We start from the raw sequence: 72,089 nt of genomic DNA, 5'->3' as shown, positions 1-72,089 counted from the left end.
TATCAAATTTAGGTCTGTCTTTAATCCATTTTGAGTTTATTGCTAGATAGGGTATTAGTATTGGTCCAATTTCAGTCTTTTGCCTGTAGCTCTCCAGTTTTCCCAACACCATTTGTTGAAGAGAATATCTTTTCTCCATTTTATATTGTTGCCTTCTTTGTCATAGATTAATTGATCGTAAAAGCATGAGTTTATTTCTGGACTCTCAGTTCCAATGATCTATGTGTCTATTTTTGTGCCAGTGTCACACTGTTTTGATTAATAGAGCTTTGTAATATATCTTGAAATATGGGATTGTGATACCTCCGGCTTTATTCTTCTTTTTAAATATTGCTTTGGCTATTTGGGGTCTTTTGTGGTTCCATAAAAATTTTAGTATTATTTTTTCTAGTTCTGTGAAAAACAGAATTTTGATATGGATTTCATTAAATCTGTAAATTGTTTTTGGTAATATGAATATTTTAATGATACTTGTTTTTTTCAATCCATGAACTTAGAATGCCTTTCCATTTGTTTGTGTCATCTTCAATTTCTTTCATCAGTGCTTTATAGTTTTCAGAGTACAGGTCTTTTACCTCCTTGGTTAAGTTTATTCCTAGGTATTTCATTCTTTTTGGTGCAAATGTAAATGGGACTGTCTTCTTAATTTCTCTTTCTGCTGCTCCATTATTGGTGTATTGAAATGCAGTGGATTTCTATACATTGATTTTGTATCCTGTGACTTTACTGAATTTGTTTATCAGTTCTAACTTTTTTTGGTGGAGTCTTTAGAGTTTACTATATATAGTATCATATCATCTGAAAACAGTGAAAATTTTACTTCTTCCTTACCAATTTGGATGACTTTCATTCCTTTCTTTTGTCTGACTGCTGTGGCCAAGCTTCCAGTACTATGTTGAATAAAAGTGGTGAGAGTGGACATCTTTGTCTTATTCCTGACCTTAGGGGAAAAGCTCTCAGTTTTTCACCATCGAATATGATGTTGGCTGTGGGTTTTTCATATGTGGTCTTTATTATGTTGAGCTATGTTCCCTTTAAATCTACTGTGTTGAGAGTTTTTATCATGAAGGGATGTTGTACTCTGTCAAATGCTTTTCCTAAATCTACTGAAGTGATCATAATTTTATTGTTTCTCTTGTTGAGGTGAGTATCACATTTATTGATTTGCAAATACTGAACCATGCTTGAATCCTAGGAATAAATCCCACTTGATGTTAGTGAACTTTTTTGATGTATTACTGGATCCAGTTTGTTGGTAATTTGTTGAGGATTTTTGCATCTGTGTTGATCAGAAATATTGACCTGTACTTTTTTTTTTTTTTTTTTTTTTTTTTGGGTAGTGCTTTTGCCTGCTTTTGGTATCAGAGTAATGCTGGCCGCATAGAATGAATTTGGAAGTTTTCATTCCTCTTCTATTTTTTTGGAATAGTTTGAGAAGAACAGGTATTAACTCTTCTTTAAATGTTTGGTAGAATTCACTTGTGAAGCTGTCTGGTCCTGGACTTTTGTTTTTTGGGACTTTTTGATTCCTGGTCCAATTTTATTGCTGATTTTCAGTTTGTTCAAATTTTCTGTTTCTTCCTGATTCAGTTTTGGGATTATACATTTCTAGGAATTGATCCATTTCTTCTAGATTGTCCAATTTAGTGGCATATAATTTTGTAAAATATTTTCTTACAATTATTTGTATTTCTGTGGTATTTGTTGTTATTTTTCCTCTTTCATTTCTGATTTTGTTTGAGTCCCACCTCCTCCTTTCTTTCCTTCTTCCCTGCCTCCCTCTGTCCCTCCCTCCTTCCTTTCTTTCTTTCTTTTGAGTCTGGTTGGAAGTTTACAAATTTTGTTGGTCTTATCATGGAAAAAGCTCTTGGTTTCATTGATCTGTTCTATTTTTTTTTTTTTTTTTTAGTTTCTGTATAATTTATTTCTTCTCTAATCTTTATCATCTTCTTCTGATGGGTTTTAATTGTCATTCTTCTTCTAGCTCCTTTAGGTGTAATGTTAAGTTGTTCATTTGAGGGTTTTTTTGTTTGTTTGCTGTTTGTTTTTTGCTTCTTAAGGTACACCTGTTTTGCTATAAACTCCTTTCAGAACCACTTTTGCTGTGACCCAGAGATTTTGAACCATTGCACTTTCATTTTCATTTGTCTCCAGGTTTTTTTTTTTTTAATTCTTTATTTGGTTTCTTGGTTAACCCATACATTGTTTAGCAGCATGTTATTTAACTTCCCTGTATTTGTTGTCTTTTCAGATTTTTTCTTGTGAATGATTCCTACTTTCATGGTGTTGTACTGAGAAAAGATGCATGGTTTGATATTCATCTTTTCAAATTTGCCAAGACTTTTTGGTAATCTAATATGTGACCTATTCTGGAGAATGTTCCATGTGTACTTGAAAAGATTATGAATTCCATTGTTTGTAGATGGAGTGTTCTGAATATATCTGTTAAATCCATTTGTTTCAATCTGTCATTCAAAGCCATTTTTTCCTTGTTGATATTCTGTCTGGATGATCTGGTCATTGATGTAAGTGGGGTCTTAACATCCCCTAAAATTATTGTATTACTGTCAATTTCTTCCTTTATGTCTGTTAATAGTTGCTTTATATATTTAGGTGATCTTATGTTGGGTGCATAAATATTTGTCATATCCTCTTGTTTTTTTTTTATCATTATGTAGTGTCCTTCTTTTTTCTCTGGTTACAGCCTTTGTTTTATAGTCTCTTTTGTTTAAGTATTGCTACTCCAGCTCTCTTTTCATGTACACTTACATGATAAATGTTTTTTCATCCCCTCATTTTTAATCTGCAGGGGTCTTTAAGTGTGAAGTGAACCTTTGCAGCAGATAGATGGATTTTGCTTTTTTATCCGTTCAATAAGTCTGTCTTTTCATGGTAGCATTTAATCCACCTATATTCAAAGTTATTTTTTTTTAATTTTAATTTTAATTTTTTTAATAAACATATAATATATTTTTATCCCCAGGGGTACAAGTCTGTGAATCGCCAGGTTTACACACTTCACAGCACTCACCATAGCACATACCCTCCCCAATGTCCATAATCTCACCCCCTCTCCCAAACCCCCTCCCCCCATCAACCCTCAGTTTGTTTTGTGAGATTAAGAGTCACTTATGGTTTATCTCCCTCCCTATCCCATCTTTCATTTACTCTTCTCCTACCCCCTTAACCCCCCATGTTGCATCTCCATCCTCAGAGAGATCATATGATAGTTGTCTTTCTCCAATTGACTTATTTCGCTAAGCATGATACCCTCTAGTTCCATCCACGTCGTCACAAATGGCAAGATTTCATTTCTTTTGATGGCTGCATAGTATTCCATTGTGTATATATACCACATCTTCTTTATCCATTCATCTGTTGATGGACATCTAGGGTCTTTCCATAGTGTGGCTATTGTAGACATTGCTGCTATAAACATTCGGGTGCACGTGCCCCTTCAGATCACTATGTTTGTATCTTTAGGGTAAATACCCAGTAGTGCAATTGTTGGGCCGTAAGGTAGTTCTATTTTCAACATTTTGAGGAACCTCCATGTTGTTTTCCAGAGTGGTTACACCAATCACATCAACAGTGTAGGAGGGTTCCCCTTTCTCCGCATCCTCGCCAGCATCTGTCATTTCCTGACTTGTTAATTTTAGCCATTCTGACTGGTGTGAGGTGATATCTCATGGTGGTTTTGATTTGTATTTCCCTGATGCCGAGTGATATGGAGCACTTTTTCAAGTGTCTGTTGGCCATCTGGATGTCTTCTTTGCAGAAATGTCTGTTCGTGTCTTCTGCCCATTTCTTGATTGGATTAATTGTTCTTTGGGTGTTGAGTTTGCTAAGTTCTTTATAGATTTTGGACACTAGCCCTTTATCTGATATGTCATTTGCAAATATCTTCTCCCATTCTGTCAGTTGTCTTTTGGTTTTGTTCACTGTTTCCTTTGCTGTGCAAAAGCTTTTGATCTTGATAAAATCCCAATAGTTCATTTTTGCCCTTGCTTCCCTTGCCTTTGGCGATGTTCCTAGGAAGATGTTGCTGCGGCTGAGGTCGAAGAGGTTGCTGCCTGTGTTCTCCTCAAGGATTTTAATGGATTCCTTTCTCACATTGAGGTCCTTCATCCATTTTGAGTCTATTTTCGTGTGTGGTGTAAGGAAATGGTCCAATTTCATTTTTCTGCATGTGGCTGTCCAATTTCCCAACACCATTTATTGAAGAGGCTGTCTTTTTTCCATTGGACATTCTTTCCTGCTTTGTCGAAGATGAGTTGACCATAGAGTTGAGGGTCTATTTCTGGGCTCTCTATTCTGTTCCATTCATCTATGGGTCTGTTTTTGTGCCAGTACCATGCTGTCTTGATGATGACAGCTTTGTAATAGAGCTTGAAGTCCGGAATTGTGATGCCACCAACTTTGGCTTTCTTTTTCAATATTCCTTTGGCTATTCGAGGTCTTTTCTGGTTCCATATAAATTTTAGGATTATTTGTTCCATTTCTTTGAAAAAAATGGATGGTACTTTGATAGGAATTGCACTAAATGTGTAGATTGCTTTAGGTAGCATAGACATTTTCACAATATTTATTCTTCCAATCCAGAAGCATGGAACATTTTTCCATTTCTTTGTGTCTTCCTCAATTTCTTTCATGAGTACTTTATAGTTTTCTGTGTATAGATTCTTAGTCTCTTTGGTTAGGTTTATTCCTAGGTATCTTATAGTTTTGGGTGCAATTGTAAATGGGATGGACTCCTTAATTTCTCTTTCTTCTGTCTTGTTGTTGGTGTAGAGAAATGCAACTGATTTCTGTGCATTGATTTTATATCCTGACACTTTACTGAATTCCTGTACAAGTTCTAGCAGTTTTGGAGTGGAGTCTTTTGGGTTTTCCATATATAGTACATATCATCTGCAAAGAGTGATAGTTTGACTTCTTCTTTGCCGATTTGGATGCCTTTAATTTCCTTTTGTTGTCTGATTGCTGAGGCTAGGACTTCTAGTACTATGTTGAATGGCAGTGGTGATAACGGATATCCCTGCCGTGTTCCTGACCTTAGCGGAAAAGCTTTCAGTTTTTCTCCATTGAGAATGATATTTGCGGTGGGTTTTTCATAGATGGCTTTGATAATATTGAGGTATGTGCCGTCTATCCCTACACTTTGAAGAGTTTTGATCAGGAAGGGATGCTGTACTTTGTCAAATGCTTTTTCAGCATCTATGGAGAGGATCATATGGTTCTTGTTCTTTCTTTTATTAATGTGTTGTATCACATTGATTGATTTGCGGATGTTGAACCAACCTTGCAGCTCTGGAATAAATCCCACTTGGTTATGGTGAATAATCCTTTTAACGTACTGTTGAATCCTATTGGCTAGTATTTTGGCGAGAATTTTTGCATCTGTGTTCATCAAGGATATTGGTCTGTAGTTCTCTTTTTTGATGGGATCCTTGTCTGGTTTTGGGATCAAGGTGATGCTGGCCTCATAAAATGAGTTTGGAAGTTTTCCTTCTATTTCTATTTTTTGGAACAGTTTCAGGAGAATAGGAATTAGTTCTTCTTTAAATGTTTGGTAGAATTCCCCTGGGAAGCCGTCTGGCCCTGGGCTTTTGTTTGTTTGGAGATTTTTGATGACTGTTTCAATCTCCTTACTGGTTATGGGTCTGTTCAGGCTTTCTATTTCTTCCTGGTTCAGTTGTGGTAGTTTATATGTCTCTAGGAATGCATCCATTTCTTCCAGATTGTCAAATTTGTTGGCGTAGAGTTGCTCATAGTATGTTCTTATAATTGTCTGTATTTCTTTGGTGTTCATTGTGATCTCTCCTCTTTCATTCATGATTTTATTTATTTGGGTCCTTTCTCTTTTCTTTTTGATAAGTCTGGCCAGGGGTTTATCAATCTTATTAATTCTTTCAAAGAACCAGCTCCTAGTTTCGTTGATTTGTTCTATTGTTTTTTTGGTTTCTATGTCATTGATTTCTGCTCTGATCTTTATGATTTCTCTTCTTCTGCTGGGGTAGGGTTTCTTTCTTGTTCTTTCTCCAGCTCCTTTAGGTGTAGGGTTAGGTTGTGTACCTGAGACCTTTCTTGTTTCTTGAGAAAGGCTTGTACCGCTATGTATTTTCATCTCAGGACTGCCTTTGTTGTGTCCCACAGATTCTGAACTGTTGTGTTTTCATTATCATTTGTTTCCATAAATTTTTTCAATTCTTCTTTAATTTCCTGGTTGACCCATTCATTCTTTAGAAGGATGCTGTTTAGTCTCCATGTATTTGGGTTCTTTCCAAATTTCCTCTTGTGATTGAGTTCTAGCTTCAGAGCATTGTGATCTGAAAATATGCAGGGAAGGATCCCAATCTTTTGATACTGGTTGAGACTTGATTTAGGACCAAGAATGTGATCTATTCTGGAGAATGTTCCATGTGCACTAGAGAAGAATGTGTATTCTGTTGCTTTGGGTTGAAATGTTCTGAATATATCTGTGATGTCCATCTGGTCCAGTGTGTCATTTAAGGCCTTGATTTCCTTGTTGATCTTTTGCTTGGATGATCTGTCCATTTCAGTGAGGGGAGTGTTAAAATCCCCTCCTATTATTGTATTATTGTCAATGTGTTTCTTTGATTTTGTTATTAATTGGTTTATATAGTTGGCTGCTCCCACGTTAGGGGCATAGATATTTAAAATTGTTAGATCTTCTTGTTGGACAGTTCGAGTATGATATAGTGTCCTTCCTCATCTCTTATTATAGTCTTTGGCTTAAAATATAATTGATCTGATATAAGGATTGCCACTCCTGCTTTCTTCTGATGTCCATTAGCATGGTAAATTCTTTTCCACCCCCTCACTTTAAACCTGGAGGTGTCTTCAGGTTTAAGATGAGTTTCTTATAGGCAACATATAGATGGGTTTTGTTTTTTTATCCATTCTGATACCCTGTGTCTTTTGATTGGGGCATTTAGCCCATTAACATTCAGGGTAACTATTGAGAGATATGAATTTAGTGCCATTGTATTGCCTGTAAGGTGACTGTTATTGTATATTGTCTCTGTTTCTTTCTGATCTACTACTTTTACGGTCTCTCTCTGCTTAGAGGACCCCTTTCAATATTTCCTGTAGAGCTGGTTTGGTGTTTGCAAATTCAGTTTTTGTTTGTCCTGGAAGCTTTTAATCTCTCCTTCTATTTTCAATGATAGCCTAGCCGGATATAGTATTCTTGGCTGCATGTTTTTCTCATTTAGTGCTCTGAATATATCATGCCAGGTCTTTCTGGCCTGCCAGGTCTCTGTGGATAAGTCTGCTGCCAATCTAATATTTTTACCATTGTACGTTACAGACTTCTTTTCCCGGGCTGCTTTCAGGATCTTTCTTTGTCACTAAGACCTGTAAATTTTACTATTAGGTGATGGGGTGTGGACCTATTCTTATTGATTTTGAGGGGGGTTCTCTGAACCTCCTGGATTTTGATGCTTGTTCCCTTTGCCATATTGGGGAAATTCTCTCCAATAATTCTCTCCAATATACCTTCTGCTCCCCTCTCTGTTTCCTCTTCTTCTGGAATCCCAATTATTCTAATGTTGTTTCGTCTTATGGTGTCACTTATCTCTCGAATTCTCCCCTCGTGGTCCAGTAGCTGTTTGTCCCTCTTTTGCTCAGCTTCTTTATTCTCCTTCATTTGGTCTTCTATATCACTAATTCTTTCTTCTGCCTCATTTATCCTAGCAGTGAGAGCCTCCATTTTTGATTGCACCTCATTAATAGCTTTTTTGATTTCAACTTGGTTAGATTTTAGTTCTTTTATTTCTCCAGAAAGGGCTTTTATATCTCCCGAGAGGGTTGCTTTAATATCTTCCATGCCTTTTTCAAGCCCGGCTAGAACCTTGAGAATCATCATTCTGAACTCTATATCTGACATATTACCAATGTCTGTATTGTTTAGGTCCCTAGCCTTTGGTACTGCTTCTTGTTCTTTTTTTTGTTGTGAATTTTTCCGCCTTGTCATTTTGTCCAGATAAGAGTATATATAGGAGCAAGTAAAATACTAAAAGGGTGGCAACAACCCCAGGAAAATATGCTTTAGCCAAATCAGAAGAGATCCCAAATCATGAGGGGGGAGAAGGGATAAAAAGGGGTTCAGAAAGAAAAAAAAAAGAAACTATTAAGAAAAGAAAGCTGATAAAAAATATAAAAAGAAAAAATATATATATTAGATAAACTATTTAAAAAACGTTAAAAAAGAAAACGGTAAAAGTTAAAAAAATTTAGCAGAAGAAGAGATAAAAAATGAAAAAGAAAAAAAAATTAAATTAACTGCAAGGCTAAAGAATCATGGGGAGAAAGCCATGAGTTCCGTGCTTTGCTTTCTTCTCCTCTGGAATTCCGCCGCTCTCCTTGGTATTGAAACTGCACTCCTTGGTAGGTGAACTTGGTCCTGGCTGGGTTTCTTGTTGATCTTCTGGGGGAGGGGCCTCTTGTAGTGATTCTCAAGCGTCTTTGCCCCAGGCGGAGTTGCACCGCCCTTACCCGGGGCCAGGCTGCGAAATCTGCTCGGGTTTGCCGGGTTTGCTTTTGGGAGCTTTTGTTTCCTGAGCGCTTTCCGTAGAGTTCTGGAAGACGGGAATGAAGATGGCGGCCTCCCGGTCTCTGGCCCGGAGGAGCCGAGAGCCTGGGGCCCCACTCCTCAGTGCGCCCTCAGAGAACAGCGCCCAATTACTCCCGTCACCCTGGCCTCCGGCCGCGCTCTGAGCTGACTGAGCCTCGACCGGTTCAAGGTAACCCCGAGTTCAGAGCTTACTCCTCGGCTCTGTCTCTGTAGCCAGCTTCCCTGTTCTAATACCGGTAAGCTCTGCAACACTCAGACACCCCCGATCCTTCTGTGATCTTGTGGGACCTGAGGCTGCGCTGACCCTGCCTGGGTTTCACCCGAGTTAAGCCTCTGGAGCGATGTCCCTCAGTGAAACAGACTTTTAAAAGTCCTGATTTTGTGCTCCGTTGCTCCGCCGCTCGCCGGGAGCCGGCCCCTCCCCCCGCGGTCTATCTTCCAGTCGCTTTGGATTCACTTCTCCGCCAGTCCTACCTTTCAGATAGTGGTTGATTTTCTGTTTCTAGAATTGCTGTTCTTCTTCTCTTCAATCTCCCGTTGGATTTGTAGGTGTTTGCAATCTTTAGATAAGCTATTTAGCTGATCTCCCGCTACCTGAAGTAGTCTCAGCCTGCTACTTCTCTGCCATCTTGACTCCTCCCCCCCTTTCTGTTTTTTCATTGTTAGTGTATAAGAAAGCCACTGATTTCTGTATATTGACTTTGTATCCTGCCACGTTGCTGAATTGTTGTATGAGTTCTAGTAGTTTGGGGGTGGAGTCTTTTGGGTTTTCCATATAAAGAATCATGTCATCTGTGAAGAGAGAGAGTTTGAATTCTTCATTGGCAATTTGGATACCTTTTATTTCTCTTAGTTGTCTGATTGCTGTTGCTAGGTCTTCTAATACTATGTTGAAAAAGAGTGGTGTGGGCATCCTTGTCGTGTTCCTGATCTCAACGGGAAGGCTGCAAGCTTTTTCCCATTGAGGATGATATTTGCTGTGGGTCTTTCATAGATAGATTTTATGAAGTTCAGGAATGTTCCCTCTATCCCTATACTTTGAAGTGTTTTAATCAGGAACGGATGCTGGATTTTTTCAAATGCTTTTTCTGCATCAATTGAGAGGACCATGTAGTTCTTCTCTCTTCTCTTATTAATTTGTTCTATCACATTGATTGATTTGCGAATGTTGAACCATCCTTGTAGCCCAGGAATGAATCCCACCTGGTCGTGGTGGATAATCTTTTTAATGTGCTGTTGGATCCTGTTTGCTAGGATCTTGTTGAGAATCTTAGCATCCATATTCATCAGTGATATTGGTCTGAAATTCTCCTTTTTGGTAGGGTCTTTGCCTGGTTTGGGGATCAAGGTAATGCTGGCTTCATAGAAAGAGTCTGGAAATTTTCCTTCTGCTTCAATTTTTTGAAACAGCTTCAGGAGAATAGGTGTTATTTCTTCTTTGAAAGTTTAGTAGAATTCCCCAGGGAATCGATCAGGTCCTGGGCTCTTGTTTTTTGGGAGGTTTTTGATCACTGATTCAATCTCATTATTAGATATCGGTCTATTCAGGTTGTCAATTTCTTCCTGGTTCAATTTCTTCCTGGTTCCTAGATGAAATGGATGCATTCCTGGAATGCATCCATTTCATCTAAGTTGCTTAGCTTATTGGCATATAACTGTTGATAATAACTTCTGATGATTGTTTCTACTTCCTTGGTGTTAGTTGTGATCTCTCCCTTTTCATTCATAATTTTATTAATTTGGGCTTTCTCTTCTTTTGGATTAGTGTGGCCAATGGTTTATCGATCTTATTGATTCTTTCAAAAAACCAGCTTCTACTTTCATTGATATGTTCTACTGTTTCTCTGGTTTCTACCTCATTGATCTCTGCTCTAATCTTGATTATTTCCCTTCTTATGTGTGGAGTTGGTTTGATTTGTTGTTGATTCTCCAGTTTTTTAAGGTGTAGATACAGCTGGTGTATTCTGGATTTTTCAATTTTTTTGAGGGAGGCTTGGATGGCTATATATTTCCCCCTTAGGACCGCTTATGCTGTATCCCATAGGTTTTGGACTGAAGTGTCTTCATTCTCATTGGTTTCCATGAATTGTTTCAGTTCTTCTTTGATCTCCTGGTTGATCCAAGCATTCTTAAACTAGGTGGTCTTTAGCTTCCAGGTGTTTGAGTTCCTTCCGAACTTTTCCTTGTGATTGAGCTCCAACTTCAAAGCATTGTGATCTGAGAATGTGCAGGGAATAATCTCAGTCTTTTGGTATCAGTTGAGTCCTGATTTGTGACCCAGTATGTGGTCTATTCTGGAGAAGGTTCCATGTGCACTTGAGAAAAATGAGTATTCTGTTGTTTTAGGGTGGAATGTTCTGTATGTATCTATGAGGTCCATCTGGTCCAATGTGTCATTCAATGCTCTTGTTTCTTTATTGATTTTCTGCTTTGATGATCTGTCTATTTCTGAGAGAGGCGTGTGTATTCATATTGATATGTATATGTATACATATTGATATGTATTCAATATGACTCTTTATCTTGATTAACAGTTTTCTTATGTAATTGGCTGTTCCCATATTGGGGGCATAAATATTTACAATTGTTAGATCATCTTGGTGGATAGTCCCTTTAAGAATGACTATATTCTGTATCTCTGACTATAGTCTTTAGTTTAAAATCTAATTTGTCTGATATGAGAATCGCTACCCCGGTCTTCTTTTGAGGCCCATTGGCATGAAAGATGCTTCTCCATCCCTTCACTTTCAGTCTGGGTGTATCTTTAGGTTCAAAATGGGTCTCTTGTAGACAACATATGGATGGGTCCTGTCGTTTTATCTAATCTGCAACCCTGTGCTGTTTTATGGGCGCATTTAGTCCATTCACATTGAGAATTATTGTTGATAGATACATTTTTATTGACATCGTGTTACCTTTGAAGTCTTTCTTTCTGTAGATTGTCTCTATATTTCTGTTCAATGTTATTCTTAGGATTTTTTCCTCTTTTATAGAACCCCCCCTTAATATTTCCTGCAGTGTCGGCTTGGTGGTTGCATAGTCTTTTAAGCCTTGCCGGTCTTGGAAACTCTTTGTCTCTCCATCCATTTTGAATGTCAGTCTTGCTGGATAAAGTATTCTTGGCTGCATGTTCTTCTCATTTAGTGCCCTGAATATATCTTGCCAGCCCTTTCTGGCTTGCCAGGTCTCTGTGGACAGGTCTGACGTTATTCTGATGGGCTTTCCTCTGTAAGTAAGGAGGCTCTTTTTCCTAGCGGCTTTCAAGAGATTATATCTACAATTATGATTCCTCAATTTGATTATCAGGTGCCTTGATGTTTTTTTGGAATCTATAATCTTGGGTGGAGACCGTTTGGCCTCTAGTACATGAACACTGGTTCCGTTCGTGAGATTGGGAAAATTTTCATGAAGAACTTGTTCCATTATATCTTCTAGTCTTCTTTCTTTCTCCTCCCCTTCAGGGATTCCAATAATTCTGACTTTGGAACGTTTCATGGCATCATTTATTTCCCTGATTCTGTTTTCGTGGCTTCTAAGCTGTTTGTTCCAGGCTTCCTCCTGATCCTTTCTCTCTATCTGTTTGTCCTCTAGATCACTAATTCTATCTTCTGTCTCAGTTACCCTAGCTTTGAGAGAATTTAGATTAGATTGGAACTCTTTAAGAGCATTGAGAACCTCATCCCTGGTAGCTTTCAGCTCTGCCCTAACATTGTGCACATCATCTCTGGTTGCTTTCAGTTTGGCCCTAATCAATTCTGTTTGGTTATCCATGGCTTTCTCCAACCTAGCTATTGCCTGGATAATTGTTAGCCTGAATTCTCTTTCCAACATATTGTCTATGTTGATAGTCATTAGCTCTGTTGCAGAAGGCCCATCCTCTATATTTTTCTTCTGTTGGGCAGTCCTCCTCCTAGTCATTTTGGTGAGAGCTGAATGGATGTAGCTGGATGTATTGACCGTGGTGCATTCAAGGTGCACCCTGGAACACTTCTGAGCAATCAGGATTCCCCACCCAAACGAGAGAAAAAAGAAAAGAAAAAGAAAAAAAAGAGAGAGAGAGAGACAGGAAAGAAAGGGAAGATAAAAGAGAAGGTTCAGCCCAAATGGGCCCGCCCCAAGGTAAGATTTATGAAGTATACAAGAAAAACAAACAAAAAGACTGATAAAAGTATATGACAAGAGAAAAAAAAATTTTATATATATATATATATATATATATATGCAAATAAAGGAAGAACCTTGTCAAAAAGAACCCCAAGTGTAAGATTTATATACTATCAGGACAAACACAAAAACACAGAAACGCTGGTGGAAGAAAAAAATGGGAGAGTGGTTATAAATTCTCACTGTGGGCGAGGAAGGTTGTTTTGATTCTTCCTGGATGTATCTTAATATCTTTGCTAAGGACTCAACTTTCCTAAGATAAAGGGGGATTAAAAATTGGTTTACCTATAGGGGTAGCATTGATTGGGGAAAGGGGATTACCTTGAAGTTTAACTCTATATGAATATTAGAAAATAAAAATAAAAAAGGAAAAAACTAGACTAAACTAAACTAAAATAAAAAAAAGAAATTTAAAAAATAGAAATTAAAAAAATAGAAATAGAAAATTAAAAAATAGAAAAAAGAAAACACAGGTATATGTATCAAATGTTCAGGTTAGAAGGTTATTATGGAATTTGATGTACTGGACATCTCACTGTGATGGTAAATAGGTTAAAAATTATCTATATAAAAAAAATGAGCCAGAATAGTGGGAACGAATTAAAAATAAAAGTTCTCCTATGAAGTAGTGGTGGTTGTTCTCTTGTCGTCTTTTTTTTTTTTTTTTTCTTTCCTGGTTGGTTTTCTGGGTGAGGGGCCTGCCCTGTGGGTTTTCAGTCAATGATGTTCTCTGAGTTAAGTCCTCCCGCCCCCCTCAAGGGGGTGGGCTCTGAGGAAACTGTTCTTTTCAGGCTTTTGTTCTCTGGAGGTTTTTATGTTTGTTCACTTTTTTTTTTCTCTCTCTTGCCTTGACCACTTTTGATGGTTTTTGTAGGTTTAGAGGAAAGCAAACTGCACCCTGACCTCCCTCTCAGAGAGAAGCTTCAGTCTGGCTGCAGGGCCCAAATAAATTCCCCCTTGGCCGCTGGCAGAGCATGTTCTGAATCGTGGTCCCTGGGGACGCAGGATTTTTTGCTTGTACCCAAAACCCCCACAGCGGTGGCTGTCTGGGTAGCTCCAGACTGCCAAAGAGGTTCCAAGTAGTGATAGCACACTGAGATTTTCCCACTGGCCCCCGGCTGGGAGTGCCTGGTCTTTCCGGTTCGAGAGCACTGGGCTGGCACCCGTGCACACCTCTCTCAGGGGAGGGCAGGGGGCGCGACTTGGACTCTGACAGCAGGGCATGGCACTCCCGTGGGGAGTGCAAAAAGGCTGTGGTTCTGCTGGCTGGCGAAGCTCCCAGACCCTCATGGGAGCCGGACCTCATGCACTCTCAGGTGTGCTGGTGGCTCAGGGACCAAGACCTGGTTTCTCCGCCGCACTCTCTCTGGCTCTGCGCCAGGGGTGGGTGTCCTGGGTCTGGGGACTTAAGCCCCTGTCCCTAGCTGCCCCGATTCCCACAATTTCGCCCCTGTGATCCTTTGCTCTTTTTGAGTGCTTTCTACCAGACTCCAAGTTAATGCTGGTCCCTAGATGCAGGGCACTCTCAGATTGGGATATTACTTTCCAATTGGTGGCCTCTGGTGGCTCCCTCTCCCTTTTGTTTATCTTCTGATATCAGTCCGAGGTTCCCACTCTGCTTTACCTGCCCACTGGCGTCTTCTGCTCCTGTAGAGATCCAGACGTGTATAATTCTGATCTCAGGCTGATTTCGTGGGTGATCGGAGTTCTTTGGAAGGTAATCAGATCACTTTAGGGTACAGGTTGAAAGGGCGCCTCCTCCTACTTCCCCGCCATCTTGTCTCCCCCCCCAATGTATATGGATTTTTATAAAATCTTGTTTTGTTCTATTTCTTCCTTTTCTATTTTTCCCTTTTTATTGGGGAGAGAGATAGCCAATTTTCTTCTCTCTTCTTTTTCCTCATTACAACTCCCTTACCCACTGCTGTCATAGTTATTTTCCCCTTATTTCTTTATTTCTTTACTTACTGGTAACTTGTGAAGTAAGCCAGGAAATTTACCTTTTCTAAGCAAAGCTTTGACACACTGAAAGTACCAACACAGATCACTACTTTCTCAATATATATACCGTAAATATATCCAAAATATATGTCAAGTTCTTTAGGTTGATTTTATTTCCCCTCCCTACCTCACAAATTAGACATTATTACTATTTTTATATGGTCATGTTAGTTTGGGTTTACCTATCAGTTTATCAAATCTTTGTATTTTATTTCTTATAATCCAGACCCGTGCTTTGAATTATTTTCTTTCTACTTGAATAACATCCTTTAGAACTTCTTTTAGTGAAGTCTGTTGTAGATAAATTCACTTAGCTTTGTTTGTGTGAAAGTGTCTTCATTTTTCTTCATTCTTGAAAAATAGTTTAGCTTGGCAAAGAATTCCTGATGGAGAGTTATTTTCTCAGCACATGGAAGATATATATATTTTTCTAACTACCATCTTCTATTGTTAATGTGAAGTCAGGATATCTTGACTAAAGTTCCTCCCATGGATTTTGGGACATGATGGCCCCTGCTATTTGGGTGGTGGGATAGCAACAGGTGGGTTTTCAGCTTCCTATAGTGAAAGGGCACTGGGACAAACCACTCTGCAAAGCACTTCCTTGGAATTTCATAGCCTTAGCGTTTTAGGAAACTCCATTCACCTATACAGCTGCTTCTTCACTCAATCAAGGGCATACCCCTTGCTTCAGTGTTGTTCTCTGAGCCCTGTATTGTTAGTTCTCAGGTTCTCTTCCAGACCAGGGCAGAGAAAAATCCCATACCAAGCTTTACTATGAGAAATACTCAGAAAGTGTGAAGTCCTACCACACTTTTCATGCCCAATCTGCCTTCTGGTCCCACACACTCAGGAAAGTTTGAAGGTTCAGAGAGGCTATTTCCAATTCAAGCTGCCAGTATTCTAAAATACTGGACTCCAGTGCTGTTTCTAAGAATTGGAGGGAGGTTTCAGAAAGGCCTTATGATTTGTGCACCTGCTCACCAGCAGATAGCTGCTAATTCAAATAAAAGATCAAATTCCTTCATAATGCTATTGTCAGTGAGCACTGGTTTATCTTCCCTGATTTCCATTTGGAATGCATGGTTGCTGTTCTGTGGTGTGTGTGTGTGTGTGTGAAAGACAGACACACACAGATTATTCTACAGAAGAACATTTTCTCTGTTTCCAAAGTTTTATTATACTAGCATAAAAAAACCTTTTGATGCCCATCTTTAAGATAATGTAAAAATTATGTTAATATCTGTACAATATTTGCTGAGAGGCAGTGTAAAAAATGGGCTTTACGATAATTCAGAATCAGTTCTTTTTATTTGAATCTGTCTTTTATTAGTTGAGTGACATTAGGCAAGTTTCATTTACCACATGTCCTCATTTGTAAAATAGAAATAACAATAAACTACCTCCGAGAGTCTTTGTGAAGATTAAAAGAACAGACTTCCAGTTTCTGGTTCTGCGTGTAAGGAGCTTAAAAGTCACCACTATTATGTTTCAACAAGTAAAAAAGCTGCATTGACTTAAAAATCAACAACTGTTATTGTATCTAGGAAAGCACTGAGGACAGAGGGCAAAGCATGACTCCTAAGATTAGAGAGACGGGCCGGCAAACAGGGAGTCATAGCTTACGTGAGCAGAAACCTCCACCGAGTCAGCACTGGGGTGGAAAAACCTGAACTACAACTGACGATTGATGGGGCTCAGAGAGAAGAAGTCTGAGAGTTAAAGCATCGGGGGACCCAGTAATAAGAGGGTTCCTGCAATTTTGTGAGATTTATATCCAGGTGTTCAATCAGGTTCCCATAATAAGTACCAGAGAAAAATCCCCTTGTGCTTCCATGGGGGGGAGGGAAAAAGCAATTATTTTGAAATACACCAGAGCACTTTGTTCTTAACAAGGCCTGACCTTAGGGGATGCTAGTTAACTGGATGGAGCCTGACCTGCTGCAGAGTACCAGAGCCTAATTGACTGGGGGAAAGGAAATACCCGACTTAAGCCCACTCTAGCCATCCTCTTCTAGGGAAGGTGGGTGGAGGAAATAAAACTAAAAACACCCGTGAAGTTCACAGTGCAAAGACACAGGCTCACTAATCACTGAGAACTAATCACAGGATTATAGAACACTTTACCTCCCACAGCTTAACACTACTTTTATGAAAAGCCTATTTACAACAGTTCCTTTTGCTCAATACATCATATCTGACTACCAAGAAAAATTCATAAGATATACCAAAAGGCAAAAAACTCAATTTAAGGAGTCAGAGTAGAGTAAGCCTCAAAACCAGAAGTGGCAAAGAAGTTAGACTGAGACTTTAAAATAATTATTATTAATATGCTAAGGATTGTAATGGATAAAGTAGACAGTGTACAAGAATATGTAGGTGGAGGGATATAAATCCTAAGGAAAAAAACCCACAAAAAATGCTGCAGATCAAAAACACTGTAGCAGAAATGAATGCCTTTGATAGGTTAATTAGTAGGTGGAACACAGTTTAGGAAAGAATCTTTGTGCTTGAGGATATCACAATAGAAACCTCCAAAACCTTACCCGCAGAGGAACAAAGATAAGAACTACATCCAACGTCCCTTAGAAACCATGCTGAGCAAGAAAAGAGAGGAGCAAAATAATTAAAGTGTTGAGAGAAAATAACCACCAACCTAGAATTCGATACTCTGTGAAATCATCCTTGAAAAGTGAAGGAGAAATAAAGACCTTCTCAGACAAATAAAAATTGAGGGACTTTATTGCCAGCGGCTATGTCTTGCAAGATATGCTAAAGGAAATACTTTAGAGAGAAGGAAAATAATTTAGGCCAGAAACCTAGATCGACGTAAGTAAAAAGAATACCGAGAAGGAATAAATAAAGGTTAAGTAAAAACTTTTGTTTTTCTTACTCATAACTGATATAACAGATAAAAGTTGATTCAATAATAGCAGCAACAGTGTATTTGATGATGTATGCTCATGTATATAATCTATGTATCATATGTATGCTTATGTACTCTTATAGATCAGTGAAATGAATGACAGCAAATATACAAGGGACAAGAGGGAGGAATTAGGATTAATTTGATATTATAACGTATTAACATTACCTGTGAAGCGGTATAGTGTTATTTGAAAACAGACTTGGATTAGCTGTAAATATAAACTTTAAACTGTAGGGCAACCACTAAAAAAGTGAAAAAAAGAAGCTGAGGTATGCTAAGAAAGGAAAGAAAATGGAACCATATGTAATGCTCAATTAAAACTACAAAAGGAAGAAAAATAGGGCAAGAGAAAAACAGGAACAAAGAACAAAAGCAACAAATAGAAAGCAGTAACAAATGTGGTAGATATAAAACCAACTACATCAATAATCACTTTTGTTTTTTAAAAAAACACTTTATTAAAATGTATTTGATATATAACACATTAAGATGTTCAACATGTTAATTTGATATGTTTATATGTTGTAATATGATTGCCATTGTAATGATAATTAGCACCTCTATAACATTATATAATTAAACTTTCAGTTTAGTGATTGGTTAATTAAAATCTAGTTTCTCATCAGGTTTGGTGATTATAATACAATATTGTCATCTATATTCTTATTCTGTGCATTAGATCTCTATGGCTTTTTACTGCTCAGTGTGTTCGTACCCTTAAACAGCAACTGTCCTATCCCCCACAGCCCATCCACTGTCATCTACCATTTTGGATTTTCTTAGATTCTACATTATAAGTGCTATAATACATTACTTGTCTTTCTCTAACTGACTTATTTCACTTATAAGGTGCTCAAGGCCCATCCTTATTGTCATAAATGGTAGGATAGTCTTCTTGGTCATGGCTGAATAATATTCTATTCCTTCATCTGTTGATGGGCACTTATGTTGTCTCCATATCTTAGCTATTGTGAATAATGTTATAATAAACATGGAAGTACATACCCTTTTTCCATTTCCTTCAATATCATGTTTTCATTTCCTTTGGGTATATACCCAGAAGTGGAATTTCTAGGTTATGTGGTAGATCTATGTTTCATTTTATGAGGCACCTCCGTATTTCCATAATAGTTGACACAACTACACTCCCGAAACAACATATGAAAAGTTTCCTTTTCTCCACATACTTTCCAACACTTGTTATCTCCTGTTTTCATGATGGTAGGCATTTTAACAAATTGTGAGGCGATATCTTATTGTGGTTTTATTTGCATTTCCCTGATGATTACTGATCTTGAGCATCTTCTCATGTCTATTTAATTCTTCTGGCCATTAAAAACAAATTATTTATTTGAAAGAGAGAGTCCACACATGGGGGGCAGGGGTTTAGGGAAAGAATCTCAAGCAGATTCTGCACTGAGTGCAAAGCCTGATACAGGACTTGATCTCATGACCCCAAGGTCATGACTTGAGTCAATATCAAGAGTTGGATGCTCAACCGACTGAGCTACCCAGGAGCCCCTCTTCTGACCATTTTTTAAATAGAATTATTTTATTGTTATTGAGCTATGTGAGTTCTTTATATATTTTGGATATCAACCCTTCATCCAGTAATGTGATTTCTAAAAATTTTCTTCCATTCTGTTGGTTGCCTTTTAATTTTGTTGAAGTTCATTTTGCTGTGCAAAAGCTTTTAAGTTTGATGCAGTACTGTTTGCTGATTTTTTGTTTTTGTTATTTGTGATTTTGGTGTCCTACTAAAAAAATTATTGCCAAGACCAATATTGATGAACTTCTTTGCTATGTATTCTTCAAAGAGTTTTATGATATAAAATCTTATGTTTAAGTTTCTGATCTAAGTTTTAAATTCTTATGTTTAATTTTTGTGAGTGGTGTAAGATAGGGGTCCACTTTCTTTTCTTTTCTTTTCTTTCTTTTTTTTTAAAATTTTATTTACTTATTTGACCAAGAGAGTGAGCGCACAAGCAGCGGGAGGGAAGAGGGAGAAGCAGGCTTCCCACTGAGCAGGGAGCCCAATGCAGGGCTTAATCCCAAGACTCTAGGATTATGACCTGATCCAAAGATAGTCTCTTAACAAATTAAGCCACCCAAACACTCCTATAGGGGGTCCATTTTCCAGTGTTCTGCTTGTGTTTAGTTTTCTGAGTACCATCTGTTAAAGATAAATTGGAAGGGGAGGTGAACAATGAGAGACTATGGACTCTGAAAAACAATCTGAAGGGTTTGAAGAGGTGGGGGCGTGGGAGGTTGGGGGAACCAGGTGGTGGGTATTAGAGAGGCCACGGATTGCATGGAGCACTGGGTGTGGTACAAAAACAATGAATACTGTTATGCTGAAAATAAATTAAAAAAATGATTAAAAAAAAGATACTATCTTTTCCCCATTTGGTATGCTTGATTCCCTTGTTGAATATTAGTTGACTGTATATGTGAGGGTATAATTCTGGGCTTCCCATTCTGTTCTACTGGTCTATCAGTCTATTTTTGTGCCAGTGCTATACTATTTTATTGTTATAGCTTTGTAGTATGGTTTGAATCAGTGGTGTGATATCTCTGATTTTGTTCTTTTCCCTCAGGATTGTTTTGGCTATCTGGAGTCTCTTGTGTTTCCATACAAATTTTAAGAGTAGTGATAGTGAACATTCTTGCCTTCTTCCTGATCTTGGAGGAAATTTTTTCAGTTTTTCCCCATTGAGTATAATGTTAGTTGTTGGTTTGTTGTATATGACTTTTATTATTATTTATTTTTTATTATTATTTTATTATTATTTATTATTTCTTCTATACCCAATCTGTTGAGGGTTTTTATCAAGAAAGTATGTTGTATTTTGTCAAATGTTTGTTCTGTCATCTATTGAGATGGTCATGTGATTTTTATGTTTCATTTTATTAATGTGACAATACATTTATTGATTTGCTTAAGTTGTACCGTCCTTGCATCCAAGGGATAAATGTCCCTTGATTATGGTGTATAATCCTATTAATGTGTTCTCGAGCTCAGTTTGCTAATATTTTGTTGAGAATTTTTGCATTTATATTCTTTTTTTTATAATATTGATCCCTTTTATTTATTTATTTTTAAATTGAATTAAAAATTTTTTTCAGTGTTCCAAAATTCATTGTTTATGCACCACATCCAATGCTACATGCAACGTGAACTCCGTAAAACCCACCGCCAGGCTCACCCAACCCCTCATCCCCCTCCTCTCCAAAACCCTCAGTTTGTTTCTTAGAGTCCACAGTCTCTCATGGTTCATCTCCCCCTCGATTTCCCCCAACTCACTTCTCTCCATCTCCCAATGTCCTCCATGTTATTCCTTATGTCCTACAAGTAAGTGAAACCATATGATAATTGACTTTCTCTGCTTCTCTTATCTCACTCAGCCGAATCTCCTCCAGTTCCATCCATGTTGATACAAAAGTTGGGTATTCATTCTTTCTGATGGAGGCATAATACTCCATTGCATATATGGACCATATCTTCTTTATCCATCCATCTGTTGAAGGGTATCTTGGTTCTTTCCACAGTTTGATGACTGTGGTTATTGCTGCTATGAACATTGGGGTACATATGGCTCTTCTTTTCACTACATCTGTATCTTTGGGGTAAATATCCAGTAGTGTAATTGCAGGGTTACAGTGTAGTTCTGTTTTTAATTTCTTAAGGAATCTCCACACTGTTTTCCAAAGTGGCTGCACCAACTTGCATTCCCACCAACAGTGTAAGAGTGTTCCCTTTTCTCTACATCCTGTCCAACACTTGTTGTTTACTATCTCTTTCACTTTGGTCATTCTAACTGTGTAAGATGGTATCTCACTGTAGTTTTGATTTAAATCTCCCTGATGGCTAATGATGATGAACACTTTTTCAGGTGTCTGTTAACCATTTGTATGTCTTCTTTGGAGAATTGTCTGTTCATGTCTTCTACCCATTTTTTGATGTGATTATCTATTTTGTGTGTGTTGAGTTTGAGGTGTTCTTTATAGATCTTGAATATCAGCCCTTTGTCTGTACTGTCATTGGCGAATATCTTCTCCCATTCCATGGATTGCCTCTTTGTTTTGTTGACTGTTCCCAAGCAGAAGCTTTTGATCTTGATGAAGTCCCAGAAGTTCATTTTCACTTTTGTTTCCTTTGCCTTTGGAGACATATCTTGAAAGAAGTTGCTGTGGCTGGTGTCGAAGAGGTTACTGCCTATGTTCTCCTTTAGGATTCTGATGGATTCCTGCCTCAAGTTGAGGTCTTTTATCCATTTTGAGTTTATCTTTTTGTATGGTATAAGAGAATGGTCGAGTTTCATTCTTCTACACATAGCTGTCCAATTTTCCCAGCACCATTTATTGAAGAGAATGTCTGTTTTCCACTGTATATTGTTTCCTGCTTTGTCGAAGACTATTTGACCATAGAGTTGAGGGTCCATATCTGGGCTCTCTACTCTGTTCCACTGGTCTATGTGTCTGTTTGTGTGCCAGTACTATACTGTCTTGGTGATCACAGCTTTGTAGCAAAGCTTGAAATCAGGCAACATGGTGCCCCCAGTTTTGCTTTAATTTTTCAACATTTCCTTAGCAATTCAGGGTCTCTTCTTGTTCCATACAAATTTTAGGATTGTTGGCTTCAGATCTTCGAAAAATGTTTGTGGAATTTTGATCAGGATGGCATTGAAAGTATAGATTGCTCTAGGCAGTATAGACATTTTAACAGTGTTTATTCTTCAATCCATGAGGAATGCTTTTCCATCTTTTTGTGTCTTCTTCGATTTCTTTCATGAGTGTTCTGTAGTTCCTTGAGTACAGATCCTTTACCTCTTTGGTTAGGTTTATTCCCAAGTATCTTATGGTTCTTGGTGCTATAATAAATGGAATCAACTCTCTAATGTCCCTTTCTATATTTTCATTGTTAGTGTATAAGAAAGCAGCTGATTTCTGTACATTGATTTTGTATCCTGCCACATTACTGAATTTCTGTGTGAGTTCTAGTAGTTTGGAGGTGGAGTCTTTTGGGTTTTCCATATAAAGTATGTCATCTGTGAAGAGAGAGAGTTTGACTTCTTCATTGCCAATTTGAATACCTTTTATTTCTTTGTTGTCTGATTGCTGTCTCTAGGACTTCTAATACTATGTTGAACAAGAGTGGTGAGAGTGTACATCCTTGTAATGTACCTGATCTCAAAGGGAAGGCTGTCAGCTTTTCCCCATTGAGGATGATATTCGCTGTGGGTTTTTTGTAGATAGATTTTATGAAGTTGAGGAATTTTCCCTCTATCAATGTGCTTTGAATTGTTTTAATCAGGAACAGATGCTGAATCTTGTCAAATGCTTTTCTGCATCAGTTGAGAGAACCATGGGGTTCTCCCCTCTTCTCTTATTGATTTGTTCTCTCACACTGATTGATTTTTGAATGTTGAACCACCCTTGCATCCCAGGGATAAATCCCACCTGGTCAACTTGGATAATCTTTTTAATGTACTGTTGGATCCTATTAGCTATGATCTTGTTGAGAATCTTGGCATCCATATTCATCAGGGATTTTGGTCTGAAATTCTCCTTTTTGATGGGGGCTTTACCTGGTTTGGGAATCAGGGTAATGCTGGCTTCATAAAAAGAGTCTGGAAGTTTTCCTCCTGTTTCTATCTTTTGAAACAGCTTCAGGAGAATAGATATTACTTCTTCTTTGAAAGTTTGGTAGAATTCCCCAGGGAATATACCAGGTCCTGGGCTCTTGTTTTTTGGGAGGTTTTTGATCACTGCTTCAATCTCGTTACTGGATATTGGTCTATTCAGGTTGTCAATTTCTTCCTGATTCAGTTTTGGAATTTTACAGTTTTCCAGGAATGCATCCATTTCATCTAGGTTGCTCAACTGATTGGCATATAATTGTGATAATTTCTGATGATTGTTCTTATTTCTTTGGTGTTAGTTGTGATCTCTCCCTTTTCATTTATAACTTTATTAATTTGGGTCCTCTCTCTTTTCTTTTGGATTAGTTTGGCTGATGGTTTATCGATCTTATTGATTCTTTCAAAAAACCAGCTTTTGGTTTCAACGATGTGTTCTACTATATCTCTAGTTTCTATCTCATCAATCTCTGCTCTCATCTTGATTATTTCGCTTCTTGTGTGTGACATTGGCTTAATTTGTTGTTGATTCCCCAGTTCTTCAAGGTGTAAAGAGATCTGGTGTATTCTGGATTCTTTAATTTTTTTGAGGGAGACTTGGATGGCTATGTATTTTCCCTTAGGCCCACCTTTGCCATATCCCATAGGTTTTTGACCGAAGTGTTTTCATTCTCATTGTTTTCCATGAATTGTTTAAGTTCTTCTTTGACTTTCTGGTTGATCTAAACATTTTTTTTTCTTTAAGATTTTATTTATTTTTTTGACAGAGAGAGAGAGAGATCACAAATAGGCAGAGAGGCAGGCAGAAGGAGAAGCAGGCTTCCTGCCAAGCAGAGAGCCTGATGTGGGGCTTGATCCCAGGACCCTGAGATCATGATCTGAGCTGAAGGCAGAGGCTTAACCCACTGAGCCATCCAGGCACCCCAACATTCTTAAGCAAGGTAGCCTTTAGCTTCCAGGTGTTTGAATTCCTTCCAAACTTTTTCTTGTGGTTGAGTTCCAGTTTCAAAGCATTGTGGTCTGAGAATATGCAGGGAATAATCTCAATCTTTTGTTATTGATTGAGTCCTGATTTGTGACCCAGTATGTGGTCTATTCTGAAGAAGTTTCCATGTGCACTCGAGAAGAATGAGTATTCTGTTGTTTTAGGGTAGAATGTTCTGTATATCTATGAGGTCCATCTGGTCCTCAACATTCTATGCTCTTGTTTCTTTATTGATTTTCTGCTTGGATGATCTATTACTGAGAGTAGCATGTTAAGATCCCCTACGATTAATGTATTCATATCAATATGACTCTTTATCTTGATTAACAGGTGTCTTATGTAGTTGGCTGCTTCCATATTGGGGTATAGTTACAATTGTTAGATCTTCTTGGTGGACAGACCCTTGAAGAATAATGTGGTGTCCTTCTTTATCTCTGACTACAGTCTTTAGTTTAAAATCTAATTTATCTAATATGAGAATCACTACCCCAGCTTTCTTTTGAGGCCTGTTGGCATGGAAGATGTTTCTCCATCCCTTCACTTTCAGTCTGGACGTATCCTTAGGTTCCAAATGGGCCTCTTGTAGACAACTTATGAATGGGTCCTGTCGTTTTAACCAATCTGCAACTCTGTGCCACTTTTTTGAGAGTGTTTAGGCTGTTCACATTGAGAGTGATTATTGAAAGATAAGTTCTTATTGACATCATGTTGCTTGTGAAGTCTTTGTTTCTCTAGATTGTCTCTGTAAATTTCTGTTTTATGTCATTCTTTTGTAGAGCCCCCTTAGTATTTCTCATAGTGCTGGCTTGGTGGTCAAATATTCTTTTAAGCTTTGCTGGTCTTGGAAGCTCTTTATCTCACCATCCATTCTGAATGTCAACCTTGCTGGATTCAGTATTCTCGGCTACATGTTCTTCTCATTTAGTGCCCTGAATATGTCTTGCCAACCCTTTCTGGCTTGCCAGGTTTCTGTGGTCAGGCCTGACATCATTCTGATGGACCTTCCTTTGTATGTAAGGAATCTTCCCCCAGCTGCTATCAAAAGATCTTGTCTAAAATTATGATTTGTCAGTCTCACAGCCAAGTGCCTCAAGGTCTTTCTAGATTCATTGATCTTGGATGCTGTTCTTTTTACCTCTGGGACATGAATGCTGGTTCCATTCCCCAGACTGGGAAAATCTTCATTGAGAATTTGTTCAACTATATATTTTAGTCTTCTCTCTTTCTCCACCCCCTTAGGGACCCCAATAATTCTGATGTTGGAACATTTCATGGCATCATTTATTTCTCTAATTCTGTTTTCATGGCTTCTAAGCTGTTTGTTCCATGCCTTCTCCTGATCCTTTTTCTCTATCATTTTGTCCTCTAGATCACTAATTCTATCTTCTGCCTAAGTTACCCTAGCTGTTAAAGTATTTAGATTAGATTGGATCTCATTGATAGTATTTTTAACTTCTGCCCTGGTGGCTCTCATTTCTGTCCTTAGAGATTCTTTGTTTCTAATGGTTTTCTCCAACCTAGCCAGAGCCTGGATAATTGTTACCCTGGATTCCCTTTCCGACATATTGTTTATGCCCATATCCAATAGTTCGGATGGAGAGCACACAGTCTCTGAATTTTTCCTCTGTTGGGTGCTCCTCCTTCTAGTCATTTTGGTGAGAGGTGGTTGAAGGGATGTGTAGCTGAATATGTCAACTGCTATTCAAGTAAGTTGCACCCTGGAATGCTTCTGAGCAATCAGAAGTCTCCACCAAAAAGAAAGAAAAAAGAAAAAAAGAAAGAGAGAACTAGAGAGGGAGAGAAAATATATATAATACACTTGTGTTACAATTATTAAATGTGGTAAAACTAAAACTTCTTGAGAAGAAAATTGTTCTCTAAATCATAAATATTTTTTAAATGAATCTATTCAAATTCTGCCATCCTATTTATAGATAGCCCTTATTAAATGCATTCATGAAGAAAGTAGTGATGTTCATACTTCAGTCAAATTATTTTAACCCAATTAATAATATTTAAAATTTAATGATCTCTTCGATATCAGCCACAGCAACTTCTTTCAATATATGTCTCCAAAGGCAAAGGAAACAAAAGCCAAAATAAATTTTTGGGACTTCATCAAAATCAAAAGCTTCTGCACAGCAAAGGAAACAGTCAAGAAAACAAAGAGGCAACCCATGGAATGGGAGAAGATATTTGCAAAGGACAGTACAGACAAAAGATTGATATCCAGGATCTATAAAGAACTCCTCAAACTCAACACACAAAACAGATAATCATATCAAAAATGGGCAGAAGATATGAACAGACACTTCTCCAATGAAGACATACAAATGGCTATCAGACACATGAAAAAATGTTCATCATCACTAGCCATCAGGGAGATTCAAATTAAAACCACATTGAGATATCACCTTACATCAGTTAGAATGGCCAAAATTAGCAAGACAGGAAATAACATGTGTTGGAGGGGATGTGGAGAAAGGGGAACCCTCTTACACTATTGGTGGGAATGCAAGTTGGTGCAGCCACTTGGAGAACAGTGTGGAGATTCCTTAAGAAATTAAAAATAGAGCTTCCCTATGACCCTGCAATTGCACTCCTGGGTATTTACCACAAAGATACAGATGTAGTGAAAAGAAGGGCCATCTGTACCCCAATGTTTATAGCAGCAATGGCCACGGTTGCCAAACTGTGGAAAGAACCAAGATGCCCTTCAATGGAAGAATGGATAAGGAAGATGTGGTCCATATACACTATGGAGTATTATACCTCCATCAGAAAGGATGAATACCCAACTTTTGTAGCAACATGGACGGGGCTGGAAGAGATGATGCTGAGTGAAATAAGTCAAGCAGAGAGAGTCAATTATCATATGGTTTCACTTATTTGTGGAGCATAATAAATAGCATGGAGGACATGGAGAGTTAGGCGAAGGCAGTTGGGGGAAATTGGAAGGGGAGGTGAACCATGAGAGACTATGGACTCTAAAAAACAATCTGAAGGGTTTGAAGAGGTGGGGGGGTGGGAGGTTGGGGGAACCAGGGGTGGGTATTAGAGAGGGCACGGACTGCATGGAGCACTGGGTGTGGTACAAAAACAATGAATACTGTTATGCTGAAAATAAATAAAAAAATGATTAAAAAATATTTAAAATTTAACAAATTTTATCATATGTTCAAAAGAAGATATCGTAAGGCTTACAAAAGACTTTTATTTATTTTCCCATCCTCCTTTGTGTGAAACAGCTTGGGTTTATGAAGAGTAAAGTCTGGTAGTTCAGCAAAGTGAAATTGTCCTTTTTATATGCTGACTATCCCCAATGCAGCGTTCTTTATGTTGCTTGCATTTGTTAAACCAGGACCTGAGGAGACGTACCTCTTAAATAACAAGGAGAGAACAGAGGTCTAGTGACTCTAATATTATCCTGACATCAGCACTCAAGGGATTCTGTCTTCACCTAGCTGTTTTGTTTAATCATTTAACTGTTCTCATACTGTTCTTTGTGTATAAAAAGAAAACAATATTTTCCCCATGCCTTATAAATGTTCCAGGGCTTAATTATTGCTTGCAAACTTCTCTGAGCTTTCTGAAAAAGAGTAGACATAATTATTCGATCTTACAGATAGACACTGCTTAGGGGTTTTTCTGAATGCAGAATGAAAAATAATACAAATTCATCAGAGTGAAGTGTGAGAGGTTTTGTAATGCTGATTGCATATCACTGGGGAACAAATTAAGCCCATCAAATGCCTCAAATATCAATCTCAAATCACACTGCACTTGGAATAGGGACCTGCCTAGTGTTTTATTTACAAGATGATCACTTTCCTCTCCAAATGAATTAGCTCTTCCACAATGTGTCGATTGGTAGAGTGGGAGTTTAGCAGACTGGGAATTGTATACTTCTTGACAACAGAAGACTTGTTGATGCCTAACTTTTGTGGATAGATTTTAAAACTGTTAAATGAAATATCACCATGAAATATCGATTATTCATTATTCTTGAAAATCAGGTTAAACCCAGGATTGTATGTTCAGATTTATAGGGGAACTTGGAAATATTCTGATGCATTGGAAATGTTACCTTTAGAATATATTAAGGGGTATGATTTTTTTTTTTTTTTGAAATATGGAGACTGTTTTGGGGAAGAGATACATCTAAAAATACTTATTTCCAGGGCTGTCAAATGTCTTTGCATTTTTTTGAAATCTAAAGTCAGCAAGATAAAATTGACAACAGAAAGACATATAAGCTAATGAGGAAATGCACAAAGGATCTAAATAGTTAATTCAGAGAAGAGTAATCCAAGTGACCAGTAAATATATAATAGTGGCTAAAGTTTTCTAGTGGTCAGCATAATCTAAATAAACGTTAATAAAGAGCTGTTATTTATTTATTGCCACACACTAGAATGGCAAAGAAATAACCGATTATGTCTCCTGCTGGAGCAGATATGGTGGTGGAAGCAGAGGCCTCCCATATATACATCACTATCAGAAGAGCAAATATTACAGCACAACCCAAGAAAGCAGTGTGAGCACATTTATTAAATCATACTTCCATTTCTTGGGGCCCTTGTAAATGTAAGTTCAAGTAGGTAAGGATAAATAAGAAATAAATGGAAGACCCATCATTAGGTGAAAAGTGGAACACATTTTGGTGAATTCAGATTGAGGAAAGAAGGGCTAATTTTCCACCAAAATTTATTTTCTCCTTCTTCTGTATTGATCAAATCAGAGCTGAGATGTGGTTGCCTGGCCGGGGGCTTCCAGGGTCCTCTTGCAGCAGGGGTGGTCTTTGTAAATCAGGTCTTGTCAAGGAAATGTGAATAAAAGTCCTGAGTGCCATTCCAGGGCTGACTGGTTCGCCTCCTACCTGTGCTCCTTCCTACTTGTTTCCAATCCAGAGTGGGACTAGCAATGGCTTCAGCGAAGTTAGCAACTTGGAAACTATGTATTCAGGATAATATCAGCCTAAATAACTGTATGGAACAAACCTGCCAGGGGACAGGGTGCAACTGGCTGGAATCATTAGATGGAAGAGAAACTTTAAGGGTTTTTTCCCTTTGTTATTGTTTTTGTCTTTTTTTTTTAAATCTTTTTTAAAAATTTATTTTCAGCATAACAGTATGTTTTTGTCTTTGATGTTTTTTAGGTTGCTTTATTGTAGCAGTTTAGCCATTTAATGAACACCATGCCATGCAATATTATATAACCTTTGGTAAGAAGGAGTTAGATCTATACCAGCTGAGCAGGGGGGATTTCATTATGTACAAAAAAGTTTCCATATGATCCAGTTTTTTGTAAAATAAATGCAAAAGCCTATAACCCAGGAGGACACACAAAGAAAGCTGGAGATTGAACTAACAATTAAACAACCAACCAACAAACCAAGTTAAAGTCACCTAGGCAGGAACTGTCAAGTGCTGTATAATGTAGAATCTGAAAATAACAGAGATTACAAGGATAATTCTTTTTTCAAAATCTATGACTTTAATTTCTTTTTTTTTTTTTTTTAAAGATTTTATTTATTTATTTGACAGAGAGAAATCACAAGTAGGCAGAGAGGCAGGCAGAGAGAGAGGAGGAAGCAGGCTCCCTGCTGAGCAGAAAGCCCGATGCGGGGCTCGATCCCAGGACCCTGAGATCATGACCTGAGCCGAAGGCAGCGGCTTAACTCACTGAGCCACCCAGGCGCCCATGACTTTAATTTCTTACTTGACTTCTGAGTCCATTATGTTCTTCTATGCTATGTTTCAAATGTTTACTTAGTGTCATTACCTAGATATTCTGTAAGTACTTCATATATAGAAAGAAGATGATTCTCTTCCCAGAAAACAGCAAATAATAGACATGTGAAGCAAGCATTTTAGAGCACCTACAAAGTGGCAAGCTTTTGTGATGTATGCTGGGTGATACAAAAACTAAAAAAAGCCCCTATCTCTCAAGAATACATAGTCAGATGATGGAGCTCCTGGGGAGCACAGTCTGTTAAGTGACCAGCTCTTGGTTTTGACTCAGGTCTTGATCTCAGTGTTGTGAGATTGAGCCCCACGTCAGGCTCAGTGCAGAGCCTGCTTAGGACTGTCTCTCTCTCTCTCTTCCTCTGCCCCACCTCCTCAAATAAAGAAATAAATAAATGTAAGAATCCACAGTCAGGTGAAAGAGGAAACGTAAAGAGATAATTTCAGTAAAATTTAATGAATGCTTTGATATGGATATATATACAGAAAAATGTAGGAGATTTTGAAGAAGGGTCCCTGTACTTTATTTCAGAAGCTAGGCTAATTTTTAGGGATAAGTTTCATTGAGCCTGGTATAAAAACACAAATCTTTGTGTTTTTGTCTTACTACCTTAAGAATATTTATCACGTGTTATTATTGTTAACTTACTTGTTGGGAGGTAAGTATGTTCACTACTCCATTTCCAGGCAAAGCACCAGGCACACAGTTTACTGGGGAATGAGGAAAAGTGATGACATAAACATGGTTCTTGTTCTGATAAAATTTCAACTTTTAATGTTGTGGGCCCTGCCCCTGGGCTTCCGGGGAAGCAATACTTGAACTTTAACAAGGTCAGAATGCCTCAGCAAAACCTCAAAGCATGGGCTCTGTTTCTGCCCCAAGCACAAAGTGTACATCTGCTTTGTTAAAGAAAATAACCAAAAAGGAGCGTTCTGAACACAAAGATAAGAAAAAGTAAGAGATTTCCCTGGTTTCTTATAAGATTAAAGTCCTATAGTCCTGCCTATAGTAGAAACTTGAGATAAGGTCTGCAAATTTCTGAAATGTTCTTTGTCAATAATTTGTAAATTTTTATGTAAAAAAATGTATGTAACCCTACATTAAATGTCCCCTTACTGGAACATTCTCATCTTTGTGAAGATCAAATATCAGGTAAATATTCTAACTTGGGCTTCAATAAAACTCTTCCATTTTTTTTTTTTTTAGAAATTCTAAAAGGTTTGTTCATTTTGCATCTACATCCTCAAGGAACTCAAGGGCCTGTGGGAAGTGGAGCTGTGTAAGAAAAGGTGTGAAAAAAAAAAGTGTTCAGAGAATATTCTTTTCTGCTGTAATAAATATTCATCAGGAGTGAAATATAGTTCAGCTGGCTCCTAGTCCAGAGCTGCTTTGTGATGTTCCATGTAGTACAACTGGGTCTCAGAGCTTCTCTGACCAACACTGATTCTTTGTTTCCTTTTTTAAAAAGGTATTTATTTGAGATAGAGTGACCACATGCAAGCTGGGGGAGGGCCAGAGGGAGAGAATCTCAAGCAGACTCAGTGTTGAGTGCAGAGCCTGAAGCAGGGCTTGATTTCACGACCCTGAGATCATGACCTGAGTTGAAATCCAGCTGGATGCTTAACCGAGCCACTTGGGCACCCCCAACACTGATTCTTCATATTCAAGTGTGTCTTGAGTTGATGGGAGCTGCAGGATCCTGAGGGCAGGATCCAGGCCCAGGACAGCTGATAACTGAATGGTGTGGGAAGAATCTACTTCGCAGTACAGACTAATTCCTTTAAGATGTGCTTGGCTCAAACACATAGGACAAAACACCCACAAAAATTATTGTAAACTTATTGGTGCTCTTATTTACCTTCTGCTCGTATTTCTTGGGTACTGACTTGCAACTTTTCACTTTCAAATACTTTGGAGACTATTCTAACAGAGGCAATGCTTGATGGATGGTTTCGTTAAGTGCTTAGTGAAATTTTGCTGGAACTCATATACCATCTTTCTCTTCTGAATAATGATCCCGGAGAGAAATACTCTTAGACTCATAGAGCTATAAACACTCAAAGTGGGAGGTATTTAAAGGTCATTCAATTTAACCACTCACACAATACTTCAGGTCAAGTTTCTGTGATGACATTTCAGGTTTTCTACAGACTGCCCCAACCAACTCTCCATACAGGTCTCACATTGTTCCTACATTTGCTCTTAGGAAGGCCAGACAGTTAAATGTTCATTTTAAAGTAATTTCTGGCGTGTTTATATGCTTATGTTGCTATCATCTCATTAGCATAACCATATGACTAAGTGAACAAAGAATTTAATTTGGATTTATATCATTATGTGAAAATTTCACTTTCAAATATAAGTAAGCATGATATAAAAAAAAACTCCTTAAATGCTTTATGTTGGAATTCTCATGAGCCACTTGGGAATATAGGTGTAAATTTATTACTATAAGAGAGAAATGTAAAAATTGATGATTGTGAATGCTGCTAACTTTTTGTGCAAACATTAAATATTAAAATAATATTATAAATGATATTAGATGATATTTAAATAATCTGATAATTAAGGAAGTGGCCTGATTATTATGAAAACACTGAATGAGTATATTAGCTAATTTTAGAAAGAATGTTATACCCTATCTGTTCCCCAAATGTGTACTGAAATGAAATTATAAGGTAGGAAAATGGAAAATAGATTGCAATAGATTGCAATGCAATTGTACTCTTTTTTGTATTGATTGTTTGGTCTAGTTGTTAGGTCAGTGATTGATAGAGGAATATTAAAGTCTTTGACCAGGGCGCCTGGGTGGCTCAGTGGGTTAAGCCTCTGCCTTCAGCTCAGGTCATGATCCCAGGGTTCTGGGATCGAGCCCCGCATCAGGCTCTCTGCTCAGCAGGGAGCCTGCTTCCCCCTCTCTCTCTGCCTGCCTCTCTGCCTACTTGTGATCTCTGTCTGTCAAATAAGTAAATAAAATCTTTAAAAAAAAAAGTCTCTAACCATGAATGTGGGTCTTCTTCTCCCTTGAATTTTGTTAATTTTTGTTTCACTTACTTTGGTGCTCTGTTTTAATTTCTTATAAATTAAGCATTGTTGTTTTCTTGATAAATTAAGCCATTTTACCATTATGAAATGCCTTTACTTACCTTGGGAAATTTTCTTTGTATTGAAGTCTCTTTTGATACTTATCAAGTCATACTGCTTTTCTTTTTTCTTTTCTTTTTTTTTTTTTTTAAAGATTTCATTTATTTATTTGACAGAGATCACAAGTAGGCAGAGGAGCAGGCAGAGAGAGAGGGGGAAGCAGGCTCCCTGCTGAGCAGAGATCCCAATGCGGGGCTCGATCCCAGAACCCTGGGATCATGACCTGAGCTGAAGGCAGAGGCTTTAACCTGCTGAGCCACCCAGGCGCCCCTGCTTTTCTTTGATTAATGTTTTCACGGTATATATTTTTCCATCAGTTTTCTTTTAAACCACTTGTATCTTCATATTTAAAGTACGTTTCCTGTAGATAATACATACTTGGATTTAAAAAAAAATCAATTCTGAAAATCTTTGCCTTCCTAATTGGAATGTTTATCTTATTAAAATATAATACCTATTGATAGAGCTGGGCTTAAGTCTATTGCCATGTTTAAGTTTCTATTTATCGCTCTTATTTTTCTTCCTCTCATTTTTTATCTATCTTAATCAGTCATCCCTCTGGGACTGTTTCATATGCTCCATGCTCATGGCCCATGTTGGTATTTTTCATATCATAGACCAGTCCCTGAAACACTGATCAACTAAGCCCCAATGTTGGAAGGCAGGCATTTTTGTCCTTATGGTTCTGTCAAAATGTAAATTTATCTAAGCTATATTCTGTGACAATGTGGAGCTTTTTTGCAGCCCTTTTTCACTAGTAGGACCCTTATTATTTTTTGACAGAAGTAGGATTTTTTGATGGGCTTGAATAGGGAGGAGGCAGTGCTGAGGTTCCTATGAGGGTAGAGCGTGCCATTTGTCCAGGGGGACATGATTAGGGATGTATTTTGCCTTTGACCTCACAGCCATTTGGATGAGCTTCTTTTCCAGCCACCATGTCTTAAAATTCATGTGCATTAAACTCAGTAAAGCTCCACTTTTGGAAATGTGGATTTTCTGGCCATCAGGGAATTTGAGCTTGGCCCTGTGTAAGGCCTCAATCACATGCTTCTTGTTCTGCAGCTTGGTACAAATAACTTGGACAATGTGGACCCTGGCCATTGTGCCCTGGGCTTACCAAAGGCACCAGGCATACCTGTCTGGAGCCCCTTAGCCCTAGCATTGGACAACATGTTGATATGGATGATGTGGAAGGGCTGGAGCTGCACTCAGATGTGAAAACCATCTCCGCCACGCTCTTCTCCATATACTTGTTGGCACAAATACAGGCAGGGTCCAGGGCTTTAGAGGAGAGCTGCTCATATTCACCTGGTCCCATTTGGCCACATAGTGGGATCTCATCCTCTTTTTCCTTCAGCCCCAGGTCAAAGATGCAGATCTTGGCTTCAGAGACACCTCTGCAGAAGCAAGAGTTTGGATGTGGCTTGTTCTTACAATATTGGTAATAGCAGGCAGGGTGGTAGCCGATAGTGACACCAGGATCTCCAGTAGCACACTCAAGGAAAAGAGTAGGATCCCTATTTTAAGCAATGGTTTAGGCTTTGGAATCCTACTGTGTGGGAGGACTTTCAGTTCCAATACCCTTCAGGAGTTAAATTCCATTGACTACTTCCATATATGGAGACCAGAAGGCTGTGTCTTTAGTCCAACTTACTGCTTTATAATTTTGTTATTTTTAAAATTCAGATAGGTATTAATTTTGTTTTTGAGAATGGCTATTTATTTATTGATTTTTAATGAACATATAATGTATTATCAGTTTCAGAGATACAGGTCTGTGGTCCATTAGTCTTATATAATACCCAGTGCTCATTATATCATATGCCTTCCTTAATATCCATCATCTAGTTACCCCATCCTTCCACCTATATCCCCTCTAGCAACCCTCAGTTTGTTTCCTATGATTAAGAGTCTCTTATGGTTTTTATCCCCCTCTGATTTTGTCTTGTTTTATTATTTCCTCCCTTTCCCTGTGATCCTCTGTTTTGTTTCTTAAATTCCACATAGCAGTGAGATCATATGATAACTGTCTTTCTCTGATCGACTTATTTCACTTAGCATAATACCCTCTAGTTCCAACCACATCATTCAAATGGCAAGATTTCATTTTTTGGATGGCTAAATAATATTCCATTTTATATATATATATATACATACATATACATATATATGTATATACACACACACACATACACACACACACACACACACACATACACACATACCCCCCACATCTTCTTTAGCCATTCATCTGTTGATGGACATCTGTACTCTTTCCAAAGTTTGGCTATTGTGGACATTGCCATTTTAAACATTGGGGTGCAGGTGCCCCTTTAGATCACTACATTTGTATCTTTGGGATAAATACTCAGTAGTGCAATTGCTGGGTCATAGGGTAGCTCTATTTTCAACTTTTTGAGGAACCTCCATACTGTTTCCAGAGTGGCTGTACCAGTTTCCATTCCCACCAACAGTGTAGGAGGGTTCCCCTTTCTCTGCAACCTGGCCAACATCTGTTGTTTCCTGACTTGTTAATTTTATTGAGAATGACTACATCTTTTTTTTTTTAAAGATTTTATTTATTTATTTGTCAGAGAGAGAGAGGGAGAGAGAGCGAGCACAGGCAGACAGAATGGCAGGCAGAGGCAGAGGGAGAAGCAGGCTCCCTGCCGAGCAAGGAGCCCGATGTGGGACTCGATCCCAGGACACTGGGATCATGACCTGAGCCGAAGGCAGCTGCTTAACCAACTGAGCCACCCAGGCGTCCCAAGAATGACTACATCTTTATAATGTTTCTTTTTGAATTTTATCAACTCTTTTTGGAATATCAATGGGGGTAGGCTGAGTATGTGTATAAATCTGTGTGTGTGTGTGTGTGTGTGTGTGAGTGTGTGTGTGAGTGTGTAGGTCACAGAGAGGATTTACCATACAATCTTGAATGGAAATCTTGTTTCTTTATAAGATAGGAATACTAATGTCTCATTTATAAAATTATTAAAAGGCTTAAATGATATAAGCCACATAGAAGGCTTGGTAAGTTGCCCAGCCAGATAAAGAGACTCAGCAAATATCACAGAACATTTTACTACAAAATATAGTCACTCAGTTATTGCAGAACAATAGATAAGAACATGAGGAGGTAAAATTGCATCAGGCTCTGTGAGAACTGTCTTTGGAATATATGTGTTTGAGACAATCTCTGAGAGTATAGAGAGTGTGAGATGGGGTTCTTGCTTTGGCCCATTGACATTGTTTGAAGAAATATTAATCTCCTGGACAGCCATTCAGTGAGAGGTAGTGGGAAGGGACAATTCTTTATGGTCTTTTGTGTTTCTGCATGTCTTACATTGTGAATTACTAGATGCCCCTTTTTCTGAACTATCTTTTCAAAGATGTTTATATAGTGAACAGCTATACAAATTGCTATCTAATATCAGCTCAATTTAGAGAAAGAATTTATGGATTCTCTGTGATTAATTTTTCAAGTACTTTACACTTAAAAGGGAACTCTATGGCTCTGGGCTTTCACAAGTCCCACCAGATGATAGAGATAAAACAATATCCTTAGGGAATCCTGGCTGGAGATAGATAGCCCAGATGCCTCTGTCTTTTAGCCTTGGTGGCAAACTTCTTGCCACTATCATCCATCAGAACATTATAGTTTCTTTCCAGCATGATCTTCAGTAGGAGCAAATCTGTAGAGCCCACCAAAACACATTATTTTTCCAAAGTGGATATACTGGTTCCCCCAGATTTCTCTTATAGTTTCCTTGACTCCCTGAAACTCCTGTGCAGGGCAGCTAGTCTTTAAGGGTTTCAGTGGCCACAGGGGTTCTCTCATCAACATCCATTCCATGCCTCCTTCACTGTGGAAGATCTGTGTGGTTTGGCTGGGATCAGACCAACCTACTTCTCATTCCCTAACCTCGGTCTTCTTCTAAACACACAGTAGAGATTTCTGAGTTAGAGAGGAGTCATGATGAGATTTCAAAACAATTAAAACATTGTAAATCTTGGGCAATGTCAACTTGTTTTCCTACTGCAGCCACAGATGATCAGATCTCTTTGATTTGATATCTCTAAAGACTCGGAATTTGAAGAAAGGCCATCTTTCTCTCTGTTCTATACATTTTATTGTGACAAAGACTCTCAGAATTGCCCTTGTGTGCCGCTGTGTCTCATTTGAAAAGTTTTCCTGATATTGATATTATTTTTCTATCTTTTGTTCAGCAATAATTTCATAGGAACATTAGTTGTCAATTCTCCATTCTCACTCTCTTTGACACCCCTGCCTCCAACATTGACTTCTTGGCAATGACAGGTGCCATGAAGAGCCCTGGCAAAGAGGTGATATATTACTTCTTTTTTGCTCTCACCTTACAACAGTCATTGAATTTGTTTTTGAGGAAACTAGAGCTGGCTCTGCGAGCAATTAAGTTGTCTTAACCCAAAAAATGCTGTGACTGGAATTTATACACGGCACAACGCTTCACATTTATTGCATCTGGGGTTTGAGAAAAATCACACTTTAAAATGTTATGAAATGAGTTTTACAGAACAGGCAGAAATTCAATGTTGTATAGAAAATCATATAGGGTAGACTACTGAGAAATCAAAAATAAATAAGTGTAAGAGAAAATTATATGGTGGAACAGGGAAGGAGAAATAGAAACAAGAGCAAATAAGGCCTTTTAGGAATGGTAAGAAAGGAGACAATATCAAAATAACTATTTTCTAAACACAGATTCTCCTTAGGAAAGCAATTTGGACACTAAGAACAGTCACAATTCTGCATTCCAATTATAAAAAAAGTATTTTATTTTAATTTCTCCAGGGTACATTTTGTTACCTTACAATAATATCTTAGAAACATCATTTTAGGAGGAATTTGATCTTGATTTATAGTTTTACATTTTGTGACAAATCCCTTCAAAGACGTTAATGTGCTGGTGCTGTTTAGCCTGAAAGGGTGTCTCTCAAAGCTGATAGGTTACACTCAGGAAACTGAGGATCAGAGAAGGTGGCGACAACCTAGGAGAGAAATCAACTAAACCACTCTATATGTTTTGACCCTGATACTAAATGATAACTGGTTTACTTAAGAGACAACTCTGTAGTCATTTTTGTCAATTTTCTGAATGATGACACACACATAAATTGCACCTGTTCTTATTTATTGATACTGGCAGAAGAATAAATGTCAGTTTGTACCAAAAAAATATCCAAACAAGTTTCCCTTGTATCCCTCTGAAGATCCTCCGAAGATCTTATTACATAATGATTATAAATACCTATTTCAAGTTTGGTGACCTTGAAGGAATTCTTGGTAAGATTAGCAAGGGAGAGGAGAGTTGCCCAACAAATAGACATTATGAGGAGATTTATAGGCACTTAGGGAAGAGGATTCTTGATATTTTTCAGACAAATGGTTATATAGAACCAAGAAACAGCAAAACTGCAGGTAGTAAATAATGAGTTCAAAATTTAACATTCCAAAAAGGAGAGAAGGAACATTGTGAATGGGTTACAAAAGGAGGAGTAAGATTGGAGGAAAATTAAATTGCTGTAGAATATAAAGAGATTGGGGACTGTTGGGCTGCAATCTCCATCCCTACTCAGTATGGATATTTTATGGCCCTGGGGCTTGTTTTATATTTTTAAAGAGCTGTTTCCTCTCTCCTGAAAGTACTTATTTCAGAGAATTAGAATTTAAATCATCATTGAAATAACAGTAAGATTGGAGCTTTAACAAAGTCTGACTGATGATGTAATAATCCTGAGTTGATCCTAGGTAAGCATTAACCCCTGAGAGATGGCAGTAAATAGGAAGGTTATGCAAATTCAGTGTAGGGCAGGGCTGCAGAATCATATAGCAGGTCCAGGAAAAGGATTTACAGCCAGAATATTCAAGTGGAGTGAAAGCTCTGCTATTTACTTACTGCAGTATATTCACTTTAGAAAAAAACATTGGCATACCTGGGTCCTTGTGGCATTGTGCATAAGTGTGATAACATTGTGCCTCTCATACTTCTCAGGATTACTGATAAAATCAATTTTTCATCCCCACCAGGACTACAGTTCATTGATCCTAGTACTTTTTTTTTTTTTAACCATCTCTCATTCCTCTGCTCTCCTTTCTTCCTTTTTCCCAACAGAGTCTGTGACCTGTAGTTATAATGACTCCCTTCTAAATGTTTTCAGCAACTTTGCTCCTCTTGCTTCTTCCAATTTGATGGCAAAACCACTACCCTAGTTAAATCTACCCCTACATACTTTGCGCCTGCATTCATAAAAACTGAATGTAGCTGGAAAAACATAAAATCATGAGACGTGATTTCGCTCTTAATTCATGACCACTAATTTCAAATAGGCCTTTAGTGCTTCTATGATGATCATATTAAAAGCAAATATTTATTATGATAATTATATTGGATATTAATTTTATTTTCTGTTTTTCTTTCTGATTAGATTTTAGTATTAAGATCACATTAAATCATATAATGTTAACTTCAAAAAGTAATTTTCTTTCATTTTCTACTGTCTTTAAGAGTTTCTCCATGATGGGAATCATTTGTTCTTTAATGTTTGGTAGAACTTATCTGTAAACTATGTGGGTTGATTGAGAAGTGTGTGTGTGTGTGCGTGCGTGTGTGCATGTATGTAGACTTTGATTCAATTCAAATTTAAAAATGATTATATAGATAGTTTCAAATTTTTAATTTTTTTGAATTCATAAATTTGTTTCATAAGTGACATATTTCTAGGAAACAATGAATTTTAGTTCATTCAGTTCATGCATGGTATTCTTATTTTTTAAAATACTTACAATCAATCGGTAATATGTCCCTGATTTCATTTCTAATATTATTTAATTTTGCTTTCTCTCTTATTTTTCATGATGTTTCTCCAAATTTAAGTATTTTATGTGTCTATACTAATATTGCTCTCTAATATTTCAAAAAATATTTCTTTCAAAAATTAAACTTGGTTTTTATCTTTTTTATTTCCTTCCTTGAGTTTTTTTTTTTTTTAAATTTGTTTTCTTTTTATAATTTAAAGTTAGTGTTTGGCTCTCTAATTTTCCATCTTTCATTTTTGTTTTCTTTTTTTTTTTAAGATTTTATTTATTTATTTGATAGAGATCACAAGTAGGCAGAGAGGCAGGCAGAGAGAGAGGGGGTAAGCAGGCTCCCCTGCTGAGCAGAGAGCCTGATGTGGGACTGGATCCCAGGATCCTGGGATCATGACCTGAGCCGAAGGCAGAGGTTTTAACCCACTGAGCCACCCAGGTGCCCCCATTTTTGTTTTCTAATAGACACAATTAAGGTTATAAATATTACTCTAAGTATGACTTTGGCTGTATACCACTATATTTAATATGTATCATATTTAGTACCATCTAATTACAAGTATTTTAAGATTTATATGTTGATTTAATATTTAATCCATGAATTTTTAAGTGATACATTAATTTCTCTACGTATGGATTCTTAAAAATTACTTCTTTTCAAAATTATTTTCTAACTTAATTACATTTTTTTAAAAGGTTTTATTTATTTGACAGACAGAGATCACAAGTAGGCAGAGAAACAGGCAGAGAGAGAGAAGGGAAGCAGACTCCCCGCTGAGCAGAGAGTCCGATGCAGGGCTCGATCCTAGGAACCGGGATCATGACCTGAGCTGAAGGCAGAAGCTTTAACCCACTGAGCCACCCAGGCGCCCCCTAACTTAATTGCATCTTTATCAGAGAATATGGACTGTTTGATGCTAATTCTTTGATATATGTTGAGATGCATTTGATCACTTAACATGGTGTGATTTCTGAAATATTCATGTGCTTGAAAGAAAATAATCTCTATGTTGGGAACAGGATTCCATATATGTTTGTGAATCTGATTTATTTATCATGTTCATTTTTTTGGTCAGGTTTTTGTATCAGTTACTGAGAAAAATATGTAAAAATATCCCATTTTGAAAATGAATTTATCAATATTTTTATATTCTTCCATTAATAGTGGTTTATAAAATTTTTAAAAGATTTTATTTACTTGCTTGAGAGAGAGAAAGAGAGAGCATGGACAGGGGAGAAGCAGAGGGAAAGGGACAAACAGAGTCCATGCTGAGTATGGATCCTGATGGGGGGGCTTGATCTCACAACCCTGAGATCATGACCTGAGCCAAAATCAAGAGTCAATCCCTAACTGACTGAGCCACTCTGGCACCCCAATAGTAGTTTATAAATTTTGAACATATGTTATTAAATGCATATCTTGTTAATTGCTCTTATTATCATTATGTCATGTCCTCTTTGTCTTTAAGAATGCTTTTTTTGGTATAATTTATTTTCTCTGATATTAATAAAGACTTCCTCTTGGGTGAACATTGGAGACACTACTAGTTACTGACTTTCTTTTTTCAGCCATTTATTTTTACTAACCAAACTTCGATTCTGTTCAGTGACAATAGGTGCAGATAAAACACCCTATGTCTTAGCCTCTCTTGGTTGCCATATGCCATATTAGGTTAAATCACATGCTATGCTTATTTTTCTATGTAAGCATAGTAATTTTCGGCAATTTGATGTGATCAAGCCTAATAATTTTGTCCAAGAAGATTTGTAAATGCAAGTCAGCAGGTGGAATTTTTGTGAAGACTATTTTAAAAGAACTCTATTTCTTTGCCCTGGTTTTTCAACCTCCTGTCCTTCGCCCTTTTCCTTCATTTCTTCTTTTGTGGTCTTTGACCCACTGGAATTATAGTGATGATATTATATCTGAAAGATTGAAAATGCATCTTAAACAGGGCAGGGTGGAAGGATGGAAATATTCTTGATAACTCCTTCAGCAGTTGCACCAACCCTGCACTGCATACCCCTGGATAAGCCATTACAAGAGAAAAAACAGCCCCTAGTTAGTCCAGCTCCTACTCCTCTCTCACTTTAATCACTGCTTTTGATGATAATGACCCGCAGTTAAGTAAGTAGGCTCCAAGTAAATAGAGCTGGTTTCTTGTGCACATGTGGACTCCCTTACCTTCTATTCCTCTACCCTTCAGACTGAGGGATGAGGGGACTCATTCTTGAATTCACATAAACTTGTGATACTGTTAGAAAAATACATACTTGAGAAAAATAATAAGATGGATCTTTTTTGTTTGTTTGTTTGTTTCTCTATCCAGAACCAGGGGAGGGTTTTACATATATTGGCTAGTATGGAGGAAGGACCCCAGTGGCAGCTGCCTGGGTGCCAAGCCATTGACCATTTAAGTCAGGAGATACTAGAAAAAAATATTTCAAAAAAAAAAAAAAAGAAAAAAATATTTCTTTCTGTTCTTGTTCTTGTTCTTCTTCTTCTTCTTCTTCTTTTTTTTTTTTTCATTTACTTTCAGCAACACCTCTGCCTTTGGGAGAAGAGTTTTGTATTGTAGCAAACCTAGTCTGGAGCATGACAGATGCGTTTGGGGATTTGTTTGCTGAAGTATTCATGCAGTTGGCTCTGGTTCTGAATTTTAGGGCCAATGGCATAATAATGGCCCCTCTCTTTTAAGTTCCCACTATGCTAGATAGTGTGCTAAGCAGTTAACATGTATTAACTCATTTAGTTCTTAGAACAATAGGTTGATATTATTATTCCCACCTTCATTTCTCAGAAGAAGCAACTGGGACAGTGAGAAGTTGAATACTTTGTCCAATGTCATCTGATTAGGATGGACTTGAGCTGGGATGGAACTCTGACGCCTGGACTCCAGAGCCTGTGTGATCAGGCGAGCAGCCATGACTCCTTGGCTGCTTCTCCTGACCCTTGTGTAGAGTTGTCTTCCTGGAGTTTTGAACCACATCAGGAAAAAAGCGGTGGTGAGAAGTGAAAAGCAAAGCAAACAACAGGCTGTTCGGGAGGAAAAGCCATTACTGAACAAGCTCCCAGGAGACGAATGCTAGACTTTCCCCACCGCAATGCTCAGATTTTATCCAGAAATAAAATCATCCATTTTTGCTACTCTGGGGTCCTTTGGTTGTAGGTAGAGCTGTGTGAAAGTTTCCTCTCCCACTGCCATCCTTCCAAAAACAAATCTGAGACCTTTCTCCGAGGTTTGGTCCCACTTTGGCTTCCATGGAGCAGCTTGCTGGAGTAGGAAGTGTGTTCTCTGAAGTCAGACAAGCTTGGGTTTGTGTTCCTCTTCAGCTACTGTATGTGATCTCCATGACCCGCACACGTCACTTAATCACTCCGAGCCTTCATCTCCTTATTCATCACACTGGAATGTTAATTGTTAACACATGGCTTCGTTCATTCAGGCAACAAGTACTATGGATTGCCTATTTTGTGCTGGTCACTGGTAGGTAATGTTTTGTCACAAGCAGGTCATAAATCATATTTAGTCTTAGGCGCCATGAACTTATAATTCAGTGGAGAAGCTAGACTCCTGTGGTAAGTGCTCAGACTATTCCGCATACAGGTTGGTCTGGCGAGGAGTGTGGAACATTCGCGTGGGAAGGCAGTTAGCAAATGTCGGTGCTTGTTCATTTCTTCCAGTCCTTCCCTTATTCTAAAGGAGACTACTGCTGACACCCCTTCAGTACATAAGTATGGCGTTATTTCAGAAAACTTCCTCTTGCCTAGGATGTCTTTTTTCCTTTAATATGTAACGTGGGTCTGAGGTTATGTTGTTTAACTACCTTGCAAAGCCAAACGAGGTGATTTGCGCCATGAGTTGTTTGTACCTTGGGCACCCTTCATCTCAGTCTTCATGTAATATTTAACAATTAACTTTACATCTTCTCCAGAAAAACAATTTGAGAATTCAAGAGAAAACTGTAACAAGAAAATCTCAAAATTTGGAGGAAGTGAAATAAAAATCAGTTTTGGGCTTTTTGCCTTATTATTTGCATATTATACTTAGAGAACTACTTATTATGGTTTTTGTTGACTGCCTCCCAATTACCCCACTCCAATTATAAACATGAAAAATGTGAGAATTTTAGATTAGTTTCTCCCAGAGTTGATATTAGAGTCTGGCACTTCTGGATTCTTGCCTTGTGGTTCTGTTGCCAATTCAAACTCCCTAGGAATACAGGCAAACACATATTGCTTCACGTGTTTGTTTTTAATCCATAAGGAAGTAGGCTAAAATTCAGGAGGTTTCACACAGAGTTCCGGAAGAAGATTTTATAAAATACTTGCATTTTTTTCTCCTGTCTTTCTTTAGTGTGTCTTGAATCTGTAAACCACCAGACTTTGAGGTTAGGTGGGGTTCAGTAGATCTATTTTTAAAATTTATGAAGGGGGAGAGTTAAATTCTCTCAGCTCAAACAACAAGAGGTGAACATGACTTGAAGATGTAAGTGTGTAGGTTTAATGGGGGGGTGGATAAAGGGAACTGTGAGGTTCACATTAAATTTGCAAATATTTTTTTCCAGGCTGTTTAGCAGGATGACTGGGAAACATCTTACCTCTAAATTGATAAGCACTACTTCAGATCAGTTTATATTAGCAAGTGTCTTTAAAAAATAGTGGCTCTAGAAGCATTTTATATGAGAATATCTACACTTATCAGCTACTAACCTTGAAGCCATGAGAGCCTTTCTCATAGCTTTTTTTCCTTGTAAGGCAATAGTGGCTCAAAATATACAAACCCGCTGAGTGGTGAGACTGGGGGTTAGTGGTTGTAAGGAGAGGTCTGTAATGAGTCTTCAAAACTATACAAAAAAACACAGCCTTTTGTGACTTGGAAGTATTTCACAGTAACTAGAATAATTTAATCTTGAATTTTTAGTACAGATAGTCTGTCTAGATGATGACATAGCAATGGCACAAGCTATTTCTACAACTCAGTTTGTGAAATATCTTTAAGGAAATACCCTATTAATACTCTGTAGGTGGGTGATTGCATATCCAAAGAATTTCATTCTGCAATAAAACCTTTATCAAGATTTAATTTCCATGAAAGCAGAAAGGCAGAAGTATTTGGGATCTTTGCATTAAATCATGATTAAAACTCATGTGAGGTTACCCACAAATATTTAGGATTTTATTTAATTGAACCCAAGGTGAAAAATAAAACTAATGAATGGCAAAGTTCATTAAAAAAACTTGCAGTTAATGTAATAGTCCAATGATTGCTCAGAAAACCTAGGAAGATTTAAACATACACACATACATATATGTAATATATACATGTCTGTATTATTTTGTTTTCTCATATAAGGTATGCATGCATAGCTATAGGCATGTGTGTGTGTGTGTATGTGACACATTATATTACTTTCAGAGTCAGATTCATTTTTACAAAAAAATAGACACTTTTTTTCAGTGAAGATTCCAACCTAATTCTTTGAACTTGGATTATAGAATCTCATATTCTGCTCTCCTGTAAGTTCGATTTTATCCTTTAGAGTCCAAAAGTGGGAATATAATATAAAAGCTTTAAGCTTCCTTTCTTGCCTCAGAAAATTGCACAGAGATAGTCCCAGTAATCAAACCCATAAAATATGACTTGTTTTATGAGCGAAGATGTCCAAAAAGCTTAAGAGTAACCTTTGAATTTCTGTGGAAAATTATTAAGCCTTCTTTGATGTCTCGCTCTATCCTCAGCTACACATGCCTGATAGTGAAGTTAACGAAAAGTAACAAATATTAGCCCAGAGAATGCAAAAAATAAAGGAAAGTGGTTGAATGCTCTGAGGCTGCACATGTAACAGCATCAGGTCCAAGGAGAAGGAGTTAGAAACTAGACATGTCCATTAAGGTCCCTGGCATCTTCTCCATCCCATGCTCCACCCCACCTTCCCCAAGAGGAAGAGACTGCAGGCTCTCTGCTGTTCAGGATATATTTTAAAACTTTTCATGGTGTGTGAAATGGCCCTTTTTTCTAAATAGACTATGAATATCATCATTTCTAAAGGTGAACCTGAGTACATAATCTTGAGTACAAAACTGGAGATAAAGACTCAACAAACTCAAACTGAATGAACTTAGAATGTGAATATATAGAGCCTTGAAGAAAAATTCAAAGTAACACAAAATTGCTGGGGACCAATATTTATGGAATGCTAATCATGTACATTTGAAAGATTGCTCTCAGCTATTAATATCCTTAGAATGTTAGCTCAGTGTTTCTTACACTTATGAATTGGGAAGATCTCCCTTAAACAAAAGGAGTAGCCTCCATGTTGACTTAAATAGTATTTATTTTGCTCTTACTTAATTATGCATAAGTATAAACCAGCTGTGAACTTCTTCTACCTATGGCTCATATTTGACTTTGACTTTGAAAATCAAAGCTATAACAAATTAAATAAAATACAACTATTAAATAATAAAATTCAAAAAAATATTACTTTAATTTGGTGGATGTAGTTGATTTTCTGAATGTAAATGGCACACTAAAATGTTCTGGGGAAGGTTCTTCTGAATTCCACATGTACGTGTTCTCTGCTCTGAGCATTTTACTAAAAAATCATATCCCTAGAGAACTCTCAATATCAATTGTTCTTCATTTGCCATGAATATATATTTTTACACATTAATTTTCTTCAATTATTTTTTCTGTGTTATAATAATTACAGTAACCCAAAATAATGCCAAATAAATATATGCATAGATACCAAAATTGTGTGGCTGTATTTGGTTTTTAAAATGTTATTTAAGGGGCACCTGGGTGGCTCAGTGGGTTAAAGCCTCTGCCTTCGGCTCAGGTCATGGTCTCAGGGTCCTGGGATCGAGCCCCGCATTGGGCTCTCTGCTCAGCAGGGACCCTGCCTCCTCCTCTCTCTCTGCCTGCTTCTCTGCCTACTTGTGATCTCTGTCTGTCAAATAAATAAAAATCTTAAAAAAAATGTTATTTAAAAATACAGAATAGCAATGTCCAATAGAGTTTTCTGCAACAGTGGAAATGTCCTATATCTGCACTGTCTAATATGGTAGCCAGCAGCCACACGTGGCTAATGAGCACTTGAAATATGAGCAGTGTGGCTAAAGAACTGAATTTTAATTTTTTAAAGGATTTGTTCATTTATTTATTTTGAGAGAGAGAGAGAGAGAGAGCACAAGTGGGAGGGGCAAGAGGAGAAGGAGAGAGAATCTCAAGTGGACTCCGTGCTCAGCACTGATCCCAACGTGGGGCTTGATTTCAGGACCCTGAGATCATGACTCGAGCCGAAAACAAGAGTCAGGGGCTCAACCAACTGTGCCATTCAGGTGCTCCAAACTGAATTTTAATTTTGTTTCACTGAAATGAATTGAGATTTATATTTAAATAATTATGACTAGTGGCTATCATATTGGTAAGTGAATACCTAAAATACATTTATGTTAATTTTTAAAATTATTATCAAAATGGAAAATAAAGGTCATAATCTTATAAAGAATTTTCAGGTGTCTTAGAATACACCCACTCTAGTTTGAGCATGAACTGCTAAGGGTGGTTATTTGATCAGTCTTGGACATAAATATACCCAGCTGTGTATGTCTTCACAACTTGATGAACCCAAGTTAGAATCTTTGGAAACCTTGATTCAAGAATAATGGGACACCTGGTTGGCTCAGGACATTGAGTGTCTGCCTTTGGCTCGGGTCATGATCCCAGGGTGCTGGGATCCAGCCCCACATTGGGCTCCCTGTTCAAGCGGGAGCCTGCCTCTCCCTCTGCTTCTCCCCCAGTTTGTGCTCTCCCTCTCAAATAAATAAAATCTTTAAAAGAAAGAATAAATCTGGTATATAAAAGGATTCACCAGAACTATGAATTGGGGTTCTTAAGGAAAATAATTTTAAGCAGAGAAACTTGAAAAAATAGCTACATCTCTAACTAGCACACGCAGAACCATGAAGTGACAGAGTGTGGTCTACACTACAAGAGCAAATGGGTTAAGAAGTACAATGTGTGGTATTTGAAAATGACTTCAAGCTTTTTGTTTGAGTTTTATTGAGATATAATGGACATATGACATTGTGTAGGTTTAATGTAGACAAAGTGATGATTTGATACATATATATGTATTGTGAAATTATTAACACAATAATGTCAGTTAACATTAGTTACATGCCAGTTAACACCAGTCACCATCTCACATAATTTGTTTCTTTTTTTGTAGTGAGAACATTTAAGATTTACTGTCTTAGCAGCTTTCAAGTGTATAATTATTAACTATGTGTACTGTGCTGTACGTTAGAGCATTTTTTGGAGTCAGTTTCTTTTTTGCAGTGGAGACATCCTTTTCAGGTTTCTACCACCTTCAGTTGGGCCACAAGGAATCCAGCCTCTGGCAGGAAGTCTGGCCAGCTCCCGTCAGACCATTATGGTCAGTCTCTTTTGGGAGGATTGAGAATTCAGCTGGAGACTTAACAAGGCTTATTCTTGCCTAGGCATGCCGCAGGTAACAAAGCACTTCTCACTTATTGAGGGCTTAATATGTACAGGATATGATGAGGAGGTTGTATGGCAGTAAAAAAATAATATCTTCTCAAAACGATTAACAATTTAGTAGGGAGATATGATGTACACAATCTTTTATAGCTAAAGATCAAAGAAATAAAATGCTTAGATCGGAATATATGATAAGATGAGTGGAGCCCAGGATGGGGAAAATATTGGGGTGGCCTGGAAATTTCAGGTAAGCTTCATATATTTAAGTCTCAAAAAAAATATATCTTAAATGTTATTTGATTCTATATATCCTTACCCTTTTAAGTTGCTTTTAAGATGACTGATATAGGCTTAGGCATTCATGAATAGCCAATAGTGATAAGATGTGAAGGAATAAAAGTAAAAGAAATAGGAGAAACACCAAAAACAAAAAACTATGAGAAAATATAAACACGGAAGAGAATTGGGAGTTTCTATAAATGTGTGCACTGTCAGCATCCTTTCATGTGGTGGAAGAACAGTTTTCTCTTATCTGTTAATGTCAAGGTAGGAATACATGCACAGAAATCAAGCATATCTGGAAAGAACAAAAGGTAATAATCAGAAACAAAACAAAGAAGGTGTAAGGACCTATTTAGCCAGAGCGACTCCATCTTGGTTTTAAAAAGCCATTTTGTTGTTTGTGCAGTAAAACTTAAATTGACCCTGCCCCCCAGAGAAACTTACTTAAAAGCAAGTCTGGGAAACCAGTAAAATATGGTTGGCCAGTTCCTAATATCAGAGTCCAAAATACAAGGACAGGTCAGCCAGTTCCTGATAATAGAGCCCAGAATACAAGGACGAGTCAGGCCAGGTGGAGACATCCAATCAGTAAAGCATACATACTGTCTCCTTAACCACCAAAGAATGTAAACCCCGCCTTTTGGGTGCCAAAGTTGAGCGCCAATTCTGACCAGAGTCAGAGAGCTAGAGAGTCAGTAGCTCTTCAAAGAGCTACTAAAGGGTAAATTGTAATTCAACTGGTCACTTGCATGTGGCCTAACATGACTATGCAATGTTACAATCTCATTGGCGACCTAACGTGTGGCCAGGCTTTTGCTCTATAAAAGTTAGTCTGTGAGACTGGGAGGGGTCGCTCTCTTCAGAGACGGCCCTGACCCGTCAGTCTGACTTCTTTTTTTTTTCCATTTTATTTTATTTATTTGACAGACAGAGATCACAAGTAGGCAGAAAGGCAGGCAGAGAGAGAGGAAGGGAAGCAGGTTCCCTGCTGAGCAGAGAGCCCGATGTGGGGCTCGATCCCAGGACCCTGGGATCATGACCTGAGCTGAAGGCAGAGGCTTTAACCCACTGAGCCACCCATGTGCCCCCGGTCAGTCTGACTTCTAATGCTTGGCATAGAATAGAGCTTTGCATAACTTTCACCTTGTCTCAGTCTCTTTCCCCTGGCTGATCAGTCTAACTTCTAATACTTTTCATAAAATAAAGCTTTAAATAACTTTCACTTTGTCTCAGTCTCGTTTCAGTTAATAACAGACCTAACAGGGGGCGCCTGGGCGGCTCAGTGGGTTAAAGCCTCTGCCTTCGCTCAGGTCATGATCCCAGGGTCCTGGGATCGAGCCCCGCATCGGGCTCTCTGCTCAGAGGGGAGTCTGCTTCCTCCTCTCTCTCTCTCTGCCTGCCTATCCGCCTACTATGATCTCTGTCTGTCAAATAAATAAATAAAATCTTAAAAAAAAAATAAAAGACCTAACAGAAAGAAAGAAAGTGCTCACATTGTAAGTTAATGGAATGCAAATCAATAGTTTGAATGTCCACACTGAGAAAATAATATTTCCTACTGAAATTTGAGTTTTGATATTATTGTTAGAGCCACAGTGTTTAGTGCTAAATGTCTATAAAAATATTTTCAAGGTAGACGCACCAAGAAAGTTGCCAAATCTATGAACCATTTGGACCGTCGGTCTTTGTGTGTCCCTAACAATGGCTCCAAACAATGGCCCCTGGGGTGGTCAGCTACTTGTTCTCTACACAGTTGTCTTCAGCAGTGCTGGACATCTCTGATTCCCTTTTTGGATCTGACATCCCTGCATATACCTGGACAGATCATGTTCTGGGTCATAAAATCTCTTGGGAGTAATGAAAATTGTATGAGAGAGGGCCTGAAAAACAAATGCTCAACATGTTCTGCCTATTGAGAGGAATGAAGGGGTGGGGAACTAGCCTCTTCTATGCCAAATATTTTGATAATTTGAATATTCAAAGAATACAACGGAAGAGAGACTCAAGACATTAGCAGCAAAGCTAAAACATGAACAAGTTAAACCAAGAGGTTTCTTGGTTTGTTTTTAGAGATTTCATTATTAGAGAGAGAGAGCATGAGCAGGAGGGGCAGAGGGAGAGAAATCTCAGACTCCACAACTCATCCCTGACACAGGGCTTGATTTCATGAGTAGAAACTGAGTCCGATGCTTAACCGACTGTGCCATCCAGGTACCCTTAAACTAAGAACAAATTAATGAACGCATTCCACTGCAAAGCATCTGAGCAGGAACTGGGTCTATTTCTCTTTTAATACAATCCACTAAAATAATAGTTCTGATGCCTGTAAAGAAATAAAGGAAGGGCTGAGTAGGAAGAGACACCAACTGACGTCTAATTCTCAGAGAGTTCCAGTCAGGCTGAGGAGAAGCTCTTATTTATTTATTTATTTTTAAAGATTTTATTTATTTGTCAGAGAGAGAGAGAGAGAGCACACAAGTATGCAGAACAGCAGGAAGAGGGAGAGGGAGAAGCAGGCTCCCCACTGAGCAGGACGCCTGATGTGGGGCTTGGTCCCACGATCCCGGGATCACAACCTGAGCCGGAGGCAGCTGTTTAATCGACTGAGCCACCCAGGCACCCCTTGCAGAAGCTCTTGACCCAGAATACCTGCGATGGGCACCCATGTCCTGTTCTAGCTCCCACTATGTTGTCATCAGCCGGGAGCAGCCGGGTATGCCTGCTGCCAGGGATCTAAAGGTGAAGCAGCTGAAGCCTGTCAGTCAACTTTGCTCCTTACCACAGGTGCTCTTGAAGGGGTTGTGAGCTGGGTAGCTCCAGGGACAACAGAGGCACTTGGCTCAACACAAAATTTTCTTTTAAGGTCTTTATTCTGAACTAGGAAATGAGATTCTCTCCATGTGGGATTTGAGAAGTCTGATCTTTATCAGGGTTTTTAAAACTCCCTTCCACCCCACACCTATTCTAATTGCTTTTTAACTCACGGCACATTCTTCTGGACTTCATGTATAGGTACTAGAGACAGACTCTTGAGGATGCTTTTAATAGAGAAAACTACCTTTCTGTAAATTGCTCTAAAGTGTTACTAATGTCTCTCTGTAGGCAATATAATGGAGTTTGGGATTGAAAGACTCAAGGGATGTCCTTCTGAAATGATCTCACCTGTAAGTATATATCACAGCAAGAATCCCTAGAACCAGCAGGGTGGTTCTCACTGTCAAGATTTTGACCCTGGGATGAGAAACTCAGGCTTACCATGTTCGGAATGCCATGCTTGGCTGGGGATGAGATACTTAGCCATGGCTGCTCCGTGGTTTGTTTGCTGTCCTGAGGGAAGTAGCATATGTAGCAACATATCATTGATTTTGGACAACCAGAGTGGTTAAAAGAAGCTATTTGGATTATTATAGAGAAAGCTGTTGGCAGGTGTGCGTCTTGAATAAATGAACAAGTTGATAATTACACACCTGGAACCCAAAGAGCAACAACGTGGGTGGTGGCTTGCTGGGGTGGAGACGGATTGTGACAGAGGTTATGGATGAGTCTATGAATGGTCCCTACCTCCTCATCCTGAATTCCTTGGCAAAAGGGATTTAGCTCACAAAGCATGGATGTCACTGCTCTAAATTATGCTAGTAATCTCTTCCAACTCTGCACAGACTTGTGTCTGAATTCTATTTTCTACCACTGTAGATTTTTTTCTTGCATGGCGTTTACTAGGCATGAGAGGATGGAGCCGTGATCCTGATTCATTCTCAGAGGAATGGTTTTAGAATGAATTCAGTAGAATAAAACAGTTTGGATAAGATGCTCTTCTTGATTCCAAAGCATTAGCTCATTAATTAAATATTACTGAGAAAATATTATGTGCCTGAATATATAGAAGGCGTAGACTCAGAGATAAGTAAGATGGGCTTTAAAAAACACAACATGTGTTGTGGCACCTGGGCACCTGGGTGGCTCAGAGGGTTAAGCTTCTGCCTTTGGCTCAGGTTATGGTCTCAGGGTCCTGGGATCGAGCCCCACATCGGGCTCTCTGCTTGGCGGGGAGCCTGCTCCCCCCTCACCCTGCCTGCCTCTCTGCCTACTTGTGATCTCTGTCAAATAAATAAATAAAATCTTAAAAAAATAAGCTCTTAAAAAACACAACATGGAGCAAAAATTCAGAGAGCTAACTATCAACTAGGGTGGTAAGTGAGGGATTCCTATTTCTTGCAGTGAATCCAGACTGACAGAGAATCCAAGGTGATCATATCTCACTGGTGTTTAACATTTTTAGTCTCTTCCTATTTTTCAGGAAAAATGGCAAATTTCTTTGCTTAGAAATGTTAACATTTATTGAGCATTTGCCATGTGAAGGGTACTATTCCAAGCTTATATAGATGATTCACTTGAACATCACAAAATCCCAACGTAGGTACTTTACAGATAAAGAAAATGAGGCATGAAGAGATTAAATATCTTTCCCAATGTAAAACAGTCAGTAAATGGTGGAGTTAGGAAACAATCTAAGCAGCTGAACCTCAAAGCTGTAATTGAACCCGTTCATCTATGCTGCAAAACGGTCACAGCCTTGTCAAGGATTAGAATTAGACCCATCTCTATCCTGCTTCCCATTGTCAATTCCTCTAGACATAGCAGCTTCCCGTCATGTTATTTCACACATTAGTGCTTTTGCACAAACTATTCCTTCCCTCAACTTTAATTCATCAATGATTTAGTTAGCTCTTGCTTTATGCCACGGCAATTCAGGATACCGGGGATTGCTGTACCTATTAAAATGACAAATGCAGTCTTTCCCTTTATTTAGGTTATAGACCACAGGGACTTGAGAGCAAATAAAGAGAAGCTACTGCCTAGAATGATAGGTGTAAGTAAATAAATAGGAAATTACAGTTGTAGTGTTATCATGAGAATTGAAAAGTGTCCAGGAAGCACCCATGGGGGAGGTACGATTTGAACTTGAAGAATTAGGGAGGTTGAAGGTCTAAACAGGTAGCCCAGCGCCTGGCAATTCTGGCCTCTTCCCTACCTTGCTAATTCCTAGGCATCTATCAAGGCTCAATTTCTTCTTTGAGTCCTGTCTTTTCCCCATTTTGATTAAGAAGATTTTTATTAACATCTTGGCAATTTGAACAGAAAACGCTTTATTATCTTGCACTGCTATTTTTAGTTATTGCCTGCTTTTTCTCCCACTAAACCGAAAGAGCCTCAAGGGCAGAAATTATTACTTGCTTAGTTGTGTATCCATTATATCAACTATGGTGCTGGCTTAGCATACGCCTGCTACAAATATTTGTTAATGAGTGAGGAAGTGGTTGAGAGTGAAGCAAGAAATAAAAAGGCATCAATTCAAAGTGAGTTTCCTATATAATACTAATGATAGATTTTTTTTCTAGATGATCAGAGATCCTTAGGATTGTCAATAAAGTTGATTTTGTGTTTTACTCTTATTATGTATGCTTTTGCATCCTTGGGTCAAACTGGTCTGCTAGGTTGGTTAGAAGCTCCCATCGATGTGGCGAAAGTAGTGAGTTTCATCTTTGTATGCACCAATTTGCTTTCATTTATATCTGTAACCTGAGGTTGCCTCATGTACACTGGCCACTTAATCTGCAGATACCTGTTTATAGAGAACCAGAGAAGGGGGCTCCTGGCTGGCTCAGTTGGTAGACCATGTGACTCTTCATCTCAGGATAGTGAGTTCAAAACTTACACTGGGCATTGAGTTTGCTTAAAAAAATAAATAAATAAAGAGAACCAGATGAGAGAGTGTATGTTTGGATCATCTCAAGTCAATTTCCATTCGTGCAACAACTGTCACAGACATACCCCAGCAATGGTGAGCCAATGGCTTCACCTTCACATGTCCAGGACAGCCCAGGTATTATTTCTCTTTACTATCATATTATGTTTGAAAGTAAAGTGGTAGACAAGCCTTCAGGATTAACGTAATGTGACAATGCATGTCAGTATCATCGTAGACTTAGAAAATTTACTTCAAGTAGTATACCACCATTCCTCAATTGTCAGAATAATTTTGTGACTTAGATTTTTTTATAAAATTATTTTCTTTGACTGTCCCCACTTATGTAATTAGTTATACTGAATTACAAAAATCTTCCTTATATTGTAAGCCTTACCTGAGCAATTTAACAGTAGAGCATACTACTTATCTTCATAAACTCAGACTAGAGCTACAAAACTGTTTTCTTCTGAAAGAAGAAAATATAGACTCAGATATTTAGATAAGTCACTTTGTTCCAGATTTGTAACAGATTATAGTCTTTAAAGTCAGAAAATTAGGATATTTTAATGTGGTAAGAATAACAAAGTTATGTAGGGTTACTTACGGGGTGGGGAACACATCATGACTATGATTAAAATGATTTTTGTGGATGCTTTATAGAATAAGGTCAGTAAAATTGGGACTAAAAGCTGAAGACGTTCCATCTGGTGGCTGTTAAATATCATGAATGCTATTTTAGGAGTAACCTCTGGAGGACTAGATTCTCCCTAGAAATACTGTGCTTTAGATTTTAAAGAATAGGGTATGCAACTTTCATTGTCAAATGCAGCCTAATCATTTATTGGATGTTCTTAGTTCATTAGGTTATAGTGATCCTGAGGCCATTTTTGGTGACACATATAAAGTTTATAAAGATAAATTTATCCCTGTACCATATGTCTGATAAGCAGGTTGAAAAGTTTCAATCAGAAATGTGACATATGGTTCACTCTCTGTGCATAAAACGCAGTTGACTCCCAGGTTCCTGGTGAAGGGTACTTTAAATTGCCCAGTAAGTAGATATTACTCAAGGTCACAAGTATTTGAGCATACTTATCCAAAAATAAACATCCCTCTGAATTTAGGGTGATTTCAGTATTGATGGAGAATAAAAGAAGGAGGAAATAGCCAACTAGTTTTAACCAAGCATCCCTGCCCTTCTTCACTGTATTCATGCTCTGAAAAATAATGGTACTGGGAGAGATTTTATTCCTTTTATAATTTATTTGGGGAAAAAACATTAATAACTAAGAGGCAATAAATGATTCACATATACGTACGTTCATCTGCCTTTTCCCCGTATTTATCAGGTGCAACATACACATTTTCTTCCATTAAGATACAGAGAAGGAAAAGAAAAATCTCTCTAGTGAGATGTGATCAGCTTCCAAATAAAAGATTTTCAAGGTTGTGAAGATAGAACCTTTTACATTTCCTCTTAAACAGTGTTGTCATGAACTCTGAAGTACAGGGTCAGAACAAACAGTGAATCTCATTGAAGGGTTAAGGGAGAAAGTAGGTCTCGAGCCCCAGCATTCCAGCCTAAGGGGACACTGTCCTCACCCATTTCGGTGGACACTAAGGATCTGCCATGGAAATCTAGTGCTTGGAAAAACAACTTGAAGACATTTGTCTTAGATCTTTGCTAAGGTACTTTTTCTTACCAACTTACGAGACGATGCAGTACTAGATGCTTAAAAGCAAGTAGGGAAAGGGGTGTTGTTTGTTGGTGGGTAGAGGTACTGATAGTGACTGTGCTTTGGGGAAATACTCAGTGATGAAGGAGTCTGGTTGATAGAAAATTTCCAATGGCAGGTGGTAGAAAACCCCCTGAATTATGAGAATCTACTGCAATAATACTGTATTCTGTCTAATCCGAACGGTGCATGCCACTAATACAAGCTGTCTTTACCCCCTTAAACATGGGTCCTATTAAGTAACAAACAAGAGAGATTTATTTGTCCCCATGAAAGTTGTTTTGTTTTGTTCTGTTTAAGTTGAAACCCACTAAGTTGTCTACCACATGAGGTAAAAGAAAATTGGAATGGGGTCACATAAGTTAAGTCCTTTGCAATTATTATTTGATGTTTCCTTTAGAAATTACTTTATTGGGGTGCGTGGGTGGTTTAGTAGATTAAATGTCTGCCTTCGGCTCAGGTCATGATCTGGGGGTTCTGGGATTGAGCTCCACTTTGGGCAACTCAGTGGGGAACCTGTTTCTCTCTATCTTTCTGTCCCTCCATCCTGCTCCTGTGCTCTCTCTCTGTCTCTCAAATAAATAAATAAAATCTTAAAAAAATGTTACTGTATTAATGTTTACCAAAAATCCATTTGAATATCACCATTTGATGTAAATTATAAAGGAATAAGTAAAGTATACCATAGGCATTTATTCTGAATAATTTTAAGTTACAACTCTTGAAAATTTCTATTTCTAGAAATACATTCTTAGTTCTTTTCTAGTTAACTATCCTTGCAGGACTCTATTTGGTATTTTCTGTTGTCTAATGAATTGAGAAGATAGTTGGTTTCCACATGTCAAATGTTATTGGAGAATCTGACACAATGGAGGGAAGACCCTCAGATTTCCACTGTTTGATGCTTTTACAGAACAAAAAATTAAAATGATAAAATTAGTCATGTCACTTTAAAAAATGCATCTGTACAATTTTTTTTTAATAAGAGAAAAATTTAGCTTCTGGGCTTTGTTTCTATTTATGAAATATTAATGTGTCCTGACATTGAAAAATGAAATGAGATTAAATGACTGTTGTGTCTGGGGTAACAGTACTCCAGATGTTAGAGCTGAGTTGGGAAGATGAGGACTGGGAGATAAGTTCTCCTACAGCAGCAAGAGAGGTTTCTCATCTTTCAGAGACATTTGTAACCCTAAAGCCTTCCCTTAATAATACAGTAAAGCCTGAACTAATGGGATACCTTAGATTTCCTGTAATTAAACAAATCAGCTGAGTGCAGGACTAAATTTCCAGCTCTTTGCAGAAATCTCCCCTTTGTAATTCAAGGGACATATGATCCTTTCCATGTACTTGACAAGGTATGTATGCTGTGCTTTTTCTCTTCCTTAGTAACCCCTCACTTTCTCAAGTCCACCAGGGACCCTAGGCTTAGGTTGTTAGGTCTCTAGGCTTAGGTTGTTAGTCTCCAGCTTTGGTTCTTGCTCTTTGGATAACTTCTGGCTTTCCCAATGCTGCCAAGGAAGGAGGAGAGGATGGCATTGCCAGGGCAATAAAATCCTCTTCTCCTTCATTAATATCTGGCCAGAGAGAGAGAGAAAGAGAGAGAGAGATGGCTCAGGGCTCACAGGTTTGCAGTACAATGGGGGCGGGGGAGCCCTACAGTTGGGATAGGCTCCAGGATGAATCTTCACCACCATGAAGTCTGACAGAATGCATTTTAGCTGGAATCCATACCCTTCTTCTATCCTTTAGATATTAATAGTTAATATGATTCATGAATTAAAGAGAGAATATTTCTTGAAATTTTTTTACTTATTAATGCATTCATTTGATACTTTTTGAATGATCAAATATACTCTGGTTAATTTATTCTACTTCTTTGAGACGTTGTCCTGTGCTATGTGAGATACAATGACAGTCTGGCTATGGTGTCTAGATCCGGGATTGGGTTTTCTATCACCTAATACCCTGCTCACAACTTATTCAGATCTGCTTTAGAACATTCTAGCCCTTCCTGACAATTACTTGTTGGCTGACTGACCTACCAAAGAGACAGTCTATAAAGAGTCATATATAGGTTAGCTCTAAATGGTTAAAGAAATGGAAGCAAAAGTGACTGAGGAGAGAGAGAGCAACCTGAAACTCTGGGACTCTGACAGATTTCTGTAGGGTTATTCTTCTGTCTTAGTTACAGCTCCTCAGCGTTCTCAATCCTCAATCCATGAAAACACCTTGAATTGGTCCGACATAAAAATAACTGACTCTTTGTCTGTGTTGCAAATGGAACTTCCAGAGTCACCGTGTTTGCTTTTCATTGTCGTTTAATCCAAATTGTGAACCTGTTGGGTCTCTATATAATGTTTACATAAAATCAGCCATTTGTGGGATCCACAGTTAACTTCAGTAGCTGCTGGCTACTTTATCAGCTTGCTGGCTGTGTTTGCTCACTCTAAAAACTAAATTGGCACCAATGGAGCTAAAGTAAAACAATAACAAGAGACGAAAGCGTAGAAACCCATAAGCAGCTTAAGATAACACTGATAATATCCTGTTAATAAAGTATTTTCCAAAATCACAAGTTTTCCCAATTATCTTTGTAGGTGTTCTGGCAGGAAGTCTGCAGCCAGACTTCTTAGTAGAATACTAATTCCAGTTTTAGTAAATCTGACACAATGCTTAATTTAAAAGATCAAATTTTAATACCTTATATAATGGGGTATAAGTAAACAACTTTCTCCTATGTAAAAAATGAAAGTCTCTATATAATTGTTTATCAGTTGTCCCAAAGAGCTGAATAATACATTTTGGGTTCATTTGTGGTTCATCCAATGGGCTCCTCATGTGTTAGATGGGGACTGTCCATACTCTTTGAGAATTAAATATGTCTTATCAATGTCTATGTCCCTGTCTTTGGCTATGTTTATGCCTACAACTGTAGCTTAGACAACAACCAGGGAATAACAGGATTGCAAGCTTGTTAAGAATCTGAGTTTTGACTAACTGTCCCCTGATATTAAAAGGAGACAATAAAATACAGAGGGAATGCATGATGCTAGAAGTAGGAATGTGCCATCCAGTTAACAGAGGAAAAGTACATATTTCCCTGAGCAAGGTGACTCTGAACTGCTGTCGTGTATTGAAGTAAACATCACAAGAGTTCACCTTTACTGTATTGAAGTATTTTCATGACTCCTTCATTTTCCTTTCTGAGAAATCTCCCACTCTATTTCATTTCTGCAATTAAGGCCATTGTTTCCAGCCTGTCAGGGAGGATTTGTCTCTTTTTCATATTCTTCCTTTTGTCATTTTGCACACGCTGTTGGTGCATCACAGCTGCACTTTTAATAATATTACATGATAATAATTCCTTAATTCTGTGTTTCTCCACAGGGATAGGCACAGTCCTGGAAGCACACAACAGAATGTGAAATATACTCGATGGCTACTGCACTCTCATCACTCATTCACGAGGTCACTCATTCATATCCCATGGGAAACACCCTGGGCCTTGCGCACTGTTGTGGGTACAGTCTTCTCAGGAACAAAGGAACCATGCAGAGTATTTCAACAAGTGGGAGTCCAGTTCAGGAAACTGGTAATGTAGGTGTTGGAAAGCTGGACGTGCTTAAAAGAATGGAGATCAGACATTATAGGAAGCTGTTCATCGCTGTAAATCTGGGAAAACAACAGAGAGGAGATGCTGTTATGGCAATTTAGAAATGAGGGAGAGGGGCCAATTCCTTGAGAGCTCAGAGGGCTTGAGGAGTTCCCACTGCTCCATGAGCTTCCTGATCTCAGCTTCCAGGACAGTGCAGGAGGGACCTCGGTGTCTGAGACTGGGTGAAGGTACGAATGTGTGGGTGGGGCCAGGCAACTGCTGCTGCAGCTTGGCTAGTGTCGGGACCACCGAGGCCATGACTTGTGGCGTGTTTTGGGAGTACTGTCTACCTGGGTGGAGGGAATTTTCTAGAGCACTTTTCACTTGGCTCTTTCTACCATAACAGGTCTTGCCTCATTCCATTTGGCCAGTTTCCAACTATGACTATTGAAATCATATATTCAGGAACTGGGGAACTGACACACATGGTCTTGTAGTGTTGGGGTTAATGTAGAGCATGAAATCAGCCATAATGTAACACAGAGGCCCCTGAGCACAGGGAAGTTTTCTGAGAAGGATATAGGCCTTGGAAATGCCCAGGCCTGAAGGTCCATTCTGCCATTGGAATGCCTCAGGGAGTTGCCTTCCCAGAAGCTTTCTTAGCCCAAACAGTGGCCTGTGATCTGAGAGACTTATGCATTGTCCCTTGGGCTATGTTCAGCAGCACTCATAGAACCCGCAGATTAGCATTTCATATCCTTCCTGTAAACAGATCCTCCTAGTTTCACCAAGACCCCAGTCACACATCTCAGGCTTCAGAAACAGTGATAAGGGTTTGTGATTATCCTTGAAGGACCAGTAAAAGCAGGAACAAAGAAGAGCAAAGGGTGTCTGCCTCTGAGCGTTGACCCCCTTGCCTTCTCTCTTTCACAGCAAAATTTGGAGTAGTCTTTCATCCATTGGTACAGAGATTGCTGGCCATTTCCAGAATTGTAGAATTACTTTGTTCATCATCAGACTTGAGCCAAAACTGTTTTCATCACCTGACCCCAATAAGCCTTCTCTTTGCTGGTGGACCTCCGTAATGTTTTAGGTACTTATGAATTAATAGTAACTCAGAGCCATTATCTAATAATCCCCCAAAGAGTCTTTTCTTTTGTGGAGAGTGACTGTGAATAATAGTTTTAGATCCTTTCAGGGCAAACTTAGAGTGATATTTACAGCATATTTTCGGGCAGCATTGTAGGATCCTACTTCAAGGTGATACCATTATGTTGGGTAACTGTGAACCTATATTATAGTGCCCACTAGAATTAGACCTTAAGTTATTGAGATCAAGTAGTACTTTAGTAAGATACTCACTGATTTTCTTTTCAGAGATCATTTGGTAATGATCAAGAAGTCATTACCAAAATTCAGAGGACTCGATTGCTGCTTTGATTCTAGTTCCTATGATGCTAATTTGCCTATCTTGCCACTGGAGTTAAAGACTGACCTAAGCTTGGTCCTGCTGAAATTCCACTATTGCCATAGTGATAAGAATCTGGTTACAAGGACAGCATCTCCTACCACCATTCTAGCTTTCGGAGAACAGCCACCACAGAGTTTTCTAACTGATATAATACCTACTTCCTAATGCCTTAGTTAAGGTAATGTCCTATGGTCCCCCTTTGGGAGACATAGTGAGATACGATTTTTTGGGTTGTGCATACTAACATTACTTCAACACTGATCTTCCAAAACCTCTTATTCCTTTTATATTAAATCTGGGAGTGATAACTCAACATCATTAAGTAGCTCACTGCTGAGTCTATATTTCCATCAACTGATCAAGTAAGCAGACAACTTCTCAGTGTAACACATTAAGTCCAGAGTCCCTGGAAAGTAGAATATATACATATACATGTACAAAAATTAATCAACAAAAATATTTTAGAGGCATAGTATATATGTATAATTGCATTCTAGCAGTTTTAAACCAAGGAGGACTAACATAGGAATAGTTTGCTGAATAGATTCAGTTGTTCCAGTACCATTTGGTGAAAAGACTACTTTGTTGATGCAAATTTTGAGTCTTTCAAAGTTTAGGAGTATAAGTTCTATCTTTTTGGTTATATCTGATTACATTTGTAGGAATAGAAGCACTAAATGATAGGTGATGGGTGGGGTCTTGAGGGATTATTTTTTTTCAAGCTAATTACCTCTGGTGAGGCCATAGCAGAATCTTCAAGCAATGGAAAACTGGTTTGTTCATATAGGGGAAGAAGCCCTGCTTTTACTGGCAAGGATACTATACATATCATTTTAAAATATCAGGGAAATTTCAGGATTCAAATTCAAATTTCCTAAATTTATTAGTTTTGCTCTTCAGCCATATTTGCCCTGTAGCTACAAGAAATAAGAGATTTCTTTTTTATAAGTTGAGATTTTAAAATGAATGACATTAAGAAAAAATTCAGCTGAGTAAATCTGAAGATCTAACTGGCTTTATTAATTTATGAATCTGGCAGTGTCTCACTTGGCAAATAGAGGGAAGCTCTGAGGAGTTGTACAAAGTAGAAGGTTATTATAGGATGGAGGGCGGGCTAAGAAATTTATTAGCAAAAGAAAAGAACTGTTCCAGGCAAGTTTGCTTTCCCTTAGGGTAAGAGCAGAGGGTCTTAATGAAAATTCCTTTGGGGGATGAGGAGGGTCCATGTGGCAGATGCCTTGGTGCTGATAGGAAAATCCCTGACTGACTGGTAAAGACTATGTCTCTCAAGGACTTTGAAAAGTATTAAGCCCCAGTTTGGGGACTTGGCCTATGTGATGCCATTTGGGTCTGTGGTTTTCCTTTTGGCACTGAACTCATCATTTATTTTTCATAACACTCAGAAACAATCAGATAACCTCCCAGTTCTTGTGGTTATCATTCCTGTTATAATGGAGAAGAGCAGTAGCCAGTTGGGCTATAAGTCTTGCTTTTAGTAGCTACTTCATTCCTTTTTTTTAAAAATTTATTTTTAAATTATTTTTTATAAACATATAATATATTTTTATCCCCAGGGGTACAGGTCTGCGAATCGCCAGGTTTACACACTTCACAGCACTCACCATACCACATACCCTCCCCAATGTCCATAACCCCACCCCCCCTTTCCCACCCCCCTCCCCCCATCAACCCTCAGTTTGTTTTGTGAGATTAAGAGTCACTTATGGTTTGTCTCCCTCCCAACCCCATCTTGTTTCATTTACTCTTCTCCTACCCCCTTAACCCCCCATGTTGCATCTCCACTTCCTCATATCAGGGAGATCATATGATAGTTATCTTTCTCTGATTGACTTACTTCGCTAAGCATGATACCCTCTAGTTCCATCCACGTCGTCGCAAATGGCAAGATTTCATTTCTTTTGATGGCTGCATCTTATTCTATTGTGTATATATATACCACATCTTCTTTATCCATTCATCTGTTGATGGACATCTAGGTTCTTTCCATAGTTTGGTTATTGTAGACATTGCTGCTATAAACATTCAGGTGCATGTGCCCCTTCAGATCACTATGTTTGTATCTTTAGGGTAAATACCCAGCAGTGCAATTGCTGGGTCGTAGGGTAGTTCTACTTTCAACATTTTGAGGAACCTCCAAGCTGTTTTCCAGAGTGGTTGCACCAGCTTGCATTCCCACCAACAGTGTAGGAGGGTTCCCCTTTCTCCGCATTCTCGCCAGCATCTGTCATTTCCTGACTTGTTAATTTTAGCCATTCTGACTGGTGTGAGGTGATATCTCATTGTGGTTTTGATTTGTATTTCCCTGATGCTGAGTGATATGTCTTTTTCATGTGTCTGTTGGCCATCTGGATGTCTTTGCAGAAATGTCTGTTCACGTCTTCTGCCCATTTCATGATTGGATTAATTGTTCTTTGGGTGTTGAGTTTGCTAAGTTCTTTATAGATTTTGGACACTAGCCCTTTATCTGATATGTTGTTTGCAAATCTCTTCTCCCATTCTGTCAGTTGTCTTTGGGTTTTGTTAACTGTTTCCTTTGATGTGCAAAAGCTCTATTACAAAGCTGTCTTCATCAAGACAGCATGGTACTGGCACAAAAACAGACACATAGATCAATGGAGCAGAATAGAGAACCCAGAAATAGACCCTCAACTCTATGGTCAACTAATTTTTGACAAAGCAGGAAAGAATGTCCAATGGAAAAAAGACAGCCTCTTCAATAAATGGTGTTGGGAAAATTGGACAGCCACATGCAGAAAAATGAAATTGGACCATTTCCTTACACCACACACGAAAATAGACTCAAAATGGATGAAGGACCTCAATGTGAGAAAGGAATCCATCAAAATCCTTGAGGAGAACACAGGCAGCAACCTCTTTGACCTCAGCCGCAGCAGCATCTTCCTAGGAACATCGCCAAAGGCAAGGGAAGCAAGGGCAAAAATGAACTATTGGGATTTTATCTAGTAGCTACTTCATTCTAAGTAAACACGTGATAATTTAAGTGAGCAGGTTGTCATTGCATGTCACAAATTACTAGTGTTTTAATTTACTTAGATAAAGAGGCCTTCATACAAGCTCAAAAAAGTTAAGCAATCTAATTTAAGAATCTTAGCTTGTTCCTAAGTGCGTATCAGTCAAAGACTAGTGAGGGACTAGTCAGAGGGAAAGAAAAACTACACAGTTTGTTTCAGGAGAGGGAATTTAACACATGGGATTTATAACACGGATATTGAAGGGCTAAAAAATCAAAAAGGAGAAGATGAAACGAGTAAGTGCAAAAGCATCTGCTGTCTCAAAGCCTATAGAAACAGAAGGGAGGGAGTGGGCCTATCAGAGGAGGGGCTGCAGCTGTAGTAACTGGAACCATGGATGTGCGGACCACAACTTGAGGAGCTGGGACCATGAAGGAGGTGCCACCATGTGGCAGACTTGGAATTGCAGTGTTTCCCTTTTTTCTCTTTTCCATTATCTCTCCTGAGCTTCACATTGACAGAAGCCAACTGGAAGCCAGCTGCAAAGGGTGTCTGGGAATTTGCAGACTCCAGTATTTAGTACTTTAGAGTATAGTATGATTTAGTAGAGTGGACACACAGCTAAAAAACAATGGGCAAATAACCAACACAGACGCTTATGATTTCTGAACCTCAATTTCCTTATATAGCTAGCTGTAATTCATCCTTTAAGACTCTACTCATTCAGGGGCACCTGGGTGGCGCAGTGGGTTAAAGCCTCTGCCTTCAGCTCAGGTCATGATCTCAGAGTCCTGGGATCGAGCCCTGCATCAGGCTTTCTGCTCAGGGGGGAGCCTGCTTCCTCCTCTCTCTCTCTGTCAAACATTAATTTCCACTTGATCTTTTTCCCAGTTTCCCCTCTGGAGTAAGTAGCCATCCCTCCTTTTTGCTCCCACTGAAACTATTACTGATGATTCTCATATTACTTACTTCAGTGACCCCACTTGCAAAACTTTTGCTTTCTGTTCCCATGATTTCATGCTCTGCTTGCCTAGATGTCTTGGTTCTAAAGGGATGGTACATTTCTACCAGGACACACAGTGGTTTCATTGAACTCAAAGTTAAGACTGCCCCCTGTCCACTTTGGTCTCCTCATGCCTCCGCATCAACCACCAAAGTAGGGATTTACTGTGCTGGCTGGGGTGAGTAATACTGACTACCAAGGGAAGTTTGACTGCTACTCCACACTGGAACTGGGGAAGAGAATATCTGGAATGAGATCTTTTAGGTGATCTCTGTATTTCCATGCCTGTGATTAAGGTCAATGGAAAACTAAAACGACCCAATTTAGGAAGGATAACTAATGGCTCAGATCTTTCAGAAGTGAACGTCTGGGTCACCTTATCAGGTAAAAAGCTATGGCCAACTGAGATGCTTGCTGAACGCAAAGGGAATACAGCATGGGTAGTGGGAAAAGTAGGTATAAATACTAGCTACAGCCATACATAGCCAAATACAGCTACAGTTATAGAAGTGAGGACTGTAATTGTCATTAAACTAGAATTGACCTTATTGGTGTCTCTGGTTTTCAGGCCTTCAGACTTGGACTGAATGGTACTACTAGCTTCCCTGGGTCTCCAGGTTGTAGATGGTAAATTGTGGGATTTCACCCTCCATAATAACATGAGCCAATTCCCTATAATAACTCTCTTCACACACATACACACACGTTTAAGATGTTCTTATCAAAATTTATATATATATATTTATATTTATATTTATCTTCTATTAATTTTGTTTTCTGGAGAACCCCCAGCTAATACAGATTCTAAGAAGAATGTATAGTTTTGCAGTATTTTAATACTGGAAATTTGAAAACTCACATTGTGAGTACTGGGTGAAGAATCATACAGACTTAACAGAATGGGGTATGGGGCTTCATCAATTAAGTTGTTCTTGCTTTGGTCTGCATCAATTCTATTAGTCCTTGTTCATGCCCTCTTAATTTTGCTTCTGCATCTCTAGACCTGAAATCCCAGGGGACATTAATCTACTTTTCTCAGACACATGCACACTCTGTCTACCACCTGATCGCAGGTTGTCTGGAATTGTTTCCATTCTTTACCTATTCAGGAGTTTTATCTCTTTAATTTATTTGAAAGCTTCTCAAGAACAAAGATTTTGTCTAGTGATTTTTTTCTTTGTCCTACATAGTATCTAATGCAATGTTGAGGATATATTTGGTACCCTGTATTTGTTGGATAAATTATTGATAACTACACTTGATACCTTCTCTGTCTACAATGAAAATCTACTTCTTTTCTCAGTCCGTTTTAGAAAAATTGTAAGCAAAGTTGGAAGTAAAATTTAGAAGAATTGTACGTGGGCTGGAGGCAAAGCGTTTCCTCAGCAACTCCCTTTTTCATCTTAAGGCAAATCAGAATGGCTTCTTGCCCATTTTAAAGTAGAGACCCCTTAATTTTTATATTTCCAGATTGAGATAAGTAAGAAAAAACTGTAATCAAAGATGTCCGTGGGTGTTTGCATTCAGTTTGAGTAAATGTTTTTCATTCGGACATTTCATTTGTGGTGTATTTTGGATATGTATTTGGATCTCTAGTTACCACAACATACATTGAATTGTAAAGAGATGAAGAGTTTCAATGTAACAGATGGTAAATTAAGCTCTAAAATAAAATAGATGGATGCTAATGCTAGGCATTGCTTTTATTAGGGCTGTTAGAATTTTTATACTCAGTAAATCTTTGTCAATGTTAAAACTCAATGGCAAAGAAACATGCTTGTGATGGTGCTTGTAAGTATGATTTTAATATAGTTTGGTTTTAATTTTTAAAAATAACTTTACCTTAAAAATGATATGTTCCCATGATAAAACAATTCAAATTATGTAAAAGGCAAAGAAGAAAATAAAAATGTCCTTTAAGTGCATAATTCAGAAACTACTGTTGTTAATATTTTGGTTACTATCCTTTTAGGTACATCTCTCTGTTCATGTATACATATAAGTATATACATAAATTTTACATGAAACACTAAATGATGTTTACACCTATTTTTGACTCAATGCACTATTGTTGATCATATCTTATGTTAAAAGAATAGAGGAACCTCTTGTATCTAATATTTCATTTATTTACCATATGTTTAATGGTAGTCTTAGAGGTCATTTTTATTTCTTTCTTAGTCTAAACAATGCTGTAGACAGCATTTTTATTCAAATATAATTTTTCACTTTGTTCTAACCTTAGTTGAGCTTATTCATTCATTCATTCCACTGATATTTATCAGCTCCAACAGTGTGTCAGTCACTGAGATGCTGTACTGTTTCATATGCCATATGCTGGGAGACAACTCCCCATTGGTCTCTCTCTCTCTCTCTCACGTTTCTGGAAGTCTTGTAAGCAGAAATATTGGCTGTCCTTTTTCTGGAATCCCTTTCCAAGGATGTTTATATGGTGAACAGCCTTTGAAGATAGAAAGAGTGTCTCTCACTGGAGTGAAACGTAGGTAGTGTAATAGAGATGCTTTTCTCTGGAACAAAGATCAAACAGGTTTGCCATCCATTATAAAAGGTTCAAGTTGCCTAAGCTTGAGTTCCTCTTCTGTAATGCAGCCTAATGTGTGGACAGGCAGACCTAACTCTCCTTATATTAACCTTTGGAAATGGAGGTTGGGAATTTAGAAAATGCTGATATGCTGGCTATTGCTCACACTATCAGTAATAAAGTCCTTTGTCTCTGACCAGGAGGCCAGCATCAGTGAACTTGTGGCATGCTTTCTTGTTAGGATGCAAGTAAAATAAAATCTCAGACACTTCCAAGTTTTGTAGCATATTGTACTTTTCTGAATTTTATCTATTCAATGATTTTATTAGGCACTGAGAAAAACACTAGTTAACTAACCTCAAGAAATAATTTTAGGTAAGGTAACAAATATATCTTTTAGATTTACTTTAAGAAATATGTATAATGTATATAAAACAGTATATTAAGAAATTGATAAAGTACACTTACCCTATGGTAGAAAAAAGAAAAAGTTCTCATCATTTCCTTTAATCAATTTCTTATATTAATGCTTGAAACTCTACCTAATTTATTGAATTTTAAATATTCTTCTGTAGACAACAAGCTCATGAATGCTTTAGAGATAATATACTTTATTTAGTGCAATTTTAAGCTAAATATTATGAATGAGATTTCCAAACTATGTCACTAAGGTTTAATGAGGTATAATTACAGGTCCTAAGATATTTGTATGAAAAGCAAAAGCTTACTGTACACCATTAAAGTGTTTTATGTATGATGATGACTGACACTACCCATTATAGAATTTGAATAAGCTTAATTGTCCAAGAAAAATAATTGAAAATAATCCTTTATATGTCAAAAATATAACAATTTATCATATGACTCTGTCAGTTGTTATTTAATATCCTTTCTGGTTATAGACATGCTTTTTTAGTAGCTAATTAGTTATGTCACCAGGAAAACAATATTTTTAGCACTGTTCAGGGTGAAACCTTTATTTTCAATGTGTTGAAATATAAAGTGCACAAGAACATTGGCATTAAACCAATGCAGTATTATCAGCATGACCTGAGTGCTCTGACAATTAAAGGGTAGAACAGAAAATAGACATGAGTAATGATAATTTTTCAGTTTGTTTCTGAATATTTCTATGAAGTGTAACAATATTTTGGGAAGCTAATCACTATTCCATGTGTCATTCAACTGAGGATAGACTAATAACAATTCTAGTTTTAAAAAGTTTATTGTATCTTACATCTAACAGCAAATGAGAGGCATAGGGTCCAAGGAAAGGAAATTGGGAGGAACGTGATGAACACGTGGATTAGATTAGCCCCGATCAATACATGTTTCTGTGTAGTTGAAAGCAAGAAGCAAACTTGGCCCCAAGATTTAACAGGCAAAACAAAGGTGGAAATAAAATAATTTATAAAATTTAGGATATCCATAAATTAAGGCCAGTCAGTTTATTAGAGAAACATCACTTTTCTTATTCCTGATATGTGCAGAATTATCTCTGAGTGAGCTGCTTATTTAAATAGTCCAAAGACATGAAGAAAAAGTTCTACTTGTTACAGATGTTGCTTAAGGGGATGCTGCATCAGAATGTGATACACATTCTCAAGTCTTAGATGTTAATATTGATGTTTAATATTAATATAGAAGAGATGAAAGAGTAGATGGACTGCCTATCTTTTAGAACATCATCTGTAAATATGTCTGGCAATGAAATTTTGACAAGGGTTAAATAGCTGTAACTCAGAGTTACATTTTCTTGCAAGAACCTGGGATCTAGATATTCTATCAAATCTTTAAATGAGTTGTCTATATGTTTGGGCAGCCAGCTGACAAAGGGCAGGCTAAAAGTGTTCTTAAAAACAATTAAGGAGGGTAAGGAAAAACTTGCCCATATAAATGATGTCTTACTTTCTCATGGAAGAGGCTGAAAGTATACATATAGGCAGACCCTATAACCTATATATCTGTAAAGATATCCTAGTAGAATAATAGCACCTAAAACACTCTGTGACAGTATACTTTTGAGTTATAATAGTAGATTTCTACTTTAAGGTTACAGGTTGCTTTTTCTTAGTGTCTGGTTCATTTGGATGAAGGGATGAGCTTGAATAGTTTACTATAGATGGTTATGGGATACTGTCTCTACTTTGTACTCAGTGGGGATGAAGACTTTAGAAAAGACTTTTCCATCTGCACAGAGGTCATTTTCCTGTTTTTCCTTTTGGGTATTTTTGCTTTTGCTTTATGACTACTACTTGAAATGTGATAGATTTATTTGTAAGGCATCCTCTTTCATCTGCAAAGAAAAATTTTTTGCTGCCTCAGGAGCTCAGTTGTCTTTTTCTTTTTCTACTTAAATCCTTTTTTATTCTCTATCACCACTTAAAGTCTTGCATTGGACTTTACGCTGTTTTTACTGCTGTTTGGATTAGGAAAAGCCCCTAGGAGCCTGTTGCTGCACTTTCCTCTGAGCTTGGACTTGTACATTACTCAGGGCACCAGGGAGATAAAGTTACAGCATCTTTCTCTTTCTCTTCCAAATTCTGTTCCAAGATTGAATGAATATTAACATTTAATTCTCTGGGATTTCCAGAACCAAGAAAGTAACTATTACTTTAGAGCCTAAAAAACAAATTCCATAAATGTAAATATTTTTAATATTAATAGTCATATTATAATGAACATATACATTTATTCTAAGTCAATTAAGATAGTATAAATTACAATTACATCTAAGCACAAATAATATAGCTTATAATTGGACTTTGGAATCCTTTACTACTTTATAAGAATCTTTAATTTCTTAGGTCTTTTGAGTCTCCTGCTAACTTTAACCATTTAGCAGATGGAGAAAATGAGGGCTCAGTATCTCATTTCTATTCCATGCTTATGAGTCATTCCCTGTCCACTGATGGTTTTGGCATGAGGAAAGTGAGGATACTATTTGCATTCCTTCCCTTTTCTACATGACCTATAAGGAGGAGTGTTGATTTGGATTTAATTCACTTCCAGGATACTTTTTATGCCAAAATTGTTTAAAAAAGATTAAATTTTAGAGTTATAATAAGCTTTCATAAGATAATCATCTTCTTTCTTCCACACTGATTTATGCTTGAGTGTCAAATTGGAATGGGTGATTTCAGAGAATAGAGTTTAGGCTTTGCAGGCCAAAATAGGCAAACAGACAAACCTAAGGGTCTGCTTTGGTTTGATGCTCCTTATACTTAGGGAAAACAAGCTTTCTATATAGTCAGCAAAACGCTAAAGTTTTAAAATAAAGTATGAGTTATACATTCTTTTGACAGTAACATGTTATTTTTGTTTTGTTTTGTTTTTGTTTTTGCTTTTTGTTTGTTGTTGTTGCTTTGTTTTGTTTTGCTTTGCTTACTATATATCTCCATTAGAGTTTTTGGAGAAAAGAAGGATGAGATGGTCAAGGCAGAGTTTCAATATTTCTGGATCTTTTACATAGTACCATCTTAATAACATGCCTTAATCCATTATCATGAATTTTCTTAGGTGATTAAAGGGTTTGCTCTTTCTCTGAGCGAACTGCTTATTTAGTTATACCTGAATTGAGGTAAGAAAATGGTTATTAATAGATCTGATTATTCACATTCATTATATTGGTAAAATTTATTCATTTATTTTTTTTTAGAGAGAGTGTGTGTGCAAGCGGGCAGGGAGGGGCAGAGGGAGAGGGAGAGTGAATCTCAAGCAGACTCCACTGTCAGTGTGGAACCTGATGTGGGACTGGATTTCATGACCTAAGCCAAAACTAAGAGTCCGGCACTTAAATGACTGAGCCACCCAGGCACCCCTGGTAAAATTTTCTAAATAATAACAAATTAAAAACTGTAAAAGGAGATTGATTTATTTAGTTTACTGCAATAAGGAAAATTCCTCACATCCAAGGATCAGAGTGTCTCAGCAGGTGGTTTTGCCTCAGATTTTTATTATTTTATTATTTTTTTACTTTTTATTTTTTTTATAAACATATAATGTATTATTAGACACAGGGGTACAGGTCTGTGAATCGCCAGGTTTACACACTTCACAGCACCCACCATAGCACATACCCTCCCCAATATCCATAACCCCACCTTCTCCTGACCCCCCTCCCCCCAGCAACCCTTAGTTTGTTTT

The 72,089-nt window shown here is 37.9% G+C and overlaps 1 pseudogene; it reads right to left on the bottom strand.

The window, feature by feature from the left end:
• Window positions 1-34,043: 34,043 nt before the first annotated feature.
• LOC125079690 (60S ribosomal protein L10-like) lies at window positions 34,044-42,983 on the bottom strand (annotated as a pseudogene).
• Window positions 42,984-72,089: the final 29,106 nt, after the last annotated feature.

This window comes from Lutra lutra, chromosome 10 (assembly GCF_902655055.1).
Source record: "Lutra lutra chromosome 10, mLutLut1.2, whole genome shotgun sequence".
NCBI lineage: Eukaryota > Metazoa > Chordata > Mammalia > Carnivora > Mustelidae > Lutra > Lutra lutra.
Note: the sequence above shows the minus strand (reverse complement) of the source record. Positions and strands in the feature narration are given on the sequence as shown.